The sequence below is a fragment of the Diadema setosum genome, chromosome 21 (genome assembly GCF_964275005.1).
Source record: "Diadema setosum chromosome 21, eeDiaSeto1, whole genome shotgun sequence".
NCBI lineage: Eukaryota > Metazoa > Echinodermata > Echinoidea > Diadematoida > Diadematidae > Diadema > Diadema setosum.
In genome coordinates this window covers 13,328,706-13,393,027 of record NC_092705.1, presented here as the reverse complement: position 1 = coordinate 13,393,027, position 64,322 = coordinate 13,328,706, and the positions used below count along the sequence as shown (strand labels likewise).

At 37.9% G+C, this 64,322-nt stretch overlaps 1 protein-coding gene across 1 annotated transcript; it reads right to left on the bottom strand.

The window, feature by feature from the left end:
• Positions 1–10,474: 10,474 nt before the first annotated feature.
• On the bottom strand, positions 10,475–57,854 carry LOC140244709 (LHFPL tetraspan subfamily member 6 protein-like). The gene is made up of 4 exons (XM_072324325.1): positions 57,681–57,854; positions 36,469–36,989; positions 25,760–25,858; positions 10,475–10,884 (listed from the first exon to the last, which is right to left on the bottom strand). The coding sequence occupies exons 1-4, from the start codon at positions 57,743–57,745 to the stop codon at positions 10,766–10,768; spliced, it is 804 nt and encodes a 267-aa protein (XP_072180426.1). The 5' UTR covers positions 57,746–57,854; the 3' UTR covers positions 10,475–10,765.
• Between the last annotated feature and the right edge of the window lie 6,468 nt (positions 57,855–64,322).

Sequence of the window (64,322 nt, the reverse complement as noted above, 5' to 3'; positions counted from 1 at the left end):
GTTTAGTTTAGTTTAGTTTAGTTTAGTTTAGTTTAGTTTGGTTTGGTTTAGTTTAGTTTAGTTTAGTTTAGTTTATAGTTGTAGTTTTAGTTTTGTTTTCAAGGCGGTGTATCCTACCTCGTCTGTGTGTAATACACAAGTGGAGGCATGGAGTAGTCTGTTAGCCCGACTGGATTATTGATGTAAATTACATCATTATAAACAATATTCGCACTTAAGATTACTTGAAACGACAAATAACTTATTTCAATTATCTTGCCGGAAAACTCTGTGTCCGCATTAACAAATGGAACCTTTCGCCTTAGAGTTTCGGGTGATGTTCGTTACTCCGAAGGTTCATTAATCAGACAATGAAATAAGGTTCGTTCTTCGGAAGGTTCAATTGTCCGACAATGAAATAAGGTTCCTTAATTAGAAAATGGGGGAAAATGCGTAGGGTGTGGCCTACTCATGACGAACCTTCGGAATCACGACCTTCATTTCGTTTTCGGATTAACGAATCCTTTTTTTTTTTATTATTAATGACCCTTCAGCATATAACAAATTTTATTTCATTTTCGGCATTACGAACCTCCGAATTACGGAACTATAGCCGACACTGCATTATTATGTATAAATATAACCTTCAACAATGATCATGATGGACCAAAGTGAAGTGATAATGGTGGAGAGAAAAAAGAGGGAGATCTCTAAATGATTCGAAGCTGTCCCCTTCCAGCATTTAAAAGATACATCACCCTTTCAGGAATCGCGTCCAAAGCAAACAACATCCACCATCAGCATCTCAAAGACGTCGTGATCAACGCAAGTGATTTACGGATGAAGACTGTTATATGGTACAATGTATAGTAACCACATTTTGTAACAGATTGTAAGGAAATAATTCAGGGTCCATGTTTACACATTGACTCTCTACATAACACTCAAGAGACTCGTCTGTAAAAATTTGTAAGGAGAGTAACAAGACGATCCGACAATACAGTTTTTCTCTGTTATGCATACAGTTCATTATTCCGAAGGTCATCTATTCCGAAAGTTCGTATTTCCGAAGATTCTTTAATCCGAAATGGAAGGTTCTTTAAATCATGATTCCGACGACGGTTCGTTGATCCAAAAATGAAAAGAAGAAGAAGAAAGAAGAAAGAAAGAATCGTTATTCCCGTCGCTATTCCGAAGGTTCATTAAATCCAAATAGAAACATGGTTCGTAATTCCATTTGAAGGCCTGTCAGTACGCATCGATTTTCCCCCCATTTTTGGGAGTACAAACCTCCAGAATAATGAACCCTATTTAATTTTCGGATCGACGAACATCTGGGTATAAAAACTTTGTGTGTTTCGGAATAACGAACCTTTGGAATAAGGAACATTATTTCATTTTCGGATCAACGAACCTTCGGAATAACGAACATCACCCATTACTATAGTGTATAATGAAGGGTAAGTGTCAGGGAGGTCCCACCTCCCTGGTAAGTGTGGAGAGGAAATAGATACGTGTGTATCATGAAGATTAAAGTGTGTTGGGGTAGGAAAGTTGTCCACATCAGGCTTGCACTCATTTATGAGGAGCTGATGAGGCACAATGGATATAAACCACGTATACTGTCAATCACAAGGTCCGTGGTTCGAGTCCCCATAGCTGGTTGCAGCGGTCGTGCACTACATGTAGGCAGGACACTTTATCTTTTTGATCATCCTTTAGAGGAGAATTGAAGTTGTCGGTCACGTGGTTGCTAGCTCCAAACACTCCATGCTTCCAAGCAGCCACAGAAAACAAATTGATTCAATTCAATTATAAAAAGAAAAATCTGTTTAATTGTACACTACTGATTGAGCTGAGGATTCAGGTTTATAACATTTTTGGTGAGATAATGAGAAACCTCTTATGATATATGAAAGAGTATGTAATTTAAAGAAGGATTCAACATTTTATTTGATGAAAATTGGCCTTGAAATGGCTGAGACATCCAAAAACGCAATCCTAATGAAATTGACAGGCCACGCCTTTTATTATAGGATCTCCTTGTTTTTCCTTGTTTTAAGATATCTCGGTCATTTCAAAACCAATTTTCATCAAATAACCTTTTGATTCCCTGAATATCAGTCCGTTTTGCCTTTTTTGTTTTGTTTGTTTGTTTGTTTTTACTTCTATTTCATTTTCTCTTTCCCTCTCCCTGCCTTCAATACCCTTCATCTCCCTTCTCTCTCTGGTATATGATAATTGTCATGGTCTCTGCGTCTGTCAGTGCAGTAGAGTTCCTTGTGTATTCAAAATCAACAATTTCATTCATGTTGATTTATTGAAATGCTGAACTTTATTCAGATAATGTACAAATAACATTGAAAAAAAAAATATGACGCTGGAGTAAGTAAGCACCAATTATGGGTTTGAATCATCTCTGAATTTTGAATGTATAGCAGAGTTGCTTATATAGATTGATGTTTCTTATCAAAAACACTTTTGATTAATATTGTGGTGGGTCAATTCTAAAAAAAAAAAAAAAAAAAAAAAGAAAAAGTCAAATTTTGGTGAATGAACTGTTTGTGATATTCAATGTTATTAAAAACATTCCAGCACACAAAATGAGAATTTTCCTGTCACTATCAAGGAACATATGAATTAAATAAATATTACCAGACTTATACATTGTACACCAAATGGTTTGTTTTAACACTACTGTCTCCAGGATATATCAAATGGGGTAACATTTTACCATTTAATTTCCACCCTGATTATTGCAGCTTCCTTTTTTCTTGTTATTAGAGGCTCTACTGGTATTTAGCAACGAGTAGCCGAGACTGGAAACATTGTTTAACAGTGCTTTTAATTCAATTTCAATACATGAATCTGGGATGAAAATAAACAAATTTCCTTTCATGACAACTTCCAAACCTACCTGAACTGTCTGGTGCTTGCCTGACATAGCAACAACTAACAAAATACAAACCAGGTTCTAGTTATAGAAAGATTAGGTATAAGCAAGGGCTACATAGAATGCCTTGGTACTATCAAAAGATGATGAGAAACATTCATCAAGTTTTCAAATTCAACGCTCTAACTGTTCCCTTTGATCATCTACTCACACTAGACTCTTAACTTTCATGCACTCAGAATGCACAAAAGCAAAAAACAAAAACAAAAACACAATTAATCTTGTCTGCTTTATATAAAACTTGCATTATTATCGTTTATTGATATACAAAAAAAAAATAGATTACACAGTAAGATACACATAGCTGCTATATCACAGTGGAAATAAGCATATATAATAGATTAATATCAAAATATAAAGTTATAACAGAGCTGGATGAAGCACACATATACAGTATACACCACAAGAAATTAGACATTTTGAAAACATAATCCAAAATCTCTAAAAAATAAATAATACGGCAGATTAGAAATGACAAGAATCTGGTTGCAGAATTTTATTTTACGATTCTAAGTCAGCTCATCCAATGAAAACAAAGCTACAGTGTATTTGCTCATAAGTACCAAATAAAGTTTCATCTAGCTCCATTTTGCATTCCACTTTTCTGACCTAACTTTTAATGACTGATGTATATACTGTACATCTCAGTATTACTGGAGAATTAATAACAAAAAGATATATAGTGTGTATGGCAGTGGAAATTTTGGTGAAATAACATTATGATAATTATTAAGATTTGTTAGTCATCATTAACATCAAAGCATTCCTAGCTTCTTCATTTTTGTCCAAATTTACTCAAACTTTGTTTGTTTGTTTGTTTTCAAAAGATACATTTACGTTTGTGTAACACTAAGCTACAAAAGGATAGAGATGTTTAATAGGCCACTTGTAGGGAAAATTGATTTCATGAGATAAATAATTTCTTATTTTGTGTGTAACATCATGACCCAATATATACATAAAGATATATCTAAATGTACACACCAAATTACATGTACGTACCTGACATATGCCTGACATAATGTGAATATCAAGACCTAAAATTTTGAGGAACAACATTGCATTTTCAATGCACACAAAGAAAAAAATAATGTTACCTTGCCAATGCAGTCTTCATGCATATACAAACTGTCTACCCTTGGAAGTAATACTATAGGAAGAGTTGAAACCAATGTAGACAAATGAGGAATACTAGTAGAGTGAATGAAAAAAAAAATACAGCATAAGGGTCACAATTACATATTCATAACAAACAAAATAAAGCATTTAATAGAAGTACTACAAGCATTTGAATACAGAAATTCAACCTCCTCCCTCTATAATACATATTTCATGAAAACACACCTGATGTTATTTTCACTTCATTTCTGTATAGCACAAGTGAATACAGCAAACTGTACAAGTGGTTTAAATGATCAAAATATAGATACTCTTGATTAATCTCTGTAGGTAAATACCTTTATCACCTGTATTATAATGTACACGTAAAAACATAAGTGTGACTTCTTACCTTTGCCCCCAAAATCACACAAAAATGTTTTCATGATGACTGAAACAACTTTCAAATGCATACATGGAAGATTTTCAAATAAAACAGGGTTAATGCATTTATTGCTCTACTGACAATAAACAACACAAATTGATTTAGCTCAACTCAGCCACAACATCCAAAGATCCTTCACAGACTTACATCCACTCAAGGCTACAAACCACATTGATTTTGATATCACCATTCATTAATTTGACTAAAATAAGAAAACAAATATTTTGCAACACACACAGAGCGAATATCACTTTCAGGACACGTCATCGCAAAGTTGCAACATGCAAACTTTACAAAACACTTGTAAAACTTCTCATAAATGTACATATGTGTATAACATTTTATACAGTGAAGATGACCCCCATGTTATGTCAGAATTCAATTCTGTACTTCTGACTCAACTATGAATGCAAGATTGGCAAGTGGTTTCCATTGTTATTGCTCATGAATATTCATGTATGACTAATATGAGCAACTGATGCATTTGCAAATAGTTGGTACACAAAGCTAAATATGTTGGTGTAAAAAATATTGCTTTCCTTACTTTGGATGCACATCACCATCATGAGACAATAAAACTTCTGCCATTATTCTGGAGTAAAACAAAGTTTGTGAACAGATGGAAATGTAGGTACTAACAATAGTATCAAAACTATAGATTACTTAAATGATCTGGCAGAAATAAACTCTGAAATTTTGCAAAGAATTGAAGAAGAGCACAGGAATTTTCACTTTAAAGAGTAATCTTCATCTACAATACAAAAATGGCAATTCCTACAGTTTCAATAACTGTAATTAAATCAGCATTCACAGAAAAGATGTGGGACAAGCATATTTGTTACAAAAAGCATTTGTAAATATGTCATTTTGAAATTGAAAAAAACAACAACATCTGCATGAAATTGATATGATGGCAACACTGCAGTAATAACTGAATGATATCACTGATATCTATTTAGCCCTGCAATACCAAACTGCTCTTAGATTCCATCAGATAGATGTTAACTGCTTTTCACAGAATTGATCTTGAAGATAATACAACCAGGGAGGTGGCCTGATATAACACTTGGGCTGATTTTGAATCAGGTTGGGGGCAGGGGAGAAAATTGGGGGTGGGACCCTTTGAAAGTCCCAAGGCTTAGTTGATTTGTAATATTTGTTGGATTTGGTATTAAGTGTGTGTGTGTGCAGCAATCACAGGGCTGCCAACATTGGAAACTAGTTGAGAGTGAGACTCCCATAGGCCAATGCTATAATTTAGGAGTCAAAATGAGTGAGATCAATAAAAATGCATGCAAATGAAATAAAGTTTTAGAGTGAGAAAGGACCAAAATGAGTGAGTCTCACTCTCAATGCGTGAGAGTTGGCAGCCCTACAATCAGCAAAAAAAAAAAAAGAAAAAAAGAAAAAAAAGTATGTCCTATTTTAAAGTAGCCCAAAGTGTGTGTGTATGGGGGGGGGGGGGGGGGGGGAGGGGCTCTTACCTCCCCAGCTCCCCCCCCCCCTTCTTGGGCAGTCAATGTAGCAGATTATTTAAGCCGCTTACTCTTAGTTTATAAAGCCTGAATCATGAATGCCTAATCAAAATAATGCCTGTCAAAAGACAACTACATGCATTTAAAGAAGAACAGCGCCCTCTGAGTTCATTTCTTGCTCAGGTTCCAGGGCAGTGTGACCCGCTTCTTGTCATTGTGCTAAAGTTGAATCTGGTATCAGATTTTAATTTGGTCCAACAGCAAATTTCTTATCAAAACCCATCCTTGTTAAGTAACCCATTTCTTTTCTTTCATAAACTCATGAAAGAAAGGGAAAGTTTAGCCATTATTATCAATTATTTTTATTATTATTATTATTATCTTTTTTATTCTGCAGACTTCACGACACTACTCCCAGGTTTCAAATTGTATATGATAGTCTTGCATCAAAAGACTTGTTTCCAGTCAGTCAATCTGTGAAAAGCTGGCTGTGAGCAATGGCACAATTTACTCTTTCTGGCAGTGCCAAACTGTCATGCCAAACTGTCATAACAAACCTGCTCATAAATTGAGAGCTGTATCTTTTTTTTTTTTTCCACAACACGGTGGGTGTACCATGATAATAAACTTCCTTATGGGCATTGCTTAACGTTTTCGGTTGAAGAAAAAAAAAAGCCTGAGCTGCATGAATCTATTTGCTACCAGAGAGTCTGAAATAATGTCAAATGAAGCTCTGAAATAAAAGAGGAAGATCAAAAAAATTTGATTAAATTCTTCAATACATTTAAAATCCATCACTTGATTTATTCTTTTTTATTCCATAGAGAGGTGTTACAATAAACTGTTATATAGCTTGTAATTGTAATATTTGTTCACAGATATCTTGATAGCAAAAGCAAAATTGTCCAAGTTTTGTGTACTTGTGTGTCTTTCAAACATTTGCACATCATTTTTCTGCTCAGTTGAGTTAGAAGGAAATAATTCAAACTCAGTGCACTTACCTAACCCTGTTTCCTAAATGACGTCTCATCTTAATCGGAGACTATTAAATGGGCAAGGTTAATTCCACACAGCAAACCTTCCTGTGAGCTGACAAATAAAGAAATGTCTCTCTTATCTCTGTTTATTTGGTGAGCAAACCTCTGAGCCTGCTTTTGAGAGATAGGATGACAGTCAAGTCCCTGAAGCGTGATGCTCGGTACAAAGACATTCAGCGTATCTCTGTTTACTCTTGGACCCCCGCTCACTGCCAGGGACTGCCCAAGAGCTGCACGCTAAAAAGGGAATCGTTCTAAAATTCAAATGTAAACACACGACAAGCCGGGCAATGAATATTCTCCAAGCCGTGTCACATCTCGAAGACAAAAACCATCCTTACTGATTAAGGCGGGCTGACAGACTATTCCTTGTCAAAATTAAAAATTAGATCACTATTCTGCATTTCAGACTGCCATTTTTTTTTTTATCTTGAACCCTTCCTCCTTTCTTCTATAACATGTCAAGAAACGCCAAACCAAGAACACGCCAGATCTGAAGTGGCCTTGAATTTTCACTGTATGCTAATCACCTCTCCTTTGTGGATTGTCCGTGTTTGTCGTCACGGAAAAGCATCACTTTAAAAGAGAACACTGAGAGGCGGTAGGTAGAGTTTCTATCCACGATCGTGTGGGTGGGGGGACGGCTGAAGGGGTGTAAACCAGCCGCAGGATTGGCGTATGACACAAATCCCATTTTACGGATTTGCCGCCAGATAAATGCCACCCTTTGGGAACTCGGAGGCTCGTGTGCTCACATTTTATCGAGACAATCTGATTAATATCTCCCAGTCACATTCATGACATTTAGATAGATGTGAAAGAATCCCATTTCTTTGATCTATCACTTGGGTGTTAAGAAGGAAGAAAAAAAAAATGATGCGGTGAAAAATTGATTACCATCTGCCATCCTCGGATGACACCAAATTTTGTCAACTTGCTGTCGGGGAAATTTGTCTTTCCCATCAAGATTTTTACTGCCATCATCTTTCAACCTTATTTGCTTCACAGCTAGAAGAGATGGCTGAGGAATATACTTCACAAGTATATCATAAAGAAAACAAAGATGAGAGAACTGGATAAGTAGTAAAACTCCATTAACCACCCTCTTTATAAAGCAAGCATTGGTCCATATTGAGATTCAATTTTCGAAAAAATATTTTACAGTGGACTCCCGTTATAACAAAGTCCTCGGGACCGGCAGTTTTCTTTCGTTACATCGAAAATTTGTTATAACCGAACAAATAAACGATAAAAAAACATAGAGGCTATAATTTTGCGACCTGGATTTTTATATCGTTGTAACGGGAATTGCGTTATAACCGTGTTCGTTATAACGGCAGTGCACTGTATCATGAATACATTTCACTCTGATTTTTTTGTTACGACAAGGATAACATTTAGAAGAAAAAAAAAACTGATAGATATTGCATATAAATTAATTATAATATTCTAAACTACATTTTCAAACTAATTTCTACCTATAACTGAGTGTTGAATGATAAAAATCAGGCAATAGAAGTTCACAAAGTCTATTAGTTGATATACAGAGCATCAATGACTGGTTGAATGAAGGTGCTTATGTTTCAAAGAAAACACTAAATTTGTCATTCACAATTTCAAGTCCCTCTGAAAAATAACACTGATCATACCTTCTCACTTGTGCCAAGAATAACTCTATTTTCTTTATACTCTCAGATATATGACAATTAGATATCTTTTGAAGTTGCTTTTTGTCTATTGACAGAAAGCCTTCAAATGGGCCACTTTCTGACAAACGAAACATTCAAAAAGGTTTTCCATAGAGGTATCAGTATTTGTGATTTTACATAAACTCCCACAAATTCGATTTTTTTTCCAACTGTACATAATGCAACATTTGACCACATACCTCAAAGGCAAGCACTTCTATGTTTTGCAAATCTGCACAAAATCAGTGATTAATTGGTGTTGAAATATTCCCTGAAAAACACATGGACACAAACAAGCATTTCTCAGAGAAGCTGTATATGTAATTTCCCTTCAACATCCATTCAGGTTTCTCTTTCACCTCAAAGCGCTGTGTTTGCCAAGGCAGATGCATTACCCGGGGTGACAAGAAATCAAGAGAGTTGATGTTCGGTCATAAAAACCTTTACTGCCTCTGAGCAGGTCATTTGACATGGCTAGATCCCCCGTATCCTCCCTAAAGTTGGCAATTGAGTGGTTTTAAGTCGATCATCACCACCAGCAACCCTAATGCACGCGAAGTCAATGGCATGTTGAAATGCCGGTTATGCGAGGGTTTACAAGGGGTAATGGACTTTTCCAAGCAGTGGCGTCCCAAGCAGGGGCCCATGATCGTAATTTCAGGGCACACACTGACACATAAGCCATCATACCTGAAACTCAGTGCTTATCTGTAGTGTTAATGTGGCAAGCACACTAGGCAGGGTGACAGGGGCCTATGGCTATCACATTATATAAGGCTTTTGTTCAAAACATTGGGAGTTGAAAAGCTTAGTGCTTGACTTAAAGACGATTCTTCATATTTTTTTTTTTTTTTTGGACAAATTCTGATGTCTTGTATTACTTATGTTTCATAAAGTTTGACTGGGTGACAGCGACTGAGCCTGGGAATGGATCTTGTCACCATTTGAGTGACATAATTGGGATTTTAAACTCAGAAAAGGTCTTTCTTTGAATCATAGATCAAAATCCTGCATTTACATATCACAGTAGACAAGATGTCTTGTATCACTTCATGTTCAAGCAACTGGCAGTTCACTCAACTTTGAAAACAAAAAATTGTACTAGTATGAGTATCATAATCCATATTGCTTGTGGTCTGAGCATAAAGCTGTCACTTTGCTGCCACTTTTCAAACATAATTTTTGGAAAATAGCTGGGGGGGGGGGGGGGGAGGGGGTGACAAAGGAGTTCTTCCATTTTCAGAAACCCTGACCCTGGGATATCTTCAACTTTTTACCAGACAGCTATGACTGCGCAATGAATTCCTGAGTCGATAAAGACACACAGTCCATTAAAGATGCAGTAATCTTGATGATGATTGTTTGTAGAATAGTAGAATAGATGATTGTTGTAGAATAGATTGAAAATACACTATTTTGCTATACACATAGCATTTGACATTTAAGCAATCAACATCTAATACAATTATTCTACTGGTTTTTGGTAGAAAAGAAAAGAAAAATCACTGGCTATTGGAAATTGCCCTCAATACAATGTCTTCATTGCTGTAGTTAGAGTAATTAAATTCAATAATCTTTTCATCTCTTGATGAGCCACATACATAGTTACAAAAACTTTGTGACAAGTATCTACAGCTATGTATATAACAGTGATTAACTACAGTGGATGGAGTAAAAGGATTACCCCATTGCAACAGAGGAGTCTACCTGTCAAAAGTCTTGGAACAATATTTCATAATGTATGTGACAGCCAATACATACTTGACAATCATACACACTTGAGTAAAACGATCGCACCCAACATGGAGGCGAAGGGTGATAATCCAGTTTGTAACATCTCATGCCCGCATGACATCTGAAATGGAGGCGAAATGGTATTCCCTTTGGTAGCGCAGTGAGAAAGCTGCATAAAAGGCTCAAGTAGAAAAAAAACAAAAACGAAGGCTTTCTCGTCCTCTCAAACACGCGACGAGATTCGCCCCGGACGATTCCGCGGAACGTCACAGTCAATGCATATTTCCAGTCGTAGATCGCATGTTTCGATAACTAGGTCGCATCATATACGAGTTCAGAGGTCACGAGGGTCGCTGTCATATTCCGTACATGTCCATCTTGGATGCCCCGGCTCGGATGGAGAGGAGAGAAGCCAGGAGGAGGGCCCCGCTACTGCTTGCTGTCAGATAGAATGCCCAGTCTAATGTACATGTACCTGTATTAAAAGACAGGAGGAAAATGAAAATAGAAATAGTCTTTTAGTGTCTCAGAACTCACAATTTTGTGTCTACGTTTTTTTCTTGTCTAGAAGCCCTCGTTCGATGGTCACTCTAGAATAGACACATTCGCACAGTCAAGATAGCAGGATAATGATCATGATCCAAATCTCAACATTTTTTGCTCCCGTTTAGATGGACAGAACTAGCCCGTTAATTGCCGATCGCGAAAATTTGTTGACCAAACTGTGCATGCCCGAAATCTACTGTTAGAAATGGTCCCCCTGTATTGCCCTTTTGTTCATGTGCTGTTTAATCATGCATATTCTGAATAAGATTTTTTGCTCCAGCATTCACACACTCATCACAATGCAGATTATTGAGCTATTCTCAAATTATTGCGATAATTTCTATCCATAAACACAAGACTTTTGGGGACTTGGAGCACGATGCTGATCGCGCTATTTAGTGAGATTTCAGCATCCACACAGGCAAAAATCTCACGATTCGGATCGCGATGCAAATCTTCAGATTTGTATCCCGCTAATTGTGAATTGTGAATTCCACTAATGCCTCTTTAAATGTTACATGCAAAAGGCATTTGGCCTTACTACAGCCAATTTCTGTTCATTATTGACACCTGGGCCCATCTCATAAAGAGGTTCACAATTATGATTTTGAATTGCAAAAAAAAAAAAAATTGCAGTTCCCATGGCAATGACTCAATGACTCAACGTGCCTTCAGCCAATTAGTTGCTGCTTAGCAACTAAGCACCTGCAATTATTTTGAAATGCAATCATTGCAAAGTGCTTCAACAGACCTGACTTCAATTAGGCAACAGATATAAGGATATTTCAAAGGAATTTTTGAGATTTCTTATTGTGTTTTGTTTTTATTATTTTTTAATTGCAAAGAGAACAAAGTATGTTCAAGCTTAATATGTACAAAAGTGCAACCATTTATGAACTACCCATTTATGAACTACCCATTTATACATCAGAACCTTCTGTCTTTGAAGCTAAAATGGAAAGATACTTGTTGTAGATATCAACACTGAACTTGCAAAGTTTGCTCATACAATTTAATAAAAGTGCAACCATTCTTGAACTACCCACTCTGATAAATTTTCCTGTCCCAGTTAAGCTTAAATAATGATTCATGTCCTAGATATCACTATTAAACTTGCAAATAAGGAATAGTACCTCACAGCTCACATGCTCTCACTACAAACTGCCAAATTTGTATATGCATAGATAATAGAAAGCACCCAGGTTTCCAAATCTATACGGAAAAAACAGTCCAACATTTTCAATTTTCATGGTGGAAACACAAATATGTCTGCACAGGAAAATACAAAAATAAAATGTATGATGCCAATCTATCAAATACTGAACCATTATGGAAATAAGTTTTCTTTTTCCCCCAATCAAAAATATCCCTTTTCCTCTTTTTTTTTTTCAAGAGGAAAAGAGAAAACTGAGAAGACTATTCATATATGTATGTATGCCTGTATATATTATGTAGGTGTATCTTACAGAGGGAGATGTCCCGTTTTGGAAAGTATGACAGTGCATCATCTCGTAATACAATTCACGAACCAGATAACATCTCAACCTCTCACAACATGATGTGGGGAAAAGAAAACTTGGGGGGCCCTTCAGCTACGAGCCTTACACTAGCTCAGCACACTCCGCTGTCTATTCAAGCGTACTTCATTCCATATTCCAATAGTCACTCAAGACGTATTAGGTACCATTCACATCGCCCTAGCAGGCAATTAAAAACATCCTGCCGTATATTGAGTAAGTGTCTGCCATCCAACCCCTCCCCCTCAACCCCGCCATCCAACCCCCTCCCTCCCATTCCCAGCCAAGAATACATGAATACCCTCCTCAACTTGTCTCAATTTGTTACCACATGTCTGCTTTGTGCTTCGGGGAATAACGAAGAACTCTTGTTTCATTCTCCTCTTTCCAAGAGGAAAGAAAAAAAAAGGAACAGAATAAAGCTAAACAAGATTTATAAGGAAAAAATAAGAAGAGCTGGGATTAGAGTTTCACCAGAACAGCATCAGTCTGTAGACTCGGCTTTATGCTCTATAGATCCATCACAACTAGGTGTGAAAACGCCACCCACACTCTAAACCCAAGCACCCCCAAAATTGATTATGTACCACCAACTCTTATTATGCTCTCATCATGGCTGAGTAGGCTACAACTCTCGGGAGAATCAAAAGAGGAGATAACGTTAACGATATACATTTATATTGTTCACAGTATCGCACTGCCCAAAAGCATTCTGCAAATCATAGCCACATGTCGTTTGGCGGTTCATTTCAAGCCCAATCATCAAATATGTCCCCAGAGCTATGGCATTGTGATATTTGGATCTGCTGAATGTATGCAAACAACAGGGGGAAAATCATAAAATGTGAAGGAAGTTGTACCAAACACTGAATGCATTAAAACTGCCAAGAGGCATTTTCATTGAACATGACTATAGCCAAGGGCACTGACTGCTTAATGTCTTTTTTACAGCATTATGCAATGAGAGAGAATAATATAGCATCAAATCAGATTAATAAATTGCAACAGATATCAAAAGAAAGCCAGAGATACTGGCAGTCTAGTCTGTTGTATACTCATTCAAAGACATTATTGAAATTATGCATTATTTTTCTTATTTAACAATTCAAATATCTTTCTGTAATGCAATGCTTTCTTTTAAATGAAACCAATACACACATTTTTAACTTAATGAAACTAATTCAAACTTAAATCTAAGATACAAGAACTGCCTAATGGACAAGTAACTGTTACATGTGAAAGATATCTACACTTTGCAAGCCACATGGATTAACTTTTCTTGGTGGTTAGCGTATTTTGCCTTTGTTTTTGCTATTTTTGTCTCAGAAAAACACAAATAGACACATATGCCACTATTTATAAGGATTATGGTGCTTACCAGCACATGGGACATCCACCTGACAGCAAAAGTGGTATTTGGCAATATTAATAGGAGAAGTTATAAATGAAATGGATGCCTGCAGAAGCGTAAATGATGGACCATTCTGGTCATGTGGTCTATGCACAAGTTCATTCCTTGTTTGAACATGAATTCCATGAATTGGTACACTGGGCAAGCTCATGCATTATACTGCCTTGAAAATGAGTGAAGTGCCTATTAAAGCCAGTTGGTAATTAGCTCACGTGCACATTTGGTACAAACGACCTTTATATTTTCTCAGTTGGTTGGGCACTTCACTTGTTTTAAAAGTGTTGTGCTTCCGACGTAACAATTTATGAAATTCATGTTCAAACAAAGCACGAACTTGCATAAATCAGGTGACCAGAATGGTCCATTAACTTGGGGAAGCATCCATTTCTTCGTTTTGCATAGCATGCTTTAACAAACCTTTTCTGTTAATCTTGCCAAAGATACCAGGCCTGCTGTCAGGTGGATATGCTGGCAAGCAATATTTACAAGGATAATATGAATAATCATTGCAGTCTGCATCACAGATGTCTATCTCAGTACATTTAGTTGGTGCAAATGACCTTTTTTTTTTGCTCGTGCACAAAGTGGAACTACAAACTAGCTTATCATACCAACTGAGAAAAAAGAAAAGTCATTCATTTGTACCAATGTGCACATGAGCTAATTACAAACTGGCTTATTGTACAAGAGATGGCTATCACCTTTGGCTTGATTCAGAAGACGAACTTCTGAAAAAAAAAAAGACCGTGTTGACACAATACAAGCTGACAGTGCATGGCTGCTGCTCTGGCCGAATACTTTCCAGCACCAGGAATGATAACAGAAACAGCCTCCGGCAATGAATTCATGAATACAATTTTCATTCATTGCCAGAAAAATATTGGATTTCATGCACATATATTGGTGTCGCGCCAGTGCTGAGATGGTACAGAAGAAATATTTTTGGTGTTCAGGGTGGTAATGGCTCGTGGATTTTTTTTTTTGTGTGTGTTTTTTTTTCTTTTTGTTTTGTCATTTCTTTGATTCTTTTCTCGTGGTGGTGGACATGATGCTATGCAGGGTTGAATATGGCTGACTTCAAAGCTAGAGAGGAGTGAAACTAAAATATATGTGAATTCATTTCCATATTAGCAAGAGTTTCACTCTTTCGGCAGCCGTCAGTTCCTTTCAAAGTTTTCAATACTTTTCGTGCAAACCCTAGCAGTGGACTTCCATGAACAAATATTACTTTGGTTTACATATTTATACATGAAATTACAAGATATCATCATGATAACTTGGGTTTACACACAGATATTGTGCTATACACACACATCCATCTCTACTGTAAATAGAAATATATAAATAGATAGATATATGTAGAGAGATATATAGCTAGATAGATAGACAGATATATAGATAAATAGATGATAGAGAGAGAGATAAACAAAAAGATAAACAGATATCCTATTACATAAAAAAGACCTAGATCAGATATGGAAGAGAAAAAAAAAATCAGGACATCAAAAGAAAGTTTCATGTTTTGTTTTGTTTGTTTTTTTATTCATGTATTTATATGCTGGCAATCATCAAACTCCAACATGGATGATTCCAAATACCTCTTTCTCCGGATTCAGAACAAAGCATTAATGATTCAGGTCTTCATACTGCAGTAAAGAGGGGGAGCCAACGTCATCGCCACGTTCAATATTTCTTGATGGCTGTCTTCGGGCTCTTTATCACACTCTTCATCTCTTTTAGATATTTATGTTTTATGGACATCAATTTTTCAAAAAGCACTCGAGGCTAGATTTGATCGCAAATCTATGCCTTGTTCACACTAATCTGAGATTGAAAAACCTCAATGAAGTCATGAATAAATGAATTCATACATCACGAGTCACTGTAACTTCGCACCAAGAGAAATGGTTGAAAAGGCAATATGTGTCATGTGTATCCATATTTGATGAACAGCTTCTCTACAAGATTCTGAAATCTGGGTTAAATTGATCATTTTGCACCACCAGCCTAATCCCAAGTTTTGATAATTCAGGTTGTTAATTTCAGAGTTACAATTTTCCAGAGACACCAATTTCCTGCTAACAGCAATTTCCTTTTGTTTTCTTTATCCATATATATGTTTATCCATTTCCATCTCTGATTGAACCATAAGAGCTTGTCTTACAGACTCACTTTATTTCTTAAACAATTTTCTGACATTATTATTTTTTTTAAATCAGAAAGTGTCACATGCGAGCAGAAGGTCTAAGATTTCAGTGAAAGATTTCAGTGTGCATTATTAACTGAATACTTATTCATATCATCATTGAATTATTTACACATCTGCACTCACTAAAAGAACAGACAGAAGTATATCCATGGAGAATGCGCTCAGTAAAAATATCACTTGTCTCTCATTGGATTAATTAATAATTCTCTCGTTTTTTTCCTGGAGCTATCTTTAGGTTGCGGCTGTAGTTTCACTGATTTCACTTTAAATTAATTCCTTGCTTGGGCTAATTTCTCCCTAAAGACTCATGCTTCTCTTATAGCGATTCTAAAATTGACCTTTTCCAATTTATTCTTCCTTACCTGGTGCCTTGCCAATGAAGTTAAGCTCATTTTGAATACTGTGACCCGAGCACCTTTCAAACACAGCCGACGCAACCCAGGAGAATGTTGACTAAGCATTCGCACCCCCCTTTTTTTTTTCTTCTAATTTACTCACATCATGTCACTCATTGCAAAGGTCCCTCTTCATTATGCCCCATCAATTTGAGAACTCACGTGGCAAATACTTGAAAAGCTATGCAGCATGGAGCCTTAAGAATGCAGCACAACTGCAATAAAAAGCTTTGACTTTAATAGAATAGGGAGGGATGTTCAACTGCGAAGTCTTCCTGCAGCAAAAGTCAATAATCCAAAGCCCCATTTCACATCAAAAAATAAATTTGCATTCACTCTTTTCTGTAAACTGCATGTGTATGAATTCTCTTTCTTTTTTTCTTGAGTATGCACTTTAATATTGCAACATCCATTCTTTGTTTGCCCTTGTTTGGTGAAGAAGAAAGTTCCTTCAAAAAGATTTCCTTTTGTGCTTATAATTACCAGCCGGGGAATGGTATCTTAACTGGCAGACGCCGGCATCTGAAGAGCAGAGGGCAAAGGATGGAGACTTCAAGAGAGATGCGTGCATAAATGATTACAAAGTTGGTGAGTAAACAAGGGTTCATGTCATTGATTAGAACTTAAATGAGACTTGAATCAAGTTTAACTTAATCTAAAGAAAAATTCAGAGGGGGTAGCCCTCCTGTCATATGCAGGCTCTGACTCTGTTCACATGCTCCCTTCGAGGAGGTTATTTGAAATCAGAACAGCAAGTTACAGACAACAGACAAAATACCCAATAGGTCTAGAAAGAACAAGTACAAGCATCCTCATAATATCTTTTTGCATCTTTTAATTGCAGTTCTCTGACTTTTCAGTCACCACTACATTAGAAACGAAAATGAAAAACCTTGGAATGATCCTCTCCAACTGTATCAATGTAGTGTGCAAATATCATAAATTTCATCAATCATTCCAATCATCTAAAAACTGAATTTTGAAAGTTTGAGTAAGATGCAATAACCATAAACTGAGTCCCCCATGGGCCAGTACAAAAATAACATGAATGAAATATATAAAGCTGTCTAAAATCAAGCAAATTTGGTGAATTTTAAGTTTTGAATCTGAAATGGGTATATCGTCTGACAGCCAGGAGCCAGAGAAGTTTCCTGTTGCCATAGTGAGGCAGCAGGTAATTAATCTCCTAACACCCTTCTACAACTTCAACAAATTTCACTGGGCGATGTGATAAATTGGTAGAAATGCTGGCAAGATGACACGCAATTAGTCTGTTTTGAAGACTCCATGGATCACAAAAAAAAAATGGAGATACTAGGGAAAAAAAAATTACTAGGAATCAAAGAAGAATTCTTACGATGGCAAATGACAAACTTTTAAAGCATTTTTTATCTTTTTTGCTGCAGATAAAAGCCAATATAATTGTGATATCATTTTTGCAATGTTACATTTCCAATGATAGAGGTTATACAAGCAATGAGGAAAAGGTTTAAAGTAGCAAGAGGACAGTCAATAGTACGCTGATAAAAGGAACAGTGTCAAAAAGATTTCAAAAAGGGGATTGAAAAGTTGGTTTTAACTCATTCTTATGATGTTTTGATAACACAAACTACAAGGCAACGAACTTCAACACAAAAGCCTGAATTCACAAAGGCAGTTCAATTAAGTCCATGGTTTATGCACATTCTGATTGCATCAATGCACACAATTAGTTGTGCATGCTAACAGACATCCAAAAGCGATCACATGACGACACATGCACACGCTAGTTACGCCTATGTCACACTTTTTTGTTTCATGGAGTAAATTTAAACCACGGATTTGAGTTGTGTGTGACATTTTGGCCAAAGATTTTACTTGTACCACTACAGGAATACCAGTACCTCCTTGGTTATATGCCATGAAGCTAGCTCCAAGATTATTTATGCCATGGACCCTATGATTATGCTATGTACAGTTTGGGTGGGGGGGGGGGGAGCACCCTTGAAAGGAGATATTTCAGTGATGGTATGGATTACCTCCACTTAGACCGGTTCTCTAGCCGCATCCTCCCAACCATTTCAGCATCCAGAGCACTCACAGCAATCTTGGTAATTGGCATGATGGAAGTAGACCAATGACTAGCCTTTCTTCAAAGCCCCTCACTTTTATTGTTGAGCACCAATAGTTATATGTAAAGAGCCAAAGAGCCAGATCTGGGTACGTATAAGAACAAGGCCCCACTGAGATCTGTGGGTGTAAAAATCAAACTCATGCACCACTCTCCCCTGCATAATTCAGTCACTGACAAATTGTCAGTCATTTTGACCCATTAAATTAAATTGGTTATTTGTTCAATTTGCCCATCTCCAATCAAGTGTGAAATGTGTATATGCATGAGCTCCTTCGCAAGGTACTCTATTGATTGGTTGTGACTTTTGTTACCAAATGCTGGTAGCAAAATTTGGTTATTCGGTAAATGCGTAACTCAAAAAAAGCCCTCTCACCGAGTCTTGGCTTTTGCTGCTGGCTTGACTAGTCTCATGTAGCAATCCTTTGCTTGCTCCTATTGCCATCACTACAGTAGGAAGGTCTTTGCAAAAGGCTAATCAATATCATTAACAGCCAAATAAATCCAAAACAACAAAAACAACAACAGTGCCACGCTCGTGGAGTCTGGTCTGGCCCTTCCAGCCATCTTGTAAGTGGAACCTCAGCCAGCTGTTTTAACCTTACACCATCCAAAGATTTGACCCTATTCCATCCAGCGAGTGGAATTTGCCTGTGTTGGAAGCAATTCTATCCTGTACACAGAGCTGAACAAGTATCACATACTCTTGCCTATATTTCGGGGGAGATTGGATACCACATGGTAATCAATAAATTATTATTTTCTTTCACAGTAGCGTAACCAACTGTCAAACAAACTTGTGTGAGGTAGAGGTATGAATTACATCAGAAACTGAAGGATATGAAGTGATGATGTCGTTACCTAATAATTCTCCCATTGACCTGCAAACAACTCTTCACTAATTTTTTTTTTTTTTTTTTTTTTTTTTTTGGGGGGGTGGGGGGGAATGTGAAAGTGAAAGAGAAAGTTTAACTTTTCCACCAAAATATTGGTTGTGCCACAGTTTTATGTACTACCTAGTTAGGGCTATAGATACTAACTTTTTTCTCTGGCCATTAAAATATTTAAATCTGTTTATTCATATAAACAGAGACAACACAACCCACTTTGAATCTCAAAGTGCCTGATCGGGCCACAAAAAAAGATGGATTTTCTTTTTTGAAATTTGCTGGTTCAACATCACAAGCCCTGCAAGCAATGATGGTTAAAGGATTGCAGTTGCTAAATTATCAACCCAAACATGGTTTTAATGATATTTCTGGGCAAAAACTATACTTTTACAAGGGATTTGCAAGCTGATAATATCTCCCCTCAGCTAATGTGTATGCATTCATATGTGGTTGCAAGAGATTTCACTCTTTAATTACAAAATGTGCAAATCTTAAATATCTAACTTCATGTCTAGAGTTTGATTTTGATAAAACTTCTCCAACATATCCTTTCATCTAATTTTACTCTACTTAGCGAAGTCAACTCCCACAAGGTTTAAAATCGCATGTTAATGCTTTGCTAACATCAAAACACTTCTTTATCATAGCACAACGTGCCTGGTTGATATCGTTTGGCGACTACTGATAGTCACCTAGCTGCTTCCCGGAACACTAATACAATTTATAATGTCACTGTTGTGGGATATTATTATACCTTTGCTTCTTGAAAAGGAATGATATTATGCAGTTAAGTTGCTGTAGTTCTCTTTGGTGAATTAAACACTCGTAAAAGTGTCTTGCAAGTCCTGCTTTGTGATATATCACGCTCATAAAATGTACGGACATGGATACGAGAGCTCCCCTGTTTATGCAGGCTTCGCATATGTTGACATATATATGACACATTTACATTGTGCAGGTCCAGTGCTAAATGAATTATAAGTGTCAGCCTTTTCGTGATTATTACATGAAAGATTACACTGATTGCAGCCAACTGGACTGACATTTCGCGTATTTGGTGTAAATCACGGTCGGATACATGCGCCGTGTTCTTGCTGTGCGTGCGCAACTACAAAGGAGATATTTGCAATATCCCATCTAATGAATAAATGGTACGAGCTCATGAGATATACCATGCTCCTCCAGATGTATTCCACATGCGGCCGATATTACCCCATGTCTCCAAACATTGGGATCATAATCGAGTTTGACTTCAAGGTTCTGTTGGCGAGATCATGCCAGACAACAGATTAGATAACAAGTGATATTGTGGGACTGCTCATGGGAAATTGTAATTCATGTATCTCCTCCTCGTATTCCTGCAACAAAAATAAATGATTCATAATTTGCAAAGGCTCCGCAGAAAAGGAAGATGACTCTTATTGGTAATTTGGTTGGCCCAAGCTTCTCTTAGAATTCTGATCACTGTCAGTGAGACACAGAAAATTTAATCCCAGTGTCACCAGCCTGACAAATATTTACCCTTCGACATTGAGTTGAAGGGTCAAAGTTCGAGAAAACTATACCCCTGATCACTGCACATTTTCTCAGGTTTCCCTTCTCTGACTGACTCCTGAATTCACTGCTGCTGAAAAATTTGAAAATGTTGAAGAAGATGATGTACAGATTCATTTTTTAAACACATTTCTTCTTACTTAATTGGATTAAATGGATGAGGCAGCATATTTTGTCCTTACTTAACAATGAATTTAATTGTTGAATATATATATAAATATATAATATTGGTATATCTTTAATACTGTGCTCATAACTATATATCTTTGAACAGGACAATGTGAACAGCAATATAAGAAAGGCAAAAATAGATGCCCAATCCATGGACCCTATCACTTATTCCTACAGCACTGCTGATATCTGAGTTATGATGCGGTATTTTCAAGAAAATATGTGCGGTTTTCAGAGAGCCACTTATCATGTGTCACATAAAGTGTCGATTCCACTTCAACATCTTGCAGTAGCGGAGCACTTACATGAATGGAGAAATGAGCATGCGGTGGTCAACTCTAAGCATCAGAATTCATCCATGACAGTGCTTTGATATCACTCCACCACTCCCCTGTGTATGTTTTTGCCGTCTCTCCGTCTGATTCTATCCATTTGTCTACAACTCGGTCCATCTGTCTATTCACCTATCTCTCTATCTACCTGTCTGCCTATCTATCTATCTGTATGTCTATGGAAATATATCTGTCAATATATCCATCTGCCATTCTATCCTCTGTCTATCCATCTATCTATCTATCTATCTATCTATCTATCTATCTTATCTATCTATCTATCTTATCTATCTATCTATCTATCTATCTATCTATCTATCTATCTATCTATCTATCTATCTATCTATCTATCTATCTATCTATCTATCTATCTTATCTATCTACCTATCTATCTATTTATCTATCTATCTATCTATCTATCTATCTATCTATCTATCTATTTACCTATCTATCTATCTATCTATCTATCTTATCTATCTATCCATCTATCTTATCTATCTATCTATCTATCTATCTATCTATCTATCTATCTGTTTATCCATCTATTCTTCTATCTCTCTTTTTTCCATCTGTATCTCTATCTCTCTACCTATCCCTACATCCTGCTCTCCTTCTTATACTCTGAACATTTCATCTGCTTGTCAGTTATGTTCGGCCTATTTCATTCCACTGGAACACTGACTGTATATCCTGTTTGCACACAGTCTGTAAAAATGTTTAAAGGCATTATTTACCATTTGCAGATGAAACAAAAACTGAGCTTTAGTGCTTCACAATAGTCCTAACATCTGAGTCAGGGATAGAAACAACCAATGTAAACAATTGAATCAGTATAATTAATGTTAAGTATTGTTTGATGTACAAAATGTGAACAATAGTTATAATAAGACTAAACAATCAAGACTAAACAATGTAAAGTTATGGTTTATTGAAAAAAATAGTGATATCTCCTTTTATATTTTAGGCTTTATTGCAAAAATTTTATATGGTAAGATGATGTGATAAAACTGACCTGTACATTTGCATCAAATGCTATTACTTAAACATTTTTAAATTCACTGCTCCCAATGGTAAACAATACCTTTAAACCCACATATGTTTGACTGAGATAGCTCAATTTTGCCAACAGACAGCTTGTCAAACAACTCCTTCAGCAACCGTCTTTTATCAGCCATCATTCTTTTCTAAACTAAAACCCATCTCATATTTTAAAGAGAAAAAGTACACTCGTTTTATGTAACTGCCTGTTCCAATTTGCACACCATCATTCCATGCTCACAGAAATGCAATTACTGGTGAAGTGCAATGAAGTTGTGATAGAGGGTGAGCGGAATGGACAACTAATTGAATATAAAGAGACGGGGAGGGCTCCAGAAGATAAATACAAGTACCTGGTATGGCAGGAGGTTGTGTCAGCAGTAGGTGAGGAGGAGAGAAAGATGCAGGAGGACAGGAAGATGTGGGAGAGAGGGGGAGTGGGAAGAAGGGAGTGGGAGGAGGAGACAACATCAGTATTAAGGTGGATACAACAAAGAAGGTTGGAGAAAGGGGGAGTGGGAGGTGGAACCAACATCAGTAAGGTGAAAACAATATACAATGATGGAGGGGGAGGAGGAGGTGGGAGCAAAAGGAGGAAACTAAATCAGCATTAAGGTGAACAGAACACAGAATGAGTGGAGGAGGGGGTGGGAGGTGGAAACAACATCAGTATTAGGAACAGTGAATACAAGAAAGGAGGATGAAGATTTGGGGGGGGGGGGAGTGGGAGGTAGAAACAAAATCAGTATTAAGGTGAATACAACATAGAATGATGGGGGGGGGGCAAGAGGGGAAAGGGAGTGGGAGGAGGAGGAGAGAGATGGGGTGGGAGGAGGAAATAACATCACTATTAAGGTGAATACAACATAGAATGATTGAGGAGGAGGAGGGGGAGTGGGAGGTGGAAACAATAGTATGGTGAATATAACATGGAATGATGGAGGGAAGATGGGGAGAAGGGGGCAGGAAGAAGAAATAACATCAGTATCAAGGTGGATATAACATACAATGATGGAGAAAGAGGGGGATGGAAACAACATCAGTAAGACCATAGAATGATAGAGGGAGGAGGAGGGGAAAGGGAGCAAAAGGAGGAAACAAAATCAGTATATAAAAGGTGAATACAACAAAGAAGGATAAAGAAAGGGAGGAGTGGGAGGTGGAAACAACATCAGTAAGGTGAATACAACATAGAATGATGGAGGGGGAAGGGAACAAAAGGAGGAAATAAGATTTAAGGTGAAAACAATATAAAATGATGGAGGGGGAGGGGTACGGGTACAATATAAATAGAGAGAGAGGGTAGAGGGAGAGAGTAAGTGGGAGGCGGAAACAATATAAGTAATGTGAATATAACATAGAATGATGGGGGGGGGGGTAGAAGAGAGAGAAGGAGTGGGAGGAGGAAATAACATTATTATTGGTGAATGCAACACAGAATGGATAATGGAGGGGTAGGGAGAGGAGGGAGGGGGAGAGGGGAGGAGGAAGGGAAGAAGGGGATGGGGAGGGAAGAGAGGGAATAAAAGTAGGAAGTTAAAGACAATATGTGACCCTGCACCTCAAAACAAACAAAAAGTCGCCACACATGAATTTTTAGTTAAGACCATATTCTGAAAGAGCATACTTTAAGCTTTAAAATGATGTATAACTCAAATCAAATGGACTCTCCTAACCTATCTAAATATTGGAAAGAAAGCACAAACTCAGGAAAAGTGTGAACTGAGAAAAGAGGCTCTGAAGTACAGTGTCTATTCAAGCGCTTAATCTTTACCAAACCGTGCTGGCTGTGCGATGAATGGGACAAAAAACAGGAAGTAAACCACCAGAGTAACAACAATGAAGGGATTACCAGATTAAATTGAAATTAAGCATGCCTCATTAACGCATTCTTTCCATAATCAATGCCAACTCTCAAAGCAGTAGCACTATCCATTCAAAAGTTATTAGAGTTGAAAGTGAAGAGTGTGGACAAGGTTTTTCAGAAATGAAAAAGGGATTCTAAAGACACACCTAATCACACTATTATACCAAAAATGTTCGAGATAAACTGCTAAAAAAACACACTTTCCTGCCCGTTTTATGATACCAAAGTTTAGCATAATATAAAAGAAGACCCGCTCTTTCAGAAAATATGAAAAAGTCAAGTTCGGCTAGGTTGACCCATTTCACTTATTTTCAGTCCTCACGCAAAATCAGTGTGTGCGACTTTATGTTTGTTTTGAGGTGCACGGTCACATATAGAGTGGGGGGAGGGAGGGGGGGAGGGAGAGGGGGAGGGAAAAGGGGAAGCAAAAGGAAGAAACAATAATGCACAACTTAGAATGATAGAGAAAGAGGGGAGAGATGAAGGTGAGGGGAAAAAAGGGAGGAAAGAAGTAAGGAAGAATGTGGCAGAAGAAGACACTGGTGGTGACACATGAAATAGAACACTGAAGTGGTCGGGAGAATCGAGGGCACTGACTTTGCATCCCTGAGACTATCAAAGTGAGAAGATATATTCTAACCGTCTGCCGGTAAATAAAGATGAACACAAACAAGCAAAGAGATAATAGATATAGACTGCAAAAGACTAAGGAGATGATGAATATAGAGTGGAAAAGACTAGAGATAATAGATATAGACTGAAAGAGACTATCAACTGCACAGTTAAAAAGATACCCAGAAATAAAAGAAAGACAGATGTCATGGTAGTGATGCCTACACATGGCTGCATGTGAAGAGTTTGATTGCAAAATGAGCCAACTGCATTCTTGGCAATTTGAGATATCTGCAATTAAACCTGCTAAAAAACACAGAAACTAATAAGAAAATATGGAATATTTCTAATTATAACTTCAAAAATATTTCTCGTTATGCAACAAGTGAGGTATCATTACTTTGCTCTATCTGATAATGGTGAAATGTATGAATATGGCATTTACCCCATTTTGCGGTCACACTTTTCATATCATGCAGACTCTGACAGCATGTCAATTTCTACTAGAGCAAAATGCATTCTTGCAAAATTACTCGAGAGAATTGACTCTGAGCAGAGACCGAACAAAAACATATTTGCATTAGCAGTCACATATACATTTTGCATTCCCTGTTGATATTGATTGGGTAAATATTCCTTTGAATCAATTTGTCAGTGTCACTTTTGCCCCTGACTGGTTCTTTCCACGAGTAATTTACCTAGGTAAAATGCATCCGACGTTCCACCGCAGGCCTCCTTGACTTGAATGTGGTTCCAGCCGTTGGGGTATAAGACACAGCCCACACCAATTAGAAGAGCTGGCAGGGGAGATGAAATGTAAATAATATCATTGCAGCAAAAATTCATCAACGTACTCATAGGAGATACGTATAGCGAGTACAAAAGTTCACCATATTTCTAGTTCAAAAGGAAAAGGGATTTCACTTGGACTCTGATATGTATTAATGATGTCGGGTTCATTAGCCGCGCCCTGAACTGATGAGTAGATCATGCATTCAACTTTGATTTGTGGTGCAATCTAAAGACGACTGCTTTACTCAAGGGATAAATAAACCTGATCTGTAAAGTGCAATTACACTGCCACAACTCACAAAAGGGCAAAATTCATTGCATCTTTAAATGAAGAAGGTGTACCAACATATGACCTGCTAAGAAAAAACATATCTATATACAACAGCCAGACATAAACTGTACCTACTACCAAGCGTAAATCATCATATCCTCAGCTGAGAATCAGAAGGGCTTTACTGCAATTTTTGGGATAATTGAGTTATTGGTATCATGTTCTAGAGCTCAATCTCCTCGACATCACACTGTCAATTTTAAATTATTTTCATTTTCAGTAAAATGTTAAAAATTAAAACCTTGAGGCAGTATTTTAACCCAATATTTGGAACAATGTTTATAAGTATGATACCCACTTTTGATTTAATGAACTTTTTGTTTCATGAAAATGAATTGTTTTGTTTTTATTGAAGCTCAAATCTTAGAACATGATCTAGTGCCCTTCTGGTTCTCAGCTGATGACATCCAGTTTAGCCAACCATGCATTTGCTGTAGTGCTCTGACCTACCAAGCGGCCAAAGAGTAAGCCAGGAAATCATACGTAGGAAACCTCTCTCCTAACTCCCCCCCCCCCCAAAAAAAAAAAAAGAAAAAAGTTTCAAAAAATATATTTAATATTCAATTCCCCTGACAGAAGCCTTGGGGGAAAATTGTCCATTAAGGTTAATTCCTTTTCTGTAGTTTTGAAAGCTAAGCATAATCTTAGGACCATTATTGGTGCCAAGGCACGCACCCCTATTAGCCCCTATCTGCCACCATTTGAACTCCCCTGAACAAATATTTGCTCTATAATCTTTGAAGGTGGTGAGAATGAGGAGCTAACGAGGAAAGGTAAACACACTTGAAAGTTTGATACACACACGCACACACAATACAGATATTTATGCATTAAAAATATTTGACATGGGTCTGAGTGTTGGGTGAGGAAACACAGGTCAAGAAATTATTTTTGTTCTTCTATCTTTCTTGTCTTGTCTTTGTCTTTTCTGTCTTTGCTTTGATAGAGACTGGTGAAACCTCTTCCTAATGTTCCAGTTAAACAAATTATCATACTTTTAGCATGGCCTAACTGTTGATAAGAATGAAATTACAAAAATTCACTGGATATCCTGTATACAAAGAAGTATTAACATGGACATGGATTTGTGAAATGAACAGATATCGGCTATTTCTGAAAAAAGGATATTGGTACCACAAAAAAAGTTGTTGTTGTTGTTTTTTAAATCAAAGGCTATTTAGCTTCTCATCTATAAATTTACATGCACACATTTTAATGCCTTACATTTTCTAACATACAGATGTGACATAGACAAAGAAATGTGTAATTGGTCATTATTCCTTTCTTCAATGATTTTCTAAAATTTGTGGTTGTAATTTGAATCTTGCCAAAAATTTATCTTCATATGATCCATCATACCACATGTAGCAGGTGAGAAATATGCTGGCTCATACGAGGATTGGCTACTTTATCGGCTATCTGTGACTCCATTAGAAGCGGCTTGTGACTAATTAGAGGCATTTCTACCCCATTTATGCTTAAAGTACATTGATTTTTCACCCCCTTCCTTGACTGACATCCTGTCTCATTTGCACTTGAGAGAATAGAGGAATTACCAATAAAGTTAATGGGCATCCTAAAATTTGACCAGTAAAAATCAAAGTGTCGTCATTAAGAAATATCCGCTGGGCATCCCTAATGAAAAACCATCAGTCGGCTTTTTCTTTTTGTTCTGCACAAAAGAGATCGGCCAATGTGAAGAATACCGGCCATTACTGAGGCTCTTGTTTGCCCCCCGCGTGGCTGACAACAAAAAATCTTTGGCATTTTTCCCAACTTCCTCTCTGATGAGTGCTGCTGCGTTTCAAGACTGATTACTAGGAGTACCACAGTGCTGCGTTGGAAAATTATGGGTCATGTGAAGTTTAGCTCTACCCAGGAGTAATGGGCCCAGCCTATATTTGCGGGGGGGGGGGGGGGGGGGGGGTTACATTTTGGCTGAAAAGCAGCAGGGTTCTATGCATTTGGCCAATATGGAACCTGCTCACTTCACTGATACGGAAACAATGCAAGATTGCCATAATGCTCTAAGTGCTTCTATCTCATGAAGATATGAAACTTGCACGAATGAAGTCAAATGGAGTCAGTTCATGATACATACCATTTTATGACAATGCTTTGGATAACTGAGCACCAATGCGGTAATGTTCAATTGCAGCGATTTCATAGAAAAGTCACAAGTAAAACAGTAGCCCTCGTTGCAGAATTACCTACTTTACACAGTAAAACTTTGTCCAATTTGTATTAAAGTGTGGTAATGGCAATATTTTGAAGTTTACTGTGAGTCATTTTTGAGTGATTCTTTAACATATTAGTGAAATGAAGCAGTTCTCATTACCATAGTAACTCTTGAGCAGCTTAAGAGATAGATTCTTGAAAACATAGAGAAACAGCATAAATAAATATAGGGGATATGCAGCATTCTCGTCATCAGAAGCAAAAGATTGCTATTTTTCACAAAGCCCTCCTGGTTCTCTGCTTTGTCACGATACCAACCAATTATCTTGTTTTCTTCACCAAGAAAACTGACTTATCTTGTAATAATTGTGAACAAAGTGGATGGAAAGAAAGTATTTAACAAACACACATTGACAGATTCAATTTTTTGTCTACATTTATCTGAAGACTTAAAACTTAATCTGGACAACTACACTGACGACAACTTTTGGCTGTCAAACATTTTTCTATGAAATATTTCAACACCTTCTGCACCAGAGACTTTGGACGGTCTGTAAAACGCTTTGGTGTTTTCTAAGCCAATGGATACTCAAAGCACACAAAAGGGTTAATGGTCTTTCCACGATGCCGTAGCTCCATTCTCTCAATCAAAACCAACTTCTTTCTTCATACAAATCCGAGCCTTTCTTGGAAACATAAACATACAGTCTTCCTGACAGTGAAAAAGGTATTACTCATCAGAGCTAATCCTACATTAGAATAGAGACAGTATTCAGCAGAGGGCCAGGCTACACATTCATAGTACCGTATGTTAGCCATGTCTTCATCCAAAGTGGGCACATTTTGACAAGAAAGGTGTTTACTGCAATTTGAAATGAAAGATCAAAATATATACACAAGATCAAAATATATGCACATCAGAACATTTTTTTTTTCTTTGTTACTAGATGGTTTTGGCAAAATCAATCAACACTTTTATCTTGCGAGATAAATACAGCAGCAGGTGAAATAAGAGGTGATTCCTTAGGAGCATTGAAAAATTCCACATCTTCTCATTGTCTCTGAGAAGGGGTCAATTCTAACGGATGTAATACACTGCTCGTAAGTCCGGTTCTTGTAAGTAGTAAGTTAAGATATGTACATCTCTTGGCCTAATTTCTGAGCCAGGATGGTTGACAAATGTCAGGTAAGCTTTGCCGGAGTTAAGACTGGCTGGTAAAAGAACGCTACAGTCTTTAAATCTGCTTGGTGTTCTAAAATAGAATCAGATGTACATGCAGGGCCAGAAAACAAGATAGAAGGATCTCAAATAGGAAAGACGCATGGCAGCAGAGTACTCCCCCAATTCCGTTCAAAAGGTGAAGTCGCATGACGAAAGTAAACACATTTATCTCACGTCCTTGAGAGTTACATGTCTTCCCTGATTCCCTGTGATTAATTGGGTCAGAGCAAACAGCGCCAGCCTGAGGGGGCTCGCTCCGCCTGTCACATTTTCCTTGATTTCCTCGCTGCCTTCCACCGAGGGCTCCAAGAGTGCTCTCACAGCTCCGATTAGCGATGGCACAGGTAAATTTGCACGGAATGCTTCACAATCGCTTGCCAAACAAAGGCCGCATTATGGCCTAACGCCATTAGTTCAATGGTCTGTTTTCGCAGATGCGCGGCAACGTAAGCTGACGCGACGGACGGCAAACACAAGTCAATGTATCCAATATGGACTCCTTCGAAGTAGGTTCATGACCTCTACCGACATTTCCAGTCAATGCTAACTTTTCCCTATGATTTTCTAAAATCCAAATCACCTTTGCAAAGCATCTAGACATCTGACTCCTGTAAAGCCAGTGGGTGAATTTGGATTTTGCTTTTAAAGTATGAAATCATACCTGTAAGTAATTGAGGTTTGGAGGAATCATAATTATTTTCACCAAAGACTAAAAAGTGAGGAGAAAAGTTTATTGTTATTTACATAGTCTTTGATTAATTGAGCTCCAGGCGGTAATGAATCTCAATAACATGATAACATGACGACACAATACAACAGTCTCTTTCTCAGAGTCTTACAGACAAATGAATCCCATTTGTACAAATATATTACTTCATTTCTTCAGTCAATGCAAATCATGCCATAGATAGAAAATCTAATCTAGAGCAAGCTGTCGAATTGAGGTGCATGTACGGTTTATGAGGTTGAAGCCAAAAAGTGAACCTCTCTGCCGTTCCAAATATACACACTCTTTGATTTAGAATAATGACAGAATCAATTGCCCATCTCGTACTGTGGCACGGAAAGTCAACGACCGCTGATGCAGTGTTCCCATGGCGACCCCTCCAGTACTTTCACTAACTACATTTGGTGAACAAGTGACAGCCTGTCTTATGTGTATTAGGCTGTTGAAGAAATCTTTAACAAAATTCTTATATATCGCAGATATGGGAAAAAGTGGCCCAGAATGCATTGCTTACAGAACAATCAGGAACTTTTATAAAATGTCACAAATGCTTCTGGTTATATTTCACAATGTGATTACATTTATAAGCAAACATGATCTTCAAATTCTGTTTGCAAATTCTTCATTTTCTGAAATATAATGCAGCCATATTCATATTCTACCATGATTCCACAGGGTTGCTACATTTCACTCACATCTTTTCATCATTTTGACTAAAAACAAAATTTCCACAAAGATGTCAAATGTCTCTTCTGAAGAAAAATAAAAATGGTCAGAGTGACAGTGGAATGTTTCATGATGGAGAAACAAGATGACAACTGTAGAACCTTGCCCTAAGAAATGAATTCCTCGACATTCTATCTGAAAAATGATTCCATGGGATGTCTATAGACGCAAAACATGAGACCAGATGTTGAGTCATAAGTGTAACGTCCTGCAAATCTTGGCTGAATAAAATGCTATTCAAGGCACCCCCTACAAGCTTTGCGATGTACTAACGTGGAGATGTTGCAGCATGTTTCTATATGGACAGTGTTCATCTATCTTTCATCACAGTCACAAAAAGCTTTGAGTTCACATTTGCAGAGAACTGGGAGATAATCAGCCCACACAACCACTTGCATCAATAAAAGTTTAAAGTTGTATGATACCAAAATTTACATTATATCAATAATTCATCTTGTATCATATTGTATTTCTTTTCAAACTCTACTTCTTAGTAGCATTCATGAAGGCAATCTGATCATGTTAGATTTAATGCACATGATATCAGTTACTCCTACAGTTCTACATCTGCAGCAAGGGGATGAATAGGATCACAAATTCAGACTGCTTCCTTTAACCCTCTGGAGGTAAAAAGAGGTTATAGAGGAAACAACGGTAAATTTATGTAAATTGGATCGGATGAAGTCACCTCTTTTCCTCTCATTCAATGGAAACCACCTCTCGGTGAATACACCAATTGATAGAGCCAAGGCAAAAAGCGCTTTCAACTTGGTAATCATGTGTACTTATTCATTACTGCCAATTGTGGTCAGATTAGGCATGCCACTTGCTAGTCTCTGTTCAAGCCACCTGAACTTGACAATATGTACGTTCGAACAGTCTTGGATGTAGTTTCATTATACTGTGATCCTACAGCCACACTTTTTATTGTCTTTAATCTATTTCCTTGTCATATTGTGCAAAACTTTTGATTCATATCTGTATATTACAATAGCAAACACTTTTCGAACTGACTGTGACTGACCAATAACTGGCAAATGAAAGACATCATCACAGGTACGATTGAGGTCTATTAGGTAGGATAGCAGTGATTAGAGATTTGTGTGTTCACACAGAAGAATTATTGTTGTTGTTTTTTCCATCATGTTGCAAAAACAGACTTTAAAAAACTTTTCTTTATTAAAAAAAAAAAAAGTTTTAAATGTATCAAATGTATTTGAGACTGGGACCTGAGATTTGCAAGATTCTAAAAATAGGTAATCATTATCAACCATACCATCTAGTCCTCTGTTCTGCATATGTCAGTAAAATAGCAGCATTTGCAGCAGAATGCTACCAGATCTTTTGTGAGTTATATAACTCTAATACATGAAATTGAAAAAAAAATGCTCACGTTTCTGGCAAATTGACATTACAGGTTCAGCAAACTCTACAATGCCCTTTGAATAGGAGAGAGACGTCAAAAACATGCTACGAGAAGCACTCCCTAAAGCTATGTTTACTGGACCATATTGACAAATGTTATATGTTTAGAAGGAGTTTGGATGGATTGGATAGTATGCAAGAGGTACACTTATTAAGGGACTGTGCATTTTACAAACAAATGAGTTGGTCATTCCCTTCTTGGAAGGATCCTGAGTCTAACAAATGTCATCTTTAAATTGATATAATTAACCTTTCAGATTTTAGCATGGAAATTATGATTTTTTGTCGTCTTAGTAGATATTTGTTCATGTCCGTGCATCCGCATGACATGGGATTCTAGTTTAGTCATGTTGTGCCTACTCTCTGGTCCTGATAATTAAATCCACTACCTGGGGTCAGAGCCACAAATTTGACTTCTTGAGAGGATATAGGTTAATTATGCAAAACGAAAGAAAAAAAGGACAGAAAAGAGTTTCGCTTGCAGGCACACATGCTAAAATCTGGCAATATACATGCAACTGTAACCCCAATTTGAATTTAAATCTGTCTCTTGCTACATGGCATAGAGAAGAGTTCACACTTAAAACACAGCGTGTCACATGATCAAGTTTGTGAAGTCAACATGAAATGATAAGAGAACAGTGAACACTAATTTAAAAACAAATACTTCAACTAGACTCGTATGCTCTCTCAACCATCAAGCACATTTGATATATTTTTACGATTAAAATGTATCATGTCTTAATTTTTCACGGGATGACCAAGTGTTATTTTATCAGAGTTTGCTGCATTTCAAAAATTTCAAAATTCCAAAATTTTCTGATTCACATAATTTGTAGAGTCCCACTATAGGTGGATACAGTATAACAAGCACACAGATTTAAGAAAAAGGCTTTAAATTCTATATATATATCTTATTTCACGGTGTGCATAAACATATAAAATCTAGAATCAAAGAATATATTTATGGAGAGATAGACAAGGATATCAAAAAGGATATTTTATTTGGATGCAATGATGTAAGCTTGTAGCTCTCAAAAAGGATATCTTATTTGGAATTCAACATAATTAAATTATGTTTCATTTTGTCATTAATGATACATGTATCCTAGAATATAAAAGGTAAAAAAAACCCTAAAACATGGCACAGTGCATTGCATTTCATGGTGTTATGCCAAAAGAAACATCAATAAGAAATAAGAAATGAATGTTAATACATCGTAACTGAAGCAGACATATATGACTTTATATATTTCCATCAAAATGTAATATCCATAAAAAATCAGACCAATCTATTGCAGCATGAGCAACCACATTACCAGGTACACAACACATCTTCATATTTATTGGTAATTTCTTGTCCACCTATCTGCCACAACCACAGTAATGAGCACTCACTGGTATTCACCTAACCACCAAAAAACTGCTTGTAACATGGCAGATATATCTGAATGCAACCCCTGTTCAGTTCAGTTTAGATGTACTCCCATGATCCCATTTCCATCCATTCCCAAACTTGGGCAGGCACTACTTTTAAACCATAAGTGACTGGTTCGACAGTCTATACACAATGCCTACTTCTTGCGGAAGATATAAATACATGGAAACTGGCCGTTGCAGCGAAAGGGCCAGCAAGCTGCCGCAGACTCTCGCGGCTCAAAATGCGAAGCCGCAAATTAGATTTGACGGCTTATTCCGATCGGAGTGCCTCCAATCTACCCCACCAAATTATCCGATCAGACAAACAACCGTAACAGGCACAGCAAATAGTGTGAACCAAAGGAAAGGGTAGAGTTTACCCTCCCCCAAATCCACTTTTCTGCAGGAAACATTGATGGTATGGCCATCTCGCACAAATCAGTCTAACCTTCGTAATATCATGCCAGTGGATGGCATTTGGCAAAGGGCATGGTTTCGCAGAAAATTGCAACACAAAGTGTGTTGTTCAACTTTGCTTTTCTCGAACAAGCAAATGAGTGACGACATGGCCAAAACAAGCATGCTAAAGATTAGAGATTGACCTTGAACTACTCTTTGTATTAAGAACAATCAGATCATTTAAAAATTGTTTGCTTTATCAGTAAAACATAATGTAAACTATTCACAAACACCTAAAATCAGTGTTGAAACTTTTTTTTTTCAATGGAGTTCATTTTGAATAATTGTACTTAGATGGTGCTATTATCAAAGTCAAGTTGAATGAATATTGTTAACCTTTTTGGGATGAACTGATTTGTGATAACACACATTTCCCATTGAGACCTGTCCAAGTATACTCGGGACTGGTCTTCAATGAGTTAAAAGAGGTGTTTATACAACCCATCTTTTTATTCTGGGGCAAAGTGTGTCACCAAAAGCTCTTGATATCAATATTCAGCACTTCTCCAGACAAGTAACCATGGAGTCTTCACAAAATATGGACCTATATATCACCATGGTTCCATAAAGCATGAGCATAAGATCCAGTTTTTACAGTGCTTGCCAACTTGCATGTATATATTCACAGGACATACTGAGGAAGATTATTCCCACGCTCGACCGCATTGTCAAGAGACAATGGAGGTTGAATTTCTTGGTCACAGTAGTGTTAATATTTCACTATGTGATATGTACACTCTTGGGTTCTCCTCCTCCTCCTCCCCCACCCTCCCCCCTTTGAAATTACAGAATCACTTCCGGTTAGAAAGGGGAAAAAATACTGTCATTCCTCGAAAGATTAATTCCAGATAATGCCAATTTGAACAAGGCATGGTTGTTTCACTCACTTCTTCTCTGCAAACAATCAAACTATGAAGTAAGCGAATTCCTGCTAAGTGACCTCAGAGAAATGTTCCTGTGTTGAAGGTTGCAGAGAATCAATAATCCCTGTTCAACAAAGCTGATCGGATGAATGCACCCCCTAATAAAGGCCACAAGTCAGTGATTAAGTTCAGTTTTGTTTAATCAAGATGAATGAACATTGCCTCGAAATGTGACCTGGCTGAATGCAAAAGAACTGGAAACTTCCAAAGTCAGTGATTTTAGGACATGCATGTACGTGATTATTTTCTTCTGGAATATATAATAATGTGGCCTTTCTATGTGTCAACAACAAAAAGATCTCAGCTCATCATTTTGTCTATAATTTCAGGCTGTCTTTTGCAAAACAATATCGTGTATTAATAAATATATATGTGGTACCATTAAATGCATTTAAACAAAAGTGATGCGTTCAAACAATTATTGACCCGTTGAGGATGGACTGATTTTGCTGTAACATGCATTTCCAATAGACACTTGCCCGAGTATTCTCGGGACTCGTCTTAAATGGATTAATATAATATCAAACTTGCGGTGGAGTTGATTCATGAGTGTGGCAAATACACATTGGCAAATACAGTATTCTTCTGCAAACAAGGAGAGGCACAATTAATGAGTATAAGCTTCTGTTCATTTTATATTTCAATGGACTATCTCCTTTAATTTAAAGGCACTGATGAACTGTGCATCCAAATTGAAAAATCTGATCTTCATGGTCCTACATGCTACCCAAATCTCTGACATTGTGTAATTACAAGACTATGAAACATATAAAGGTTAAAGGGTGGAAATCTGTGATTAAGCTGATTTCCCCATAGACGATAGATGGTACATTAGCACAGTGACACTTACTCATGTATCACATATAGGTCATGAAAGCATCAGCATAGTTCTAAAAACTTTTGTATGCTGGAATGGCAGTAGAAACAGAAGAAATGGCTATCTATACAGTCTAAATTGGGTTGCAGGTAATCTTTTAACATTACATTTTTCTAATGCTTATAAACTGCTGATGGCTGTAGCTGCTAAAACAAAATAATTCTGAACATTCTAAGCTGTTGCATTTGGTGACTGTACTCACTGTGAGAAGAAATTTGTTTCTGCATTGTAAGCAAGTTTAGATGATAATCAGTACAGACATGGTTCATTCAGGCTGTTGCAGCCTACACGTAAATGCAGAATTGAAATATTATACCTTTTGGCTTACCTGCAAAAAATTGAATTATTCCACACACTTTGCCCACTTTCCTCGTGACAAGATCCCGCATGCAGCAGGCGAGTAATGACGTCAGTCCAACAAACATGGCCGCGATGCAACCCACCCCGATAACGATGGTGCAAATCTTCCACGTCAGTGTGGGAATGTCAGCAAACGTGGTGTAGTGGCCGCAGTCGACCACGTAGCTGCCCGGCGCGGTGGGGTAGTTGCAGCGGCGGAAGACACCAAAGTGGACGGGCAGGGTGGCGTTGAGCATGTGGCCGCGCATCCAGTAGGGCATGAAGAGACCGATGGAGGACGCCATCGTTGCCAGGATGGAGACAATGGACCAGAGGATGCCCACGGCCGTCAGCCCGAATGAGATGGTCATGGTGGTCTGGCTGGTGCAGGTAGCGATGCGGTCCCGGCTGGCCAGGCCAGTGTTGCTTCCCGTCCCACCTGTTCCACAGCGGTGGCTGGATGCGAGACTAGTGGCAGAGCGCTTGATGTACGTCCCTGGCTCCAGCGACCTTCACCAGATGAAAATATTTTTAAAAAAGTATCATCAGTTTGCGCTTCCTTCTAATCAATTGTTAAAGAGATTTGAGAACTATAGCAAATACATTCTTTTTCTTCATGATGACAAGTTTCAAATGCCTGGAACAGACACAAAGAATCCACATTAAAAGCTGAATAACAGCTCACTGTAGTCTCTGTTTTGATACATACATTTAATTACAAGTGCACATACACACCCACACACACAAACACTCAAAGAAAATAAACTTCAATACATTATCTAACCCATTGAGGAGGGACTGATTTTGCAATAACACATATTTCCCATAGACACTTGCCCAAGTATACTTGGGACTCGTCCTCAATGGATTAACACTGAATTGACGAAAGACTTAACCTTGAAAATGAAACAATAGAATATTTTTAGGGGAAAAAATATTTTGCATACCATTAAATCTGTAGCCGACATTCAAAACAAAAAGAAAAAAGAAGTGAGAAGTATCTGGATGTCCTGTAATGAATCTGGGCTGTTCCTAATAACAACATCTATTGAGGTAGTTCCCACGATGCAGCATTTATCCGTATTATGATATAATTAACATCTGAGAATAATACAATGATTCATCAAAACTCTGGAGGGTAACTTCATAGATTGCAGATAGCAGGATACACAATACACCTTTCTTTCTCATTGACAGCTCCAAGAGTAGAGTAATGCAAAATATGATGCGTATTATGCTTCATCTACCCTCTTTCCCAAGTTCACTCAATGAGAGCTTGCTGTATGTCAAGGAAAACGCAACAGACTGAGTAGAGCACTGGCTCCTACAAGTTCCTACAACCCCATGTTTACCAGAGTTGAGGGATAATAGTTCACTCAACATGTGCACAGGCAGTCCACATGTGAAAATTCACAGATATAAATACCTTATAGATTATCATTTCTTGGTTATGGGAGAGACCAAGAGAACAACCACAAGACTCCACAAAATAAAAAAATATGTTGTTCAGAATTTGTTGACCTTCTCACGTTACCCCTCTTACAGTGTCATGATCATCCTCCAGATGTAAATGGAAGCAACTCAAGATGTCTGTATTAGCATCTCCAAACATATCCCACTCGGAATCTCCTCCCCCCCCCCCCCCAACCACAAACTCTCCTCCTCCTCTCCCTCCTTATCTTCCTCCTCCTCCTCTCCCTCCTCCTCTCCCTCCTCTTCTCCCTCCTCTTCTCCCTCCTCCTCTCCCTCCTCCTCTCCCTCCTCTTCTCCCTCCTCCTCTTCCTCCTCCACCTCCTTCTCTTTCTCCTCTTCCTCCTCCTCTCCCTCCATCTCCTCTCCCTCCTTATCTTCCTCCTCCTCCTCCTCTCCCTCCTCCTCTTCTCCCTCCTCTCCATCCTCCACCTCCTTCTCCTCCTCCTCCTCCTCCTCCTCCTCCTCCTCTCCCTCCTCTTCCTCTCCCTCCTCCTCTCCCTCCTCTTCTCCCTCCTCTTCTCCCTCCTCCTCTCCCTCCTCCTCTCCCTCCTCTTCTCCCTCCTCCTCTTCCTCCTCCACCTCCTTCTCTTTCTCCTCTTCCTCCTCCTCTCCCTCCATCTCCTCTCCCTCCTTATCTTCCTCCTCCTCCTCTCCCTCCTCCTCTTCTCCCTCCTCTCCATCCTCCACCTCCTTCTCCTCCTCCTCCTCCTCCTCCTCCTCCTCCTCTCCCTCCTCTTCCTCTTCTTCCTCCTCCCCTCCTCCTCTACATCCTCCCCTCCTTCCCTCCTTCTTCCCCTCCTCTTCTTCCTCCTCTCCCTCCTCCTCTTCTTCTTCCTCATCTTCCTCCTCCTCTTCCCCCTCTTCTTCCTCCTCCACCTCCTTCTCTTTCTCCTCCTCCTCCTCTCCCTCCTCCTCCTCCTCTCCATCCTCCTCCTCCTCTCCATCCTCCTCTCCTCCTCTTCCTCTTCCTCCTCTTTCTTCTTCTTCTTCTCATTTCCTTCTTCTTCTTCTTCCTTCTTCTTCTTTTTCTGCTTCTTCTTCTTTTCCTATCTTCAAAGGGCTATTCACCCTATCACAAAGATAAACTTGACTTTTGTGCTTGTTTTGAGGTGGAATGTATACATCTGACTCGGGCCTCTTGCAATCTCTCCCTCTCTCCTTTTCTCTCCCTCCCTCTCTATCTTTCCCTCCCTCTCTCTCTCTCTCTCTCTATCTCTCCAGAAGGAGGAGAATAAAACAACTGCATAACTTCACACTTCTAATTGCATCTATGGGGTCAGCGAGCAGATATTAACCAATTAACCACACTCCCTGATTAGGGGGTGAAATGAAAGTGATTATTCAAATCCTACCCAATTACAGAGAGTGCTGCATTAACTGGTATCCCAATATGTAGGCCTTTAGAAGCTACTGCTCAAAGAGATGATGTGCTAAATAAGATATTTTAAAGAGACACTCAGAACAGGATACAGATGGGGAGGAAAAAAAATCTAAACTCTGATTCCAGTAATATGTACTGATTGTTACAGTAATTACAGCTTCCATGAGCCACAGTGTGGACACAGGGTGTGATTTATAATCCTAATTATGCATTGCTCAATTCATGCTTGGTGTATTACAACCCAATAACAATACTGCACCCTTTTTTCACCTCATCTCTTGACAATATACTCTCCCGAATCAATTCACAACGTTTCGCATCTGTGGTTTAGACTCCCCATCAAGTCCGCCACCGAGAAATGATTGCTGACGCCTCAAACCCAATGAACAGGAAATCCCCACCCACTCACTGTTTAGAGAACACCCCTCGCGACTTCCATCGATTCTTTCACACCTCAACATGCCTGGCTAACACATGGCGTTTATGAACTCTTGCCTTTTAAAGGTAATTCAACAGATAATCTTGGTTTGAGGTAACATAGATTTATGTAATTTGACTAAAAGGCAAAAAAAAGAAGACATTTACAGCATTTCTGTTAGATTGATATAGAGTAAATTGCAAATTTTGCTATTTCCAAATGTTTGTATCAATGAACAGATGATGTATGACAAACTGATTAACGACATTATCAAAGCACTGATATTCACCTCCTTGTTTTTCCACATACTGATAATCTCTTATTGCCTTTTACCGAACAGGAAATGGGAGGACATTCATGAACAATCATCTGCACCATTTGAACCTCCTTTTTTTTTCTGCAAGGGCTCTCCCTCCCTCTTTTTTATTTCATCTCCATCTGATCATAACTTTCCTCAAACTCAGAGTTCTTTGGTCATATTTACTAAAGTAGAGCTGTCTTGCTTTGTCCTATAAATGGTCACAAGCATCTATTGAACAAAGAGTAAATGTGCTATTTGATTTAAACAATATCATAGCATTTCATTCACATCCTACCACACTACTGTGATTTTCACCTGGTTTGACCATTCCAGGCCTACCAAGATACATATCCCAATCCCACTTTTGTGTGTGTGAGGGACTATGGGCATCTGCCATTGGAAGATGACCCTCAACATCTCAAATCAGATCATGAAATGCCTTGAAGCTGATCTCATCTCCACCTCCCGGTGACAAGAAAGATACCCTGTTCTTCTAAAGAAACCCGTCACAGACACATTAAAAAAAGAAGAAGAAGAAAAAAAAAAAAAGATGGGCATCTTATGACACGGATGGTCAGTCATGCGGACAAAGAATGACACTGGGTGATGCAAGAGAGTGGAATCTGCCCCCCACCTCAACTCTGCTTGTCGTTGTCTGGTAGACTTCGTGCCCTTGAGCAGCACAGGTGTACAAAAAAAAAAACCATCCTTGGTCTGGAATTAATTGATCCCCCTCTTTATGAGTCGGACGGGACACACATGTGGTGGAATGTGTGATATCATGTGTTCATCATAAAGTATAGAGATACAATGTCTTCTTTTTTTTTTCTTCTCATATTCCTCTGCCACATTGCATTCAAGACTCACTAAAAATGAGTTTTCTAATGATAGGATTTATCATTCCAACAGTCAGTGACCCTGATATCATTGGCATTTATTTCTGCAGTTATCATAGTTTTCTAGCTTGGTAACTTTTCTGTGAAAGGACACACTCAGATAAAATCTGCAATCATCAAGAGCTTTGCATTTGGTTGATATGCATCAGTTAGTTTTGAGCAGGTCCACAAAATATCGGTCCATACCTAACAGAGGAAATCAAATAACGAAACCGATGTATATTTTCACACTAGTGGACAAATGAGATGACGTAGTAGTTACTATAATCTTGATACCAGCAATATGGTACTTTTCTCACTAGCTAATCTGCCAAGATAACTGAAAACTTATAAAGAAAATGAAGAAATGAATTACAAGGATGGAATAGATTCAGTGTACCTGTCCCGATAGGGTGTCTCTTTTGATAAAATGCAGAAAAAAATTCTTATCAGTGCATATAATTAGTTAATGTAGAATCTTCACTTGACAAAGGAGTATGTCTTTAAGATGAAGAAAGTTCCAACATCTTTTTTTTTTTTTTTTTTACAGACCACCCACAAAAAGAGGAGACCTGTGTTTTATCCTACTATAAAAATCATCTTCTTCATTGGACCTGCTGAAAACTGATACAATTACATGTTCTCTCTGCATTGTCTCTGGTTATACAGAAAGGAAAGAGAAGTTAATCTAAAACACTCAGATTTCTCAAATCTGTCCTGCTGTATAGAATTTCCAGACGCTTTCTTTCACTGACTGCAATTTGAATGCCAGCCAAGAGATGTTTTGGCGATAATCAGGAATATCCAAGGTATTCAAAAACAAAATGGACCTGACAATCTGATATAAACTAGCCGCAGAGGAAATAGTCTCAGTTTTGCAGGGAGAAATGGATACCAGATGTAACTCATATTTCTATTTTTTTTTCTCTCTCCTTCTTTATCATATCTTCTATTTTTTTCTTAACAAATCTTGTTAGGCCCTCGTTCCCTAGGCTCACAGTGGAGGCCTGTTTGTGCATTGCAGGGGGCATGCCACCATCTTCAAACCATCAACTACGTCAACAAGACTGCTAGTTTTGATATGTAGATGAGAATATGCTTCTCATTTGAACATCTCTCTCTCTCTCTCTCATATCTCTGTATATATGTGTGTGTGTATATATATATATATATATATATATATATATATACATATATATATATATATATACCTGTTTCTCTGTATCTTTATCTTTCTCCATCTATGCAACTATCTAGTATCTAGCTATCTTTCTATCTATTAAATATACCTCCCTATTACTAGTCAATATTATCTATCAATCTTACTGTATATCTATCACTTTCTGTATCTACAAACCACTCTTTTTTACAGCCGCCAATGACACTAGTGCATAGGAAGACTTGTAGTAGTACAATATTGTTAAATGCTATCAAAAATATGTGTGTGGTGTGAATAAACATATGAAAAGGTATATGATATATGCGAGAATGAACATTATGTATATAACAGTGTGAACCTATGAATATGTTTTCCATTTGTAGTAAAATATATATAATTGCTTTAATATTCATATGTCTATCCACCATCCATCAATTAACTCATCCATTCTTATCTTGTCAGCCTCTCCCTCTCTAACACATTTTCCTTCTAATTTTTCTATAAAGTCTAAACCTGTCTCTCTGTCTGGTTGTCTGTTTCAAAATCTGTCTGTCCATCTGTCTTACCCCATCCATGTTTCCTTCCATTTTCTTCCCTTTCTCTCTCTCTCTCTCTCTCTCTGAAAGCATACCTCTCTATTAATTTTTTTTTGGACTGATTTTCATTCCTCTCTGTGTATAAATACACAAGTGTTATATTATACATCTATGTCTTTTTTTTTTTCCTCTCTTTTTTTTCTCTTTTTTTTTAACATCAGTGTGAACTTACCCTGGAGGACACTGAATGGGGAATGAGGAAAGGGAAGGCTCTGATAACCTTTAACAGATATTATGATCTATGCCAATACACTCAAACCACACTGCGCAATCCATTGCCAAACTCTTGACATTTACAGCAGATCGCAGTCAGCCTACTCTCCCTGGGCCTGGAAAATTAGCCGGGATCTTGGGCGAAAAGAAGAATTCAAGAAAGTTCAAGGAGAAAATGTTTTTCATCTTTGGTAATGGATGCAAGCACGATCAGGTGAATTGGGAAGCAATTCAAGAAAAAACTAGAAATGTCGCTATGGCGACTGATGCCTCCGCCATAATGCACAATTCTCCCAATAGATGTATAAAATAGTACAATGTCTTCACAATGTGTGATCCATGACAGATTCACATAACTGGCAAAATATTGAAATGACAGGTTTGTCAGAAATGTCTTGAATGCTCATTTTCCTTGAACTGGGTTTGCTATAATTGTCTAAGAGTGCAGGTACACATACTGTACTTGGGGAATTGAGAAGTTTTACTTGAATTCTGACGGACCCTTTTATAAGTTTATGCATTGAGTAATTTCCAAGGTATGAAGAAAGAGTGTAATTACAGTACAAAATAGATTTTTTTTTTTTTTTTTTTGGGGGGGGGCATTGAAACCTGGCCTTTGACCCTTAACCTTTGACCTTCTGGCTGGAAATTTCCTGGAGAATCTCCATTAGGTATAGGTAATGCATGTATATATTAAGTTTTAAAACTAATAATGCAAGCATTGCATATACTAGTATATGAGGGAAATAGTAAAATTTTGAGGAGTTGACCTTGACCTTTGACCCCTGACTATTGACCCATGACCCCTTAATTCCCTAGGTAATCCCTGCCAGTCAGTTCATGCATATGTACCAAGTTCCATAAAGATACAATTGAACCATTTGCGAGAAAAGTGATATTGCAACATTTTCACCTAACCTTTGACCTTTTGGCCTTTGACCTTATGACATGAAACTCTCTCTGGAGAATCTTTACGCAGTACTTCATGTCTAAACCAAGTTTCAAGAAAGTACCTTTGGGCATTGCATAGATATGGGGGAAATAGCAACATTCTTAGCATTTGACCTTGACCTTTGACCTCTTTCCAAAGTCACTAAAATCTTCTAAACTAATTGTCCCATCATACATCATCCTTGGACCAAGTTTGGTGAAAGCTGCTTCATCCAGTTTTGAATTATCACGTAAACAGACAAATTTTAGGATTTGACCTTGATCTTTGACCTTTGACCTCTGTCCGATTTCACTAAAATACCAATCAAGTAATTGTCCTATCATACATCATCCTCAGACAAAGTTTGGTGAAATTTGCTCGATCCAGTCTTGAGTAATCGCGAAAATGGATACAATTTCATGATTTGACCTTGATCTTTGACCTTTGACCTTTGGCCAATTTCACCCTAAAACTTATCAAATAATTGCCCCATCATACTTTATACTTGGACCAAGTTTGGTAACATTCCAGTCAATATTACTCAACTTATCGCGTAAACGAAAGCGGACGGACGTACGTACGGACGTACGTACAGACATACGTACAGACGTACGTACAGACGTACGTACGGACGGACGGACAACCCGAAAACATAATGCCTCCGGCACCACTTCGTGGCGGAGGCATAAAAAGTGACTTCTTCTAACTTTGTCAGAGTTGAACTCGTGAAATAATGTCATGCACTAGTATTTTTGTTGACTGCAGAATCCATTGAGAGAGAGAGAGCCTTATTATTATTATTTTGTTAATTTGGAAACTAATATCAAAGCTATATCCTATGAATGTAGAGACTTTTCCTTACTCGGTCACAACACCCCCCCCCCCCCAAAAAAAAAAAAAATGAAATAAAATAAGAGAGAAGTCAGTGATATGTCAGGACATGTGACACGTACAAACACAATCGGCAACCCTCCCCACAGACTCAAAAGGAATGTGAAGATGGACAACAGGAGGAGGGCAATCAATCGCACATTCTTCAGATAACACGTCGTTCCCGTCATATTCTTGTAACCGCTCACATCCATCGGCATGTAAGCATCACAACAAACCATGAACTTCGAGTGATTCTGCCCCCCTATGGTGTCGTTAAAAACTTACGTGTAGCGAAGTGGTATCCTATCCATCCTACACGAGGACCCTCGAGTAACTCCGCTGAGGGAAAAAAAATGAGCAAATCACAGTGGAGATGATTCAGGAATTAACTGTTTCACACATCCTCTTTCTTTGCTCTCGACTCTTGAAATGACAGCAAATGAGGCCCTTGACAAATTATCCGACTCCCCCGCCGCTCCTTGGAAGCCGGCCACATCGATAAATGCGAATCAATAATTCATCAAAGTGGCCCTGGTTCTCACTGATGGCGGAGCTAAACAATCAATATCAACTTTTGTCACGGAAAAGCGCTGTTTGGCCTTTGAATTAACGCCTTGCCATTCATGGGCCATGGGATAGGTTCGGGGAGAGGACACGTAACATGCTCTTTCAAAATCCTCCAATACACCCCCCCCCCCCATGCCACAACGACAACAATAACTTTGCCATGAAACCTAACAAGGTGACTGCAGCAACGAATGTACTCATATCCGATTATGATGACAGGAGTTTTAAAAAAAAAAAAATCACAACCTACATCCCTTAAAGGGACTGCACAGTACTGGTTGAGGTGAGGATTCAGGTTTATAACATTTTTGGTGCGATAAATAGAAACTTCTTATGAAATATGGAAGAGCATGTAATTTCAAGAAGTATTTGATGAAAATTGGCCTTGAAATGGCTGATATCCAAAAAAGCGATCCCAATAAAATGCGACAAGCCACAACTTTTATTAGGATCTCTTTGTTTTACCTTGTTTTTAGATATCTCAGTCATTTCAAAACCGATTTTCATCAAATGAACTTTTGATTCCCTTAGAACTGTATGCTCTTTCACATTTCATAGAGTGGTTTCTAAATATCTCGCAAAATGTTACAAGCTGAATCCTCACCTCAACCAGTACTGTACAGTCCCTTTAACCAAATTATACACTTCATAAATGACATTTGGATATGCTGTTGTCCATCATGCTTCATTTTTGTTGTTTTTATCTTTGTGATAGCTATTAGATCACATTCTTTTTTTCTCAGCTTTAAAAACCCCAATAAATTATGGGAAATGAAAAAAAATGCAAAGATTCTCTCTGTACCTTGATGTTCACATCAAAGAAACATAAAAAATGTTATCTACGATGTCATAAGAAAAAAATTTAGTATTAGTTGTTGTTGTTCCTATATATTCTTGAAAGAAAGTGTCAATGTTATTGTTATGTTATTGTTATATTGCCTATTGTTGGAAGAAAGACAAATTAATAAATAAACTTGAAACTTGAAACTTGAAAATATAATTTGATCTATGCTTGACATACAATAACATCTCATATCACTAAGCTCTTCATAAACAAGAGGTTTTTTTTTTTAATATTTCAAGGTACACAAACAAGATTGTGACCAGTCCACACCAAATTCTCTTTCTACCAGAGCTTAAAGGTAGGGGATACCTTTTACAGACCTCCCAAAATGCAGCAAAACATTGAATATAAACCTCAGGGGACTTGTTTAGGCCACTGCTGAGAAATTTGGAAGTCAACAGTTAAGCCTTTTTGTTGCAGTGTTCTGTATTTTTTTATCTATAAACACAAATCTAAAAGTATAAGAGCTGATGTAATAACATATAGAGTGTGTGGCAAGAATGTATATAGAAATGTTTGTAAGTTTTGATGAACTTTCTTCACAAAATATACATGATGGACACACATGCAGTGCATGGGTCTGCAAAGGTAGCCTAGTAATGTACTGGAATTTACGGTGAGCCCCGAAAAAAATTCAATTCAAAATCTAACGGTCAAAAAAATGTACTAAATGTTACCTTCCACTTTCAATACTTTATGGGAGTTTCTAAAATGATATTCTCTTCAACATACCACTGTATTTATACAACTCTTCATTTAAGGCATGCAAATGGGATGGTACATTATTGGTGGAGATGAGAATTGGGCTTTTAACTTTTTGTGAGATACCAAGAAAACACTTATGATATAGCACAGAGCATACCATTTTAAGAGGAATTCAAAGTTTATTTGATGAAAATCTGGTTTGGAATGACTGAAACATCCTAAAACAAAGTAAAACAAAACGATCATAATAAAGTGTGGGTCCTACACCTTATTAGAATCGGGGTTTTTTTTGTGTGTGGATATCTCAGCCATTTCAAAACCAATTTTCATGAAATAAACATTGAATTCCTCATAGAATTACATGCTCTTTCATATTTCATAAAAGGTTTCTCATTATCTCACCATAATATTTTAGAAACCTGAAATTAGGTCCCAACCTAAACTATAAGATCCCTTTAAGTGCTATAATATTATTCTCTGTCGTATATCAAAACTAAAGTAAGTCAAGCTTTAAACCACAAGCACTGGTTGCTCTGTATGATCTCATCTTGGATGGAATAATGCCCAACAGCATCATGGGAGCTGATGCAAGGAGTTTAATTCCCTAAATGAACGAAGTCTGAGAGTTTTGATTTGATAAGGTCAAGATGCAATCAACAACACTTGGCATCGGTCTATAAATGCTTCAAAATCCCCCAGCGGCAGAGACAGTTTGTCTGGATATGCGATACACCTCAATCCACTTGATATTTGACAGGGTGGGCAAAGGAATACCAATCAAGACATGGTCTGCAAGGGCAGATGCCACCTTTAAACTGGAAGGTCAGGGGTTCAAAGCCCGCTAGAGAGATTCATATCGTCCCTGGCGTGTATGGAAGAGGTTTTGGAGTCATAAGTCTTCACTGCTCTTCTGGAAAGGAAAACAACCTGAAGTAGTCAACGAAATGAACACAAATTGAGCACCATGTCTCGAGAATCATCGCTGCGAAAAGATGCGGGCCCTTCCCAAATGAGGGAGACTTCACTTTATCCCTACGCAATACTCATACCGCGCTGGGATAATAAGCGCAGGGGATGGGGAACTGTTCTGCATGCGGGCAAGACAATATGCTAAAATCTATCTGCATTAAGACCTTTATCCTCACAGAACGGCATGAGCACCTGTGACGTCCAACTGACAAAACTAGTTGACCCATTTATTTGGAAATTCAATACAAGTGCAGCCTAACCATTCTCATACTAGAGTAAACTGCAACATGACAAGTCCAATTTTCCATAGGTAGACAGCACTGAAAGCATTTGATCTAGCATGTCTGCTAAAGGAGCTGAACGCTCAAGTAATACCTACAGTCGCAACGGCAGAATGAAAATGCATCCAGCATGTACACAGCATCAGATGTGATGAATCCACCCCCTTGGATGAACTTGCAACATGCTCCTCAACTGCTCTTCATGCAGAAATGTGCATTACGCAAACAGGGCAAGCAAGAGTCTAATCAGAACCGATGTCGATGCAAGTTGTATTATTATGCTTCCATCTACTCATGCAAACATGCTGAAGAACTGCTATAGCAAGTGGTCAAAACACAAACTGTCTTACTTAGCATTCAACAATGGTTTGAATTCTTTACGGAGAGTTGAAAGCATTTTGTTTTGACCCATTTTTACCGCAACCTTTCACCTGCCAAGTGATACAAAAGGTGGCATTCAGTCATATTATTGTGCTAAAATAAAACTACATAGTTCACTCTCAATCTATGGCCTTCACGCTCGGGGTATAATGAGTGTGCCATCAGATTATCAATGCACTCTTCCAGACAGGAGCTTCAGACGACTTTTCAAGGAGTGTATTTCACCCCTTGTAACATTTTTACACTTGCTGTGACAGAAAAACGCTTGTCAGATATACTTGCCTTTTGAATTTAGCTATATGTCACACACTGCAACACTATTACCTACATCCAGACCGAGAAACAACATTAATGCACTTTGATGCTGTGTATTTTTGTTTTGTTTCTAGCAAAACTTTTGCATTTCATTGTTATTGTTTCATAAAGCAGAATAAAAATGTCTTTTATTTGACCCTACGGTTGTCATATATCATTATTGGGTGCATTTGTTGTTGATGCAGAATTATATGAAACTTCCAAATTGCCAAATCCATAACTATATTCTAACAGTCTAGAATAATGAATTTATTGTTTCCTTCTCAAATTGACTGATTTTTGTATCTTTTTATGATTTTGAGCAGAGAAATTATCCAAAGACTCAATGGTTCAAAATTGAAAATTAGACTTGTGCATTTCATCTTGAACTGCTTTTGCAAAATATGAGATATTACGTGCTAAAACTATTTCACAGTATGGAAATTTTCTGGGTTTTTTTTTTTTTTTTCAACCCTGCTGACCTAGCTATAAAGTAACATCATGGGAATACTTGAGGGAGTATGAAATCATGGGCAAAAATAATCTTTTCCACAAATCATACAAAAAGAGAGATTTTTACTGATATTTGAGGAGTGCAAGAAACTAAGCATGCAAAAGTTTTCACTTGTGCAGAACTACCCAGTTTCTTTTCCCCCTTTACGTTGATGCTCTCCTGAAAGAGGGGTGCCAACAGTGAAATTTTCCATCAAGTTTCTCATTTTGTTTTTAATACACATACACCTGTGTCACTACTGATGACAACTTTCAGAAAAGCACTTCTGGCAGATACCATGCATATTCATCACCAATTAGATGAAATTCAGAAACAGAAGTGCAATCGGAGATATGAAATGACAATCAATCTCCGTGTAATGATAACATTCATAACCTCACGCTGCAGGAAGCCAGATGGCAAAGTCGTCGCAGCTAATTTGGATTTAGCGAAGTCGAATCCATTCCAACTCGGCTTAATAAGCTCTGATTGAAGAAATTCATGCTCACCCTCTGCATCCAATTCAAGCTCTGTAATTCAATTGTGCGCACCCAACACAGCAGAGGAAAGTACAGCTTTCACACACACCCTTGACAATACAACAGCATATCAATAATATGTACTGCACACAACTCAAGAGAACTTACCCTAAAGTTAAGACAAAATTAGAACATGGGTTTTGCACTTTCTTCTTCAACAGCTCCTTCTTTATCCTCATATGATATCTGTAAATTCTCATAGAGTGAAATCAAATAAATCCACAGCATACTTCCACAGCTGGAAAAGCCAAATTTTGTTGTCACAGATTTCAAAACACAATAGATACAGCTTGTGAGAAAGAAAATGGTGGGAACAACAATGCTTCAAATTCTAGCATGAGAAAAAAAAAGCACAGTACAAATGAAAGCGAGACAGAGGACAGGAGAGGGAGAAAAAAAAAACAATAAAAAGAAAGGTAGAAAGAGAAGGGGGTGGGGAGATGGAGGAAGAGGTGGAGAGAGAGGAAAAGAGAGCGAAGCCAGTCCTCCTTAAAATCCTATTCACGGATTATCTTGCGTCAATGCACCGCGCACTCACGCATAGAGCATAAACACGTATCCTCCTTGTACATTGTGCAACCGTCCAAGCGAGGGTTTTTTTTTTTTTTTTTTTTTTCAACTCCCGTAGCATGAAATCTGTTTTTTGCGGAGAGCAGAGTGCAGGCAAATGCCGCCAGACCGCAATCTCGGAGAGACAAGATTCTAAAGACAATAAGGTGGGTCTGGATGAGGCATCTGCTGTAGTCTTAGAGGTACAGACGCCACTGTGACACCTCATAATGAAAGCACTATTGTCTTCTCTCCAAACCCAGGCCTTTCTCTGCCCTCACACTGCTTACTCTGTGCAGATGTCAGTTGGTTTTCCATATAATGCATTTGGCAGAGGTATTTACTTCCTTTACATAAATGCAATTTGATCTCTCCAGTGTGAAAGGATATATGCATAAAAGCAAATGAATGACAGTACAATATATATATGTCTGTTATTAATTCAATTATCAAGTTCATAGTTATTTCCTCTTGATTTGCCAAAGCAACAATAGACCTGTGAAATTGTGATATCAGTGATGTACAGGTATGATCAAAATACTTGATATCCATATTTAAAGTGATATTATGCATGAACAGCACTTAAATAACATAAAAAGCATGTATTCTGAAATCATACAAAACTTGAATTTTAGCAATGAAAAAAAAAAGTGGTTAAATGCTTTCCTTAACAGAATGTATAGCTAGAGTTATGGGAAGGTTGGAAATAAGTCCATGAAGGGAAGCAGCTGAAGTGTCCAATTTATGAGCAGACAGGACTAGTAGACAACTTTGCAAATTAACTAATCGCGCCCAAGAAGCCATATTTCCATGGTTTAGTACTGCACCCTTGTCTCCTTTTTTGTGTGTGTGTGTGTCATTGTCTCATAATGTACAGCAGAATAAATTATTGCTCTCATTTGAGCACTGTTCAGATATGATTGCTTGCTTTAGTAGCAGAATCTTTTAAAAACCTCTTTGATCTCTGAATTTAAAACTGAATCTTAAATTGGCAACGTAGAAAGTTAAAGATCATGTTTCTCTCTCCCCATCAAATCGGCAATTTTTGTGTGTGTGAACTTAGAACTTTCTGTCTTCTGATGCTCATTAAGAAATTATAAAAATGTCTCTTTCTGATAGATTCATCCTGGTAAAACCATCACAGCATTTCATCTGCCGCCAGTGCAATTATAACATCTGGATAGATTAGTCTTATTTTTCAAGTGACATGATTATAGAAGACAAATTAGCGAATTGAAATTTCTAGAAGTGGGGCTTGACTCTCACAAGGAAAAGATACTGATAAAAGTTAAAGATCCATGATTTCTTTTCAATCAAAATTTGCTTGATATTCACTATTTTTTTCTCGGTGATTTATTCATCTATAGATGGAATCAGTCCTTTGAAAGAATTTATAGTTTCTCCTTATGTTCAGTACTGCAGTCAATTTTCTTCCTTCAAATTTCAATATTCAACATTTACGCCCATCTTTCCCACAAAATATAAGTGACATAAACCAGCAATTAGCCACAGTTCCCCCTTTAAAAAAAAAAAATGCAAATGATGTCATCTTCCCTACATCCATCATCTGTACAGATTTTGATACACCTCTCTACTTCCATTTTATGCAGGGGAGATTTTTTCTAGAATAGTTTTTAATTTCATAATTATATTAACATGTTCTTGAAACAAAACAGTCTGCAAATTATGAATAAGTTGCTCACCTTTTATATAACCACATATATAATAAGACATACATACATACTGTATACATATGTACAATCTTTATTTGAAGAGCCAGGGGAATTTCTTTTTCTTAAAAGAAACAGCATGTTAAATTGTAAAAGAGAGAGTGACAGTTAGCAAAGGGGAATATATATGAGCATATTCCATGCCTGTTTGAGGAGAAACCCACTCTCATCGATTTTGTGCGACTGAGGAGGGGACACATACAGCACTCTCCTCATCTCTAATGGGTCGCCCTATTTTTAGTTAGCACCCCAGCGTCTGGTGGATATTAACGCTGCTATTTGAGACCATGTCTCTCTCAACAATGAAATCATCAGCAATTCATTCACGCCATCAACCCCTTCCCGTCCCTCCCCTCAGCCCCCCCCCCCTTCCCGGGTTTTCATCACGACATTCCCTGATCAGGTTGCGCACTCACGAACTCAACAAATGATTTTCGCCACACGTCTCTTCGCACATCAATGAAAAGAACCCATCTCATCGGGGGCACTGAAAAGAAAAAAAAAAACAAGAGAAAACACGGCCACGTGACACGTCCGCGATAGAGCAGACACCCAGAAACATCTGCTGCACTCAATCCCCGTCAACTCGCGGGGGCAAAATGGCCGGTGACCGAACATTGGAGGACGTGATCCGCGGGGCGTCCCAGGGTAATGGGGAGAGGGTGGAATCGGGCTCGTTTGCTGTCAGATTCAAATCAGCATCCTCGGGGACAGGTGCGAATACATCCGTGGTCACGGGAGTTGAGGGAAGACAGGCTGATGTTGTCTTGCTCAACATGCTCTCAAGGAGCCATGGTCAGGAAAGACCCTTATCTGAACTAAGAGAAACATTTTAAAGCTGAAGTGTCGCTCTGGAAATTAGACAACATTTTCAAGAAAAAAAAATGCTCATATTCAAATATTTATTCTTGAGATTAATATCATTATTATTGTTATTATCATTCTAATCAATTCAATCATTGTTATTGTAACTGTTATCATTTTATCATTACCATTGCCATCCCAAAAGCCCGCTACTATTTTACAATGTACTCACAGCTTGCCAGCAGTAATCTTAAAGTAGTCAATAAGATGGTGTTGCCAAATTGATCATAAAAATTTTACGATTTTTCTCTTCTTTTTCCATCATTCATGCATTACTTGAACTTATCCTTAGGAGTATAACACTGTCAAGATATTATCAAGGGAACTTTACATGATAACTCAGATATTGTAGATAAGTGAAGATAGGCTTCATTGCATTATCAACTGATTTTTTTTTTCTTATATACAGAGAGAAAAATTTTAACATCTTGATCTGCATGGAAATCTGATGTTATGTTATCATTTGATGTTATGTTATCATTTTAAATCACTGCACTTGTTTTTCCTTGTCTTTTAGTCTAGGAATTTGTATTCAATTTGTACTTGATTGAATGCGGAAATAAATCAAATCAAATCAAATCAAATCACATCAAACAAACTATATTGAATGACTTGAAATCTCTAGAAATATATGCAGTCCATCTTATCTGTATAAACTTTCTCATCTAAACCTACCATGGATTCCAATGATACACTTTTCACCTGATATAAAAGTCAACTGGGTCACCGCTTCTTGCCATTCGTTTGTAATACTGAGTATATTTCATGCAATTATACACTGCAGCATGTTTAACCAAAACTAAAGGAGGCTCATATAATCCAGCACTGATCTTTCAGGCAGTCCCATCATTGTTATTACCTACACATTAATTCAAAGAGAAGAAATAAAATTCTGAAGCATTGTCATCATGAAAATTTGTTTTGAAAATGTCATGACCTTGTTAATGGCGTATGAAAAATTAGTCAGATTCTGCAAGTTACTGTGATTAAGCTCCTCTTGTTCCTCACAGCCTCCACTGCAGAGACCCAAACGAGCCCAATTCAAGTTAAGGTGGGCAATTACACGCAAAACATTATTGTGTCTTCCGTTTCTTTCCAGATGTGAAGGTCACTGGATAAGCACTGACCATTTTGGCTGATGATGTCCCCCTTTTTATGGCCTAATGGCGCTTCAAATTGCCCTAGAATATCGACTTTTTCCTCATCCCGAAGCAACAACTGTTAGCTGTACATTTCTGCATGGAGAAAAAAAAAGCCAGGGTTTACATAAAGGTGCTTCCTTCCACTGAGATACAGGAACATCCACCCTCCTCAATGTTTATGAACATCTTCCCAAAGAACCACTTACAGACACTAGGACAATAAAAACTATGACATTTTCTTCCAGAGTAGCAAGAGGCATTACAGAGACAGAGAGAGAGAGAGAGAATGGGGGGGGGGGGGGGGGTAGTGTATGTATACTGTGCATATAGAATGTTTTTATAAATTACACAGAATGGCAGTCCTAATAGGAAGTCCTTGGGTTGGATATTTGCAGTTTGTTTGCCAGACAGGAAAAGAAGCAATGTTTCGACCTCATAACTGTGATCAAATGAAATGGGAAAACATGTTTAATCATGTTCTCAAAAATTGTGCCAATGATGAAATGAAAAATATGTTCAAATGTAATTTGCTTGATATGTTTAGATCATTGATTCCTGACAGTATAATACTATTATATACAGCTTATTGATATTTGAGATCATCTTAATCTTCACAAAAGAATAAATCACATCAAGCCTCAAAAATCATATTATAATAGTGACAAAATTCTCGGCAGACAAAATATGACAATAAAACTGAAGTCTGAATTATGACACATAAGTACACAAAGTTGGTAAAAAAACAATGTATACTTAATCGTGAAATTCAATATGTAGGCCTATCCCTTTACAGATTGACAAACTGGCTATTTTGAGGAATAATATTCCTTCACATTATGTAGCTTTATACAATGCCAGTTGAGAGCAAAAAGGTATTAACTCCACACAAGTGGCAATTAAGGTGCTGGTGCACCATTGGCTCTAAACTGACAATGTGTAAACACACCATCAACTTGGTATGCTGTACAGCATGTCTATATCAAAATGGGTCAAAAATTCCTCAGCATCTCTTGCCAATTGATATGTACAGCCCCATTGATACCCCTCCCTCACTATAGTGTACACATAAACTCATCTGAATTCTCCTGAATCCGAACAGATGCGCTCGCCTCAACCCAACTCGGACCCCACCCGACACTCACAACCTCCTTCGTTACAACCTCATGTTACATCCAATGTGACGCCGCGGCCCACGGATACCCGAAAGTTTAGCCTGTCTACGTCATTATGTAACACACTCTAGACAAGTGCAGCCGTGGCCTCCCCGGCTTGAATATTGAATGTCGGGTTGCACTCACCCCAGTGAATTTGACCTTGAGTTACCGCCACGTGGGGGTGAAGTAAATTATGTCATCAAGCGTCTCCCCGGGAAGTATCAGCCGAGGCTTAATTAATATGTACATGTCGTGCCTGCCAGGGGGATGCAATCTTTTGTTACATGCAAGCACAAGCATTTTCTGACAGCCATGTAAAGGACTGGTTTAGATGCATGTCAGTGTTCATTGGAAGTAAATGTCATCAGCTTTTGCTGTTGTTCTATGGAGGTTTATTCCAGCAGTGTTTAACACAGAACTGAATTGAGTGATACATATTCTGGTATAATAATAATAATAATTAGACAAATTTGTATAGCGCAGATACTCTACTGCACTGTGATGTAACAGAGCTCCTGTCACTGATTAGACACACGAAAATGAATAACAAATTAATCAAAGGCTTCTGAAAAAAGATAAGTCTTCAATAAAGATTTGAAGACAACAAGTGATGATGCCTTCCTCAGTTTCTCAGGTAATTTATTCCAAAGTTTTGGAGCAGCACAGCTGAAGGCACAGTCCCCTAAAGTTTTCTTTCGTTTTTAAGTGAGATTGCTTTAGAAGCAACTTATCCTGTGTACCTCGTAAATTATGAGAATATGAGTGTGATTTCATTGATATCAATTCTGATAAATCACCAGGTGCTTGACCATGCAATACTTTATAAACGAGTATCAAAATTTTAAATACAATTCTCTGTCTTACTGGCAACCAATGTAACTTCTTCAAAACAGGTGTAATATGTGAAAATTTTGACGAACTGGACACAAGTCTCGCACATGCATTCTGCACACGCTGAAGCTTGGTTATCTGTGAATCTGGTAAACCAAACAATAGCCCATTACAATAATCAAGCCTATTGCTAATGAATGCGTGAACAAGAGTTTCAGCGTCTTCCTGGCTCAAATATCTACGAATGTGACGCAAGTTATGCAACATATAAAAAGCAGACTTGCATGTGGTTGATATAATATATGCTTCTCCATGTTTAAACGAGAATCAAGCCATACACCCAGGTTTTTCACAGAGCTCAATGGTTTAACTTCCAAATCTCCAACTGATATCTTACTAATATCCAGCTTTGCTACTTGTCTTGGTGTCCCAACAACAAGAAACTCAGTCTTTCCATCATTAAGCATTAACTTATGTTTGGACATCCAAGAACGGACATAACATATACAGGATTCTAAGTTTGAAATACTATCAATGTGTTGTTCACTATCAGGACTGAAGGAAATATACAACTGTGTATCATCAGCATAACAATGACAAGAAATATTTGGGAAACAACATTGAATACCATTGATCAGATTACTTGTATAAAGTGTAAAAAGAAGGGGCCCAAGGCGTGACCCCTGAGGCACCCCGTATGGAACATCAAAATTCTTTGATATTACATCCTCTATCACAATCTTTTGCTGTCTGTTAAAAAGATAAGACTCAATCCATGCAAGGACAGACTCACTCATGCCAAAAGATGAATGTAATATATTCACTAATATCCCATGATCGATAGTATCAAATGCAGCACTTAGATCGAGCAATACAAAAAATCACTTGAATAAGAATTTCTATTGTACGACCTTGATATATATTGACATACATACATATGTAGGTAGGCCTTACTATATTTTCCTCATGCCAGTTTACTTGTGACTGTTGGCAGTGTAATTAAAATACATTTTGTAAAATACTAGGGTATTTAAACAAACATGCTTCTTCTACAGTAGCTTTGTCCCATCATTCTCATTTTCCAAGGAACTATAGTTGATTAGTCCTTTACTATTCATAGATATTTCAACATAAATGAGTTTGATTGTTTGAGTGTTTGAGTGTGACAGCTGCCTTCAAGTACATCAAGGTCTTACAATGGAAATTCTTATTCAAGTGATTCGTATTTTGAAAAAAGCCCTCTTGCTGTCACACACACACACACATATGATGAGTGTTCTGCATCTAAAATGCCATATAGATTCAAATTTGTTTGATAGATATCAAAATGCCTTTGAATGTTTCTACAGATAAATGGAGCTATATAAATGCTGTTTCATCATCATCATCAAAACATTAAGATTTTTTTATATCAAAGTAATAATGACTAGATCAGATGGCACTAACCTTATTCTCTCATAGATTTGGAAGAAGGAAGAATTATCTACTTAGTAACAAGACGCTCTAATGTCTCCATCTCCAAATATCCCGGCATCTGTTTCAATCCAAACAGAAGTGAATGTAACCATTGTACCACGGCAGGGGGATTGTTAACAATATCTAAAGACTAGTGATATGTTTGTTCAGTAAACAACTCACCGCATTGATATCGGATACCCCGGCCCTCGCCCGATGCTGTTGTACGTGTAGCGGGTGGTGTACATGCTGATAGACAAACGGTGTAAAATATCCGCAGTGATAGCAGTCAGAAAACGTTCAGTGTAGGGCTTGATCACAAGACAAAACTAGGCTCCTCTGCTAGGGGGCCTTGTATTTGGGTCCATCAAGGTTTTTTCACATAATGCAATGTGCGAGTCTTGGGGACAGACCAGTTTGCATCAAGTTCAATGGATCAAAGGGTGCTTATTCCTGTCCTGCGCGCAAACGAGAACGGTTGTCAAAATCCATCTGTCAGACCGCTAATCCCCAAACGTGTCTCCCAGTGCTCAGAGAAAACATCTGAATTCAGCCCACAACAACATGCCTGCATTTAAATATTATGTAGCAGCAGAATATCAAGAATAGGAGGGGAAACAAGCCACAAGATCCAATAAACAGCACATACCACCAACAATGTTCAATGTAGCTCCTCACCTTCACGACCTTAAAATTTGGACACCAAACTGAAACCGTTCCTGGCATCAACAGATAATCTCCTTTAGCATTAATGCGCACCTTCTCCACTAGTTGCCGGGTTGTGGTGGCTACAGAAAACTACACATGGACGCAATATGAACCTGTGGCACTTGCCACTCCTCCTGAAATGACTTCGCCCCTCCGGCTCACAGATATATACTGTTCCAATTGGAACTTACACCGGTAGCCGCACACCTCAAGCCAACAAATTACACATCAACTCCGGTGATTACTCGTTGATTAAGCTGTGGATTTGGAAAGGGTGGTGGTAGCTGGTTGGTAAACACAGCTCATTAACTGAATGAGTATGAACAGGGACACACTTAATGACAATCGCTACACCACATACACACACAGACACACACGCACAATAAACCGAATGTGTCCACTGTACAACAGCAGAGCAAATAATTGCCAAGTTCAGAAAGATGTCACGTTCAATGATTGCGGGGAGAACAGAGATGACATTTACTGAAAGGCACGCTGGGGAGATTGACTAGTCATCATGTCACGCCCTGGTGATAGTGGTACAGTCGCATGAATGCACAGTGACAATGGAATATTACTACCAAGCTGATATAACAAGCAAGTGAAAATAAGAATGCGGAACCCCCCACGAAAAGAGAAGCACTACAAAAGGAATGACAAATTGCTCTCTGACTGAATTCGTAAATGTTATTCCTTCAGTCTTAAAAAAAATGAGACCGAAAAAACAACAAACTGTACAACTGACGGTATTTAAAGATTTTGATAATCAAATATGAGGGTGCCACCAACAAAAAGATGACAGAAATGATAAAGATGATACTGATTATAGAGGACATAAGTGGTATCAAAGTGGTGGTGAAATTGATAAAAGATATATGGAGGCAATATGGGAGACTGAGCTCTGAATAGCAGGTGATAATGATTGACACGATTGATGGTAATGTTAACTGTAGTATCATGACTGCATGATGATAAGGAGGAGGAGGATGGTGTAGTGATTTTAGTGATGGTGATGAGTGATGAAAATAATGAGGAGAAATTCAGATAAAATGCTTGAGAGATTCATGAAAAATCACACTTAGAAAATGCTGTATTGAGGAGGATGATTATGAAATCAATAATGATGATGATATTAATGATAATGGAAGTGGTATTGGTAACAAACAAAAAAGAAGATGAATACTATAGTGAGATGATGATGATGATGATGATGATGACAATGATAATGATGATGATGATGAAAGTGATGAAGAAGATGATGATGATGATGATGGTTAATGGTTAATGGTGATGATGATAGTGCTGGCAATGATTATGATAGTGATGATGATGGTGATGATGATGATGAAAATGTTCAGTAAAGACAGTAGAAAAGCAGTCAACAGTTTATTACATGGTATTACAATGAAGCTGATCACAACACTTGAAAGTAATTTGGTGATAAGGCATCAGACACAGAAGATGAGAATGGTAATAGTCACAGAAAAGACGATTGGAATAGGGTGATGAGGATGATTATAGAGCCTAGTTTCTCCACGATAAACTTCTTTTATAAAGCTTATTGTAAATACTGCAACAGGAGAACATCAGTTGAAGAGGAGCCAAACGCTCCTGGAGTGGAAATATAAGACGAGTGACATTCTCCTAACCCTGCACGACAAACTGGGGAGAAGTCAAACTCCCGAGTGTTTTCTCGCAAACATTGTGAGTTGTGTGAGCAAACATCGCGCCTTGTCTTGCTGGCACGGAAGAGAAATAGCTCAGACCTCAAAATCATCAGTGTGGTATTCTCCATATCTAGCCACACAGGAGGCAAATTACAGAAATACTACAAGTGTGATTCAGCTTGCTACACACCTAAAATTATCATTGAAAGCATATTTGATGAATGACAAGGTTTTAAATCAAATAATGTTTGACATACCTGATTGAAAATATTGATAATGAAAGTTAAAGGGACTGTACAGTACTGGCTGAGATGAGGATTCAGGTTTATAACATTTTTTGGTGAGATAATGAGAAACCTCTTAATATGAAATGTGAAAGAGCATGTAAGTTCAAGAAGGATTCAATTGGCCTTGAAATGGCTGACATATCCAAAAAAGTGATCCTAATAAAATTGACAGGCCATGACTTTTATTAGGATCTCTTTGTTTTAATATCTTGCTTATAGATATCTCAGTCATTTCAAAACCAATTTTCATCAAATAAACATTTGATTCTTCTTAGAATCTATATTTCATAGAGTGGTTTCTAATTATCTCACAAAATGTTACAAGCTGAATCCTCACCTCAACCAGAACTGTACAGTCCCTTTAACATTTCTTGTATAACAGCAAATGGGAACTATTTCATTGCTAATAGCTATAGCAGGACACCAATGGATAATTTTTAGTTAGAGTAAGGAATACCTCCTTGGTTAGAGACAGTTGCCCTATATGGTAGATTTCTGTGAGTAAGTCTGTAAGAATCTACATCTTTGCTAATTACTTTGATTTTAATTTCATTTTAAAGTTTTTGGTTCATTCTCTGACATTAGATCCTGTGCAAACTTCTCGACCTCATCCACACTTTATTACAAACTCATCGCTATTAAAGTCCTTTAACCCAATGTGTAGGAATATATCACAAATATGTCCTCTTGAAATTCCAACTTTACAGCTAACAGGGAAAAGTCAGTTGTCCCCTTTCATGTCCCCCCCCCCCCTAAAAAAAAAATGCAACCAACCTCTGAAAAAAAAATACAGACACACAAAACAAACACACTGGATGAAGTAATTATATGTTTATATACCTGTATGTGTCACGGTAATCTATCAAAACATTACCTTTTAAATAGAGAGCAAACTCTTCCCACACAATTCCCTCATTTTACGCATACAAAGTGATCTTCCTTCACATCCATGTCACTAGCCATTTTTTTTTCCTAACCTTGAAATCTGGGCCTAAAGACTGTGGGGTTGGTGTTAATTGTGACACACTCTTTATAAGATGTGTCATACGGTCATATTCATTGCCAAATCTCAACACCAATAAGGTTTAAGCCATAGTCTGTACTTACAGACCCCTTTCTATCTTTTATATAAAATCACAGGACATTATGTATGTTCTCAAGTCTAAACTTACACTAGATTTAAATCATCTATCTTCTTGCTCCGCAATGCATGGGAATTTGTGAAATTTACTTTTCAGACCAAAATCTATATAAAATTTTAGATACAATTCCCAAACCTGTTTCATTCTCAAAATATTGGTGGGTCATCAGAGCTTCCAAAATTTTTTCGCTTCAGCAATCTAAGATACAATTTGGTTCTGGCAAGAAAGGGTTTTGTGTCTTAGCATACAACAAACAAATAAACAAGAGAAACATACTGAACTGGAGACACATGGTGCTAGAAAAACAAATCTCTGTTTTTCAATGATGAATAACACCGGCAAACGTCAAATTAATTCTGGTGATGTGACTTGAATGCAGGTCTGCATTTCAGAGACTAACGCCTGCCCTGCCACTCACACAACCGGAGTCTGGCCCTGGTAGCTGGGAGGAGAGGGTCTGTGTCTCCCAATCTCATTTCCATGCCGATCGATGATTTCCACAAGGCGGGATGAAACTGGAAGTCACACAAAAGAAAGGGACAGCATCTATCGACCTATATTCGGTGGGGCATACGTGAACACTTCACTGCCCTTGCCGAGCCAGCCGAGGTAGAGCAGAGCTCACAGGGCCAGTTAGGGTTGAGCGTGAACCCATTGACGTGATACCCGAAAGAAAGATCACAATCTTTCCAAGCTGCCAGCCAAAAAAAAAAAAAAAAACTCTAGATGCCCACAAAGTCATAGCTGCTGCCTCCCAGCCTGGGGCATGTAAAATCCACCACGAGGAAAAACTAAGATTCGCCATGAGGCAAATAAAATGCAATTTCATTTCATAAAATTGGAATTGGGAAACATTACACATCTCGTATGCTAGAATGCGCTGTGCCCATCCGAAAAAAACAAAAACAAAAACACCCTACAGAGAATAGCTGGCCTGAAAACTGAACTGAAACAAAAACAAGAGCCATTTATACACCTTAAATAAACAGTAAGGGGCTGCTGATATAGCAATAAAAAACATGGGTCATCAGTTGCTCTGCTAGGGTACCAAACATCTTTATTTTCTCAACTATGTGTATTCATGTGAGCATTCGTTGTAGGTCCATGGTGTGAGTTACTTGCCAGATAATGCATCAATCGACATGTGAGAAATGTATGTATGCTGGTTGCAGGTTGCAACTTTGATATTCTCCAATAAAATGCTTACCGGGAATAAGTTTTCTGGAGTTCTTTGTGACTATGTCAGTCAAGAGATCAGCACAATCTATAACCCAGTATGCAGAGTAAAGTGAATACCAAAAACTTGTGCCGCAAGGCAAAAGTTATTTAAGGATTTCTGCAATTCATAGAAAACCCTGTGCAGAAAACATATGTAGGGAGAAAAATCATAAATGTGACTTTATAAACAAGGCTGGATATAGGACAAATGTATGTGCTACCAAGTGAAATTCAAAATGTCCTGTAAAATTAATGATTTCTTTCCCCTCAACTATTCTATTCAAATAACAAAATAAGATATTGAGATACTGGACCTATGGAAAAAAAAAGAAATACAACTTAAAAAGAGTTCAGACCCAGCCTTTTGTAAGGACAAGCATGTTATCTATTGGTAACTAAACCTGATCATGCACTGATTTGCTTTCCAAGTATATTGTGACACTTGAACAGTGAAAGAATATATATTGTATGTTAGCCTGAAGTGAGGCTAGCACATTTATACTGTAACACTTGTACAGTGAAAGAATATTATATGCACACCTGAAATGAAGCTAGCACATTTAAATGTATACTATATACACAGTTCAGTCTAAGAGGGTCAGGCATAGTGTTGCCACTTGTCAAATGCTGAAACACAAATTAGACCCCAGTACTACTGCCTGCTGTTTAATGCATATCGTTCAGAACACAGACTTATCTGGTGTACATGTATATTTGACTGAATGCAACTATCATTGGTGCCCACCTGCAAGTCTGTAATTACATTATATTATATTTGAAAACAAAACAAAACAAAACAAAACTGGAGGATTCAGGAGTACACTTGAGCATCTCACAAAGCAAAATAATGTAACAGCAATTGATGTCTTGTACCTCTTTCATACAGAAGTATTATTCAAGTTGACACTAAGGAATGTTATTTTCAGTATGTGTATTATTCATTGTCAAGAGTAAGGTGGACTGGGTCACTACAATATGTCAAAATACCAAATATTTCGAAGCACTTTGCACAGTTTGCTCCTTACTATAAAACAATTTTCTATTACATTGCAGAAAATTCCAAGGGGAATTCAAACCACACTGCTTTTTATTTCCCAAGTAATATCACTCTAAATACTAGTATCCCATCACAACTTCTAACTTGTTGCCAATATCACCAAATTTCTCAACAGTATGTTACTTTCGCTTCACAGTTTTTAGCAAAGGGTATCATTTCTGTCGTGTAAAATTTCATCTCATGGCAGTCTAGATGCTAACTTTGCATTTGAAAAGTTATCAAAAAGAGAATCCCTTCCCCTACACAAACATTAAAAGCAGACTATACAACCGACAAGCCCCACGTTGACTTTCCATATACGTACAAGCTGCAGGGATGTGTCAGAACCCCTTTAGAATGTTTTCCCATTTTCATCCCAGCACAACCGTCTCCGTGGTAACCGGATTTGCAGGCCCAGGGTCATGTTACCTCTCATCCAAGATGAAAATAGGCCTTCGTGTCCTCCTTGGCGAAAACACGAATACTCATGTCTATCTACATGATATTGACATCTGTCGCCTAACAGTGGACATCTCTCCTCTGCACAAGTAAAGCGGGCGCAGGGGGACAAAGTGGATGGGCAGAGCTACATGGACATGAGGGGAAAGAGCAAATTGACACATATCTACAAACACGCCGCTCTTGACGTAACCTCCACCTAATCCTACTCGGTGTGCCGCGAGTCAACATTCGGAATTAGATAGCAAATCGAGGTGGTAAGCCTATAATGGGAGGCGGAATGAAAGATTGGTCCGGCCAATTTTCCA

Bases quoted from the DNA above. Each gene is read 5' to 3' on its own strand.
- LOC140244709 (XM_072324325.1), bottom strand. From the start codon at position 57,745: ATGTACACCACCCGCTACACGTACAACAGCATCGGGCGAGGGCCGGGG. The intron at 25,859-36,468 runs GTAAGCCAAAAG...CTCCCCTGCCAG, and splicing joins AATAATTCAATTTTTTGCAG to CTCTTCTAATTGGTGTGGGC. The intron at 10,885-25,759 runs GTAAATTACTCG...CTTTTAATACAG, and splicing joins GTCGGATGCATTTTACCTAG to GTACATGTACATTAGACTGG.